Below are 62,008 nucleotides of genomic sequence, written 5' to 3' on the forward strand. Positions count from 1 at the left end.
CTCAGATTTGCCACCCTCTGGCTGAAGAAATTTCTCCGCATCTCTGTTCTAAGTGGACATACTCCAATCTTGCAGTTGTGCCCTCTTGTCCTAGACTCCTTCCCCATGAGAAACAACTTTTCTACATCTACTCTGCCCATGCCTTTGAGAGTCACAGTGAGAACTTGCAAACTCCACACAGAGGTCGGAATTGAACCCAGGTTGCTGGAGCTGTGAACTGCGATTCCTGTGTGCTCTTGATCAAACTTTCAGAGGACAGTCAAAAATCAACTGCATTACTATGGGTTTGGAGTCACCTATATCACAACACTCAAAGGGCATCAGATTTCAGACCCTGACTGACATGAGTGAACCAGATAAGTTCTAAACAGTTCATGAGCTGCATGGTAACCGAGATGTTTTTAGAATTCCAGTTTAAATTATGACGTGAATTTAAATTCCTAGCTGTCTTGGTGTGGTCTGAGTTTGACACCAGATCAGTATTCTTGGCTTTTGGATACCAGATCATGCATTTCACAATCTTGAAGCCTTCCAGAACAACTTTATAGTCATTAATATACTCTCATAAATATGGAAATATCGAGGTTTATTTCTCCACAATAAATTGTCACAGACAGAATTGTGTTTCTAACCACATAACCTTGTTTTATAGTGACTCTGGAGAAGGAATTAATGTTTGGCCAAGATTAAGATGTATACCTTCCCCAAGAAAATTAGAACCATAAAGCACACCAGGACATAAACAGGCTGTTCGGCCCTTCCAGTCTGTGCCAAACTATTTTTCTGTCTCATCCCACTGACCTGTACCTGGACTATATCCCTCCATACCCCTCCCATCTATGTACCTGTCCAAATCATTTTTAAACATTAAAATTAAGCCCACATTCATCACTTCAGCTGGTAGCTTGTTCCACACATTCACCATTCTCTGCCTGAAGTTTCCCCTAATATGGCCCTTAAACATTTCATCTTTCACCCTTAACCCATGTCCTCTAGTTTTTAATCTCACCTAACCTCTGTGAAAAAAAGCCTGCTTGTATTTACTTTATCACAGAATCAAAATCAGAATCAGAATCTATTCTCATGAACATCAGAAAATTTGTTGTTTTGTGGCAGCATTACGGGTGCAAGTATTGCTATAAATTACATTTTAAAAATAAATAAATTAGTGCAAAAGAGGAGAAAGCGAGGTAGTGTCTGTGGTTCATTGTCCATTCAGAAGCCTGATGGCGGAGGGGGAGAAACTGTTCTTATTCCATTGGGTGTTCGTCTTCAGGCTCCTGTACCGCTTTCCCAATGATAACAGTGAAAAGAGGACATGGCCTGAGTGGTGAGGGACCTTGAGAATTGAGTCTGGCTTCTTAAGAGAATGAATCTTCTAGATGTCCTTAATGGAGTGAAGACTGATGCCCATGATGGCGCTGGTTGAGTTTACAACCCTCTGCATCCTGTTCCTGTCCTGTGCATTGGCACCTTCATACCAGACAGTGATGCAATCAGTCAGAATGCTCTTCACAGTACACCTGTAAAAATTTGCAAGAGTCTTTGGTGACATACCAATTCTCCTCAAATTCAGCACAGGTATACCCGTTGGTTTTCAGTCTATACCCATCATAATTCTGTCTAACTAATGAAAAGCTTCCCTGCACTTTTTCCCTGTTAACCCATGGGAACCTTTGCGTATACAGTAAAACCTCATTAGAATGCAGTAGTTGGGGGTCCAAGATTTTATACCTCATTACAGCTGAGTTGTGGAACAGATGCATATATGTCATGATACAGGAAGCAGGAAAACAGAATACTGTGACTCAAACCCTATAATAAGACCTTTAAGGCCTTTAAACTCCACATATTAACATACACATCTTGTATAAGAGTCCATTTTTGAGTTTGTGGCTGTTAGACACTGTTAGCCTGGCATCCTAAAATCAATGTTTGGGGTCCACAGACACCCATGCTATAAGCGATTTCGCGGATTAACGAATCATGTTCTAATGAGGTTTCACTGTACTTGAATAGGTAAGCAAGGTTACCCATGAAGGATTCATTGTACACCCGGGAATTGTTACCCCTTAACCTTGTGTCCAAGTCTCTAAAGTATGAGAAGCTTCTGGCTAATTGGTAAAAGTCCTCCCATGCAAGGTACACATTGTTCTGTTAGCAGGTAAGTTTGCAGTGCAGCGCAATACACAAAAGGTAAATTGGAGGAACAACACCTTACATTCTGTCTGGGCACTCTCCAACCAGACAGCATTAACATCGACTTCTCCAGTTTCCATTAAACCCCTTGACTGAGAATCTCTCTTTTCCTATCCCTCTGTCCCATTTCCTTCAGTAGCTCCCCACCTTCCTTCTTCCCTCTTCATTCAGAGAGCTACCCTTTTGTAGAGATTGTCGAAAGAACCAAAGACTTGTTGATCCAAACCAAGGCTTTTATTAGCAAAAGACAGGAGCTCTTCACAGGTGGCCGACCAGTCCGGAATGATCCAACCTGGCTAGGGACACAACCCTTTAAGGCCCAGACAGTAGGTGTGGCTAAGCTCTCAGCCAATCGGTGTAAGCACAGTCATTACATACTCTAGATCTGTAACTATATACATTGGTGATAGGTCTGTACTATCACACCTTTCCCTGTCACTTTTCATTTTTTCTCTCTTCTGGCCTCCCACCTGTATCCACTCCTCACCTGTTAGCCTGTACTCCTCCTCCTGCCCCTTTCTCCCCCCCATCTTTTTATTCAGGCACCTCCAAACTTTTTGTTCCTTCCTTGATGAAGTACCTATACCTGAAATGTTGGTTACCCTTTACTTCCTATAGGTTCTGTGTGACCTGCTGAGATTCTCCAGCACTTTTGCACACATTATTTAGTGCCCCTGTTTTTTACCGTTGATTTCTAAGAGAATCCCTCTTGAGGTTATTGTTTACTGAGTTTTCCTCAGTAGGGAAAAGGGGGAAATATAGACATCCTAGTCCTTGGCACTGGAAAAAATAATTCACACTGTACTCAGCAGGATGGAAAACTTTATTTTATGAGGCACTTGGAACATTTTCTTCTCGTGACAAAAAGTTCTTTGCCTTGAGCAGTGGTGTGGTAAGCAAACCAACAGTTTCCTGGCAGTGTACATCTGTGTCTGGACTGGCTGCTCGGCACTTAGAAGCATGGCAGACAAGGCACCCAGTGGGGGTTTGGCTTTGATGGTCTTTAAAGGGTTTTTTTTTTGTGGAAGCTGGATGGGGCCGGGGGTGGGGGAGATGACACAGTGGGGAGAAGGTGGGAAAATTTTTCCAGCTGCTCATTCCTTTCGTTAATGATCTGGAATAAAGTTAACGAGAGCATCGCTTCTATTTCACAGTGATGATGTGCATGGAGGAGAAGGCGGAGAAGGATGTTGAAACGCCGCGCCACCAGCTGCTAGAGGAGCTCCGCGGGGCGAGCAGCGCGAGTGGGAGAAGAGGAATGGTTGACATTTCAGGCTGGAGCCCTTCGTCAAGACAGTCTGAGTGAAGAGTTCCGACCTGGTGCTGACCCTTCTTTTTCACCCATGGATGCTGCTCGACCCACTGAGGTCCTCCAACAGATTGTATTGCGTTCCAGCTTCCAGCAGCTGAAGTCTCTTTTGAAACAGCATTTTGTTTGCACACAGCTCTGCTTTATATGATTATCACGTATTTCTCTCCTGGCATGTGAATTTAATTTATATTTATTGTTTGTTAGTGTGTTTTACATCCTGCACAGCTGTAGCAAGCAAGAATTTCATTGCTTCCATTCATGGTACTTGTATGTATGACATTAAACTCTCATCTTAACAGACCCTGAAGGACGCCCATTCTTTGTGCATTGATGGTTGAAGGGACCCTCCAAGCTACAGTCAGTTCCCAGCAGGAAGTTGCCATTTTAAGGAAAACATGGCTTCTTGCTGAGGGCAAAAAAAAGGCCTTCATGATCGTGTTGGAAATTTGGATCTGGAGTTCAGTTGCTGATGAACTGAACAGGAGTCTTTGCAGCTGTAAAGGCTGCGGGCGAGCTGGAGGTGAATCCAGATACTCTGAAGGGATTCTCTTATGCCTCTTTCTCTGACAGTTGGAGGTGCCAGGCAATGCTCAAGGCAACTCTTCGTTTGCCTTACAGCAGACGAAAGTTGAAGTGTAATGCAGTGAACTGGAATTCACTGTCTATGTTCAGATGGCCGGCTCCTCCCCTGGCTCCACCCTCACCTACCCCAATATAAACCCGGGTTTTCCCGCCTTTCCTCAGATTGACCTGAGGACTATTGAGTCTACCGACCATTGATTGTAAGCTATTAAAAGCGTGTTGTACTCCTCACTTGTCTCTGTGCATTCAGTTGTGTTACGCATATTATATATATATATATATATATATAAAACATTTTTAATGTATTATTATGTAACAATAAAAGGAACCTTTGAACTTTTATTCTGTTTTAAACAGAGTTAATTTGTTTATTTGTTAACCCTCGCCCTTCTTCCGGGCAGATCTAAAACAACCTCCAGCATTTTTCTGCACTAATGAAAGAGTACTGACATGAAATTAGGGTGGCCCAGTTAGCGTACTGGTTAGCACAATGCCTTTACAGCGCCAACAATTGGGACCAAGGTTCAAATCCCACTCCGTCTGTAAGGAGTTTGTACGTTCTGCCCATGTTTCTGTGGGTATTCCACGGGAGCTCTGGATTCCTCCCACTATTCAAAATGTACCGGGGGTGTGTAGGTTAAAGGGGTGTATATTGGGCAGCAAGAACTCGTGAGCAGAAATGGCTTGTTACCATGCGGTATGTCTATATTTAAAAAAAAACAGAGCTAGAAAGTCATCATACAGCTCCCAAATAAAGAGGTATTTTGCCTGCTGAAAATCGTGCATGTCCAAAGTTTGAGTTTTGAATAAAGTTTGAATATATTTGTCACAAAATATCTTGTAGTTTCCTCCCACACTCCAAAAATGTACAGGGTTGTTGTTTAATTTAGGTGTAATTGGGTGGCATGGGTTTAAATGGCCAGAATCAGCTTCTACCTTGCAGCAAAAAAATTTATTGATCAGTATCAGAATTTTTAGTCGCGAACAAGACGTGGAATTCAGTGTTTGCAACAGCATCAACGTGTAAACATTCATATTATGAACCATCTTATAACAAAAATATATATTAAAAAAACTGCACGAAAGGTAAGGCAGTGTCTTTGGTTCTCTGCAGCTGATGTTTTATTTTGTGATCAAAAAAACAATCTGTGGGAGGATCTCAGCATGCTGAGGAGCATTTATGAGAGGAAAAAAATGGTGGACATAAAGGGTCAGTGTCCTTGATCAAGACTGAGAGTGTAGCGGTGAGGTAGACAGTATAATGGGGATACTGTGGGAGGGGTTGGACAGTAGGGGATTGATCGAAGAACCAGGGAGGGGTTGAAGATTGGATGGAAAGGGGTAATTCGTGGAGAAGAGGGTGATTAGTTTTGGAACCTGGTAAGGGAAGGACAAAGTGGGCTAGATGGAACCGAAATGGGGTAGGGAATCCTATAGGTGAAATGGAGGTTGGGAAGGATGTAACCATGGAGCCAGAGGGTGAGAGGGATGAGAATGGTTGGGGGGGGGGATCTGAAAAGGAGCAAAAATAGGGAGGGGGGAGAGGAGCAGAAGAATGGAAGTAGCTTGGAAGAAGAGAAGACATGTTACCTGAAAATGGAAAACTCAATGCTCATATTGTTGTTGCAATAACAGGATGGGCCACAATGGATCAGTAAAAACATTCCATTTTCATTGCAAACATTGCCCAAATGCTACAGCAAACTTTGTCTCCATCTTGTGGTCACTTCCTTGACACTGTGATTGTGGTAAAAACACAGAAATGCTGGACGAACGCAGCAGGTCTAAGGGAGGTAAAGGCACGTACGTAACCAACCTTCTTCTGGCCCGAAATATTAGAAATACATTTTTCGCTCCTATGGACACTATGAGACCTATTGAATTTCTCCAGCATTTCTGTGTTTTTAATTCCATCTTTTTGTGTAGTATTTTATTTTTCATTTTAAATATATTTAACAATCAACAATTATACCAAATACAAAGCATCAAGAGAACCCCTCCCTCCACCCCTTCCCCTCTATATGTCCTATTGAACAGAGAAAGAACAAAGAAAAGGAAACACAAATAAAAGAGCATCCCAGTGTCAGTGTGTACAGTAAAACATATGAAGGCACGATAATACCACAGTGTTAAAATCTTTGCAGAGATTTACTGGCTAGTCAGTAGTGATCATATTAGTGATCATATTAGCACCAGTGAGCTACCTATATGCTCTAAATAAGGCTGCCAGAATTTAAGGAAGGTGTTATATCCCTTCCTGTGATTGTATGTGACCTTTTCAAGTGGGATGCAGCTATTCATCTCTGAAGACCATCTATCTATGGCAGTCAGACTTCCATGTTATTGTTATGGACTTCATGACCACGCATAGAGCAATCTCTGTGAATTTAATTTGAGAATTAGTTCGTGAACTACCAACAATGGTAAAGTTCCCCCGAAGACAAAGCTCTGGATCTACTGTCACAGAGGTCATACCAGAAGGGCCTCACTTTCATGCGAAGCTAGGTAGAAATTAAAAAGGAACCAACCTTTACACCACACCTAAAATAAATCTCTGATAATTCAGGTTTATACTGGTGTAATTTCTGTGGGGTGAGGTACAGTTGATGGGGAAAATTATAATGGACCATTATTGGCATTGATAGTAGCCAATAAACTTCTCTGTCATAGATCTGACCAGAGTTGTTCATCAATAGATGTGTCTAAGTTTGACTCCCTGGCTTTGGGCTCTCACTCATCAATAAAAAATACATTAAAAAAAAATATTTTATTTAAAATTTTCTCAATACATGCAGTAATAGGAATAAATATAATAATACAGATTGCAAAAAAAAATCAAAAGTTACAAACATGATGGTATTCACCCCCTCCCAAATCCCGCTCCCTCAAAATAGTAAATATAAAATATATAATATAACTATATAAATGTATAAGGAAAAGAAAGAAGAAGAAAGAAAAATTTCAAGATCACACATTATTACAAATTTAATATTTGGGAATATGGGTGCCAAATTTGCAAAAAAACATAGGATATTTATTTCTCAAGCAATATGAAATTTTTTCCAAAAGACTACAACTTTTAATTTCTGCATGCCATCTTGGTATACCTAAAAGTATATCTGATTTCCAAGTGACTCCAATACATTTCCTTGCCACTGCTAATGCCACTTTAACAATTTTTTTCAATTGATATATTGATGGTTTTAATTTAGGTCTCGTTCCTTCAATATTTCCCAGTGAAAATAAGTCCGGATTTTGAAGAAAAATGACTCCTGTAACTTGTTCCAAAAAAATTCTGTAAATCTACCCAAAAAGATCTTAAATTAGGCAAAACCAAGAAAGTTCCTACATCATCACCACACCTCAATTTTTAAAAAAATTCTAAAAATACACTTATATACATTCCCTTCATACACTCCTTTTCAATGAGTCCCAGTCAAGTTTTTTTACTTCCATCTTCACAGAAATCACAGAAGTAGAGTATAACCAACCTTGACACTGTTGGGTGGACACATTTTCTGCTCTTTTCCATATTATTTCGATTAAAGACCCAACACACCTTTCATTCATTTTTAAGATATTACACAGCACTATAGTAACATTTCAGTGAGCCACATAACATTAAAGAGAGAACAGGAACTAGAACCCCAGTAGGTTGAATGTGCAGAGACTGGGACCAGAGTGAGTGCGATGGGAGCACAGCGAGGGGGCCCCAGTGAGTAGGAAAGGAGTGCAGGGTCTGGGGCACCAGTGAGTGGGAAGGGAGTACAGAGACTGGGACCAGAGTGAGTGTACAGAGACTGGGACCAGAGTGAGTGCGATGGGAGCACAGCGAGGGGGCCCCAGTGAGTGGGAAAGGAGTGCAGGGTCTGGGGCACCAGTGAGTGGAAAGGGAGTACAGGAACTGGTACCAGAGTGAGTGGGAAAGGAGTGCAGGGACTGGGGCTCAGGTGAGTCGGAAGGGAGTGCAGGGACTGGGGTTCCAGTGAGTGAGAAGGGGATCCAGGGATTGGGGCTCATGTGTGGGAAGGCAGTGCAGGAACTTGGGGCCCCCTGAGGGATGAGAGTGCAGCAAACAAAATCTGGTGAGCCAAATGCCAGATCATTTTGATTTTCAAATAGTGGATAACACTGGACAACAAATTTTTTCAAATGATTTTCTTCCTGAAAAGATATTGGGGATTATGACAGATAACTTCAAGTTGAACACAATGATAATTTCACACAAGAAGTTGGAGAACCATTAAATTAACTTTTATTGAATTTGGCATGTTTAATCATATAATGACACTGACACATTGCGTTAGTTCAACTGATCTAAAAATGTTTTGCTTCTGATGTTCATTTGTACTCAGCATCTGATGCCTTTGTGTCAGCGTCCAGCATGATGGATTCCATTTGCCCTGATACCGCTTTATCCCTGGTCGCCATGTCCTGTTGAAATCTTTCACTATGTTCGTCTCTGACGGCACCAAGATCAGCAGGGAAGGAGTCCGAGTGCGAATGCAGAAAATGAATTTTCAGTGAGATGCTGAACTTCATGGATTTATATGCTTGAAGTAGACTTAAAATATTCATGATCAGCAGCACAAAATCCATTAAATACACCCCAAATTGTTCAGGAAGCAAAATCTTTGTTGCCCAGTTTTGTTGACATTGAAAATGTGTTCCCCTCTTTGGATTCTTTCTTATAATTTTTAGAAGTGATTTTATTTTAAAATGCTATGAAATGGATTTAAAATCTCTGCTCACAAAACCAGGTGCCTGTTATACTTGTTAAACCAGCCACAGTGCTGCATAACAATGGAACTTCCGTAATCATAAAGCAGGCGAGAGACCCAGTTCACTGCTACTAATAGCTTAAGCAGTTTCTAATGTTTGGCACTTGCTAATCTCTTGAGGCATTTAACACTGAATAAAAGTGCATTATAATGTTATGGCCTACTAATTCTTATCTTCTCTGTACCATCTGTTCATCTGTCTCTACCCTCATCCACAGAGAGTGGTAATATTATCAGTTGATCATCACCTTTAAACAATAATTATCTCTGGATGGTGTGTCAAGATTCCTGGGTGTCAACATCTTCAACTATTTGTCCTGGAGCCTCCATGCTGATGCAATCATGAAGAAGGCTCACCTTGGTGAGGAGTTTGAGGAGATTCGGTATGTCATTGAAGACTCATGAAAACTTCTACCATGGGGAGCATTCTGTCTGGTTGCATCACTGTCTTATATGGAGTACCAATGCTCAGGACAAGAAAAAACTCTAGAGGGCTGTTAACATCACGGGCACCAGACCACTTCATCAAGGACATCTACAAGAGGCAGTGTCCTCAGAATTCAGAGACCCCCACCATCCAGGCTATGCCCTCTTCACTCTGCTCTCTTTCTCTTTGGCTTGGCTTCGCGGACGAAGATTTATGGAGGGGGTAAAAGTCCACGTCAGCTGCAGGCTCGTTTGTGGGACAGGCAGACACGGTTGCAGCGGCTGCAGGGGAAAATTGGTTGGTTGGGGTTGGGTGTTGGGTTTTTCCTCCTTTGCCTTTTGTCAGTGAGGTGGGCTCTGCGGTCTTCTTCAAAGGAGGTTGCTGCCCGCCAAACTGTGAGGCGCCAAGATGCACGGTTTGAGGCGATATCAGCCCACTGGCGGTGGTCAATGTGGCAGGCACCAAGAGATTTCTTTAGGCAGTCCTTGTACCTTTTCTTTGGTGCACCTCTGTCACGGTGGCCAGTGGAGAGCTCGCCATATAACACGATCTTGGGAAGGCGATGGTCCTCCATTCTGGAGACGTGACCCACCCAGCGCAGCTGGATCTTCAGCAGCGTGGACTTGATGCTGTCGACCTCTGCCATCTCGAGTACTTCGACTACCGTCAGGAAAAAGATACAGGAGCCTGAAGTTGAGCACTCAGCAGCAGAAGGACAGCTTCTTTTCTTCTGCTATCAGATTTCTGAATAAACAATGAACCACAGACACTGCCTCACTTTGACTTCTTATTGCACTTTTTAAAAAAAAATATTTTGCCAGGTGGTTTATATAATTTGCACTGAGATGCTGCAAAACAGTGAATTTTTTGATATGTTCATGACAACAAATTCGGATTCTAATTCTGGTGTGTAATCAATATTACAAGAAAGTTCAGAATGCGCATTGGAGCTAAACAAGAAAATCTTCAGAATACACGTGTGTGCTGGAGAAACTCAGTAGGTCAAACAGTATCTGTAGGAAGTAAAGGGTTCTCAGCGTTTTGGGCCTGGCCATTGGCTTCCCTTTACTTCCTGTGGATGCTGCATGAGCTTCTGAGTTTCTCCAGCACACTTATGTATTGTGGTTCAAAATTTACGACAGTTTTGCTTACTAATCAAGCATAATCAACTGGTGTATAAAATTTTAAAATCTGCAGATGCTGGCAGTCTAAAGAGTTAAAATGCTGGAAAACCTCAGCAGGTCAGGCCATATCAGGCCACCAATACTTTAGGATGAAGCCACTTCATCAGAACACAATTGGATATAGAACACAAACATTACAGCATAGTACAGGCTCTTTGGCTCTCAATATTGAGCTGACCTAAATATTTCTCCCAAATAACCATGCCAGTTATTTGAGAGACAACTTCCTTAACAATCATCAGCCACTCTAGATACAATTACAGTGTATAATGGCATCAGTTGCATCTCCTTGCCAATCAGCCTTGAGCAGCTAGTACAAGGCACAAAAGCACTGGAGGAACTCAGCAGGTCACACAGCATTCAATCAAAGCAATAGATAGGCAATGATTTTGGCCTGAGCCATTCTGGTAAATCTCCAATGCCCCCTCTCCACATCCTTCTTGTAATTAGTTTAAAAAAATTTTTTTAGATATACAGAACTTTAACAGGTCATTTCGTCTCACAGATTGGTTCTGCCAAATTTACATCCAATTAACCAAAACCCCCCCCCCCCCCCCCCGGTACATTTCAAACAATGGGAGGAAACCAGAGCCTGCTGGGAGAACCCATGCAGACATGGGGAGAACGTACAAACTCCTTACAGACAGTACAGGATTTGAACACTGGTCCCAATCGCTGGCACTGTAAAGGCATTGTGCTAACCGCTGTGAGAGATGGGAAAACTGATCTAAAATTATGAACATGAAGGAAACTAAAATTCATACATCAGTTAATGGCTGTAACCAGTACAAACAGGATGAGCTTGGGGATTAGGATGCAGGAAAGCAGAGTCAGCACGATTAACATAAGAATCTTCTAGTCTTTGTGACAAGAGCCACCATAAGACTAAGATAAGGAATGGTAAGGTACAATAGAATGTAGGTAGTCTGGATCAGATAAGGGTCTCCTAGCCCTAGATAGAAGTACCAAGTCCTACATATCTAATTAGCTAACCTTACACAGATTTATACATATTAAATTAGCCAACCCTAGATAGGATGAGTCAACTCTGCATACCAAGAGACTGTAGCCCCGAGAATCAGGAAGGTGTGAATAAGGACAATAACATGAAGGGACACCGACAGGATACCCCCTGGTCCTCCAAGTGTACTGAAACTGCACGTAGGCAGGAAGGATTGCCTATGCCAAACCCATCCAGGGGGCAGAAGAATGTAAGGGGGAGGGTATTCTGATATTGAAATTGACTGTATAAAAGTTGGGTGAGCCCTAGTGTATGTGTGTATTCCCAGGGTAAGGGGAAGCACCCAACTTTGCATTGTTGTTGTAATAAATGTTCTTTGTTCTCAATTTTTGTCTCGAGCAATTTCTTTAAAGGTAAATCTGTTTCTAACACCGCTAACACCAACCATGCCGCCAAATGAAGCAATCAGAATTTCTGCTATGTTAACTTAAAGTTACAGTAAAAAAATAGAAGTTGTGGATAACCAAAGGGTGGCAAGGCTAGCGTCGGTGCTGGGAAAATTCCTGGAAGAAATTTTGAGGGTCAGGGTAATAAGTTTTCCAGAAAGTCTTTGATCACTATACATTTTTATATATATATATATATATATATATATATATATATTAAAAACAGAAAATGCTGGAATCACACAAGTCAGTTAACATCAATGTGATCGTGCTGTGACAAAGTTGTGCCTGATACTCATTGATCATTTTTTTGTCATGGTAACCCTTTGTGCTACTTGTTCTACGTTATAGGGCTATCTGAATGTTAAGAATGAATTTGTAGAGCTCTGCTTGCTTGCTAAAGAACCATTCTTACTGAACTAGGCAGGATGTAACAAATCAGTTTAACAACAAAAACTGAAATTGACTTCCAATTACCAACGATGGGGAAAAAAATAAAAGTAGGGATAAAATGATTCCCTAAAAGTCCTCATCGAGAGGTCAGCAGTGGAGAGGGTAAAGAACTTCAAATTCCTGGGGTCAAACTCTCTGAAGATCTATCCTGGGGTCTTCATGTTGATGTAATCGTGAAGAAGGCTCACTAGCGGCTATATTTTTTTTGGAATTTGAGGAGATTTGTCTGTCACCAAATTTCTACAATTTCAAGCAAATTTCTACTGGTGTACGTGGAGAGCATTCTGACTGGTTGCATCACTGTCTGATATGGAGGTGCCAAAGCACAGGACAGGAAAATGCTCCAGCCAGGACTATCATGGGCACCAGTCTCCACTCCATTAAGGACATCTACAAGATTAATTGTCTTAAGAAAGCAGCCTCTATCATTAAAGACCTCACAAACCAGGCTATGGCCTCTTCTCCACTGCTACCATCACAAAGGAAGCACTAATTATTTATTTTTAAATTGTGTACTTAAGGAAATGTAATTTAAAGTAAATTTTTGCACGTGTCATGCACAATATTCCTGCTGCAAAAACTACAAATGTTGTGACACATGTTCAGGATAATAAACTTGATTCTGATTCTAAAAGTCAAAACCCAGAAATGCCAGAGGAATAGTTAGCGTAGTGATGAGCACATCGCTGCAATAGCATCAGCAATCGAGATAGGGTTTGAATCCTTCACTGTCTGTTCTCCATGGGTTTCCTCCCGCCATTCCAAACGTATTGGGTGGGAATGGTAGGTCAATTGGGTGGCACAAAAGAGCCTGTTACTGTACTGTATGTCTATATTTAAAACAAAATTTAAAAACATAGCTGTCTTGCAGCGCCAATGGGAGGTAAAGATAGATTACTGATGTTTCAGGCCAGAGCTCTTCCTCTTCATACCTTCAGGACCAACACATCAGCAATACATTTTTACCTCATATGGACGCTGCGAGACCTGTTGAGCGTTTGTAGACTTTCGTATTTCACCCACCTCCCCCTCCAATTCTAAAAGTACCAGCCAGTGCAGACTCCTAATGAGGGGGTTTCATTGCGAGAGTTACATTTTAAAAAAAAATTTTATTCAGTCGAAGTTGCAGAACTGGTGGAAATGTGAAATAATAAAAAAAAAATGAACAAAACATTCCACAGAAAGAAAGCACGGAAGGCTTCATTCAGATGCGGTGGTTGAAGTAAAAACATAATGCTGGAGCCACTCAGCAGGTCAATCAGTGTCTGGCAAAAGATTAAAAACACAAACCGCCATTTCAGGCTGAAGCCCTTCATCAAAGTGTTCAGCAGGTCAGACAGCATCACAAAATGGCAGGATATCAGAGCAGGAGTAGCCCCTTTGCTCTGCCATTCTATTCATGAGCTGATCCATACTGCCACTCAGCCCCTCTGCTCTGCCATTCTATTCATGAGCTGATCCATACTGCCACTCAGCCCCTCTGCTCTGCCATTCTATTCATAAGCTGATCCATACTGCCACTCAGCCCCTCTGCTCTGCCATTCTATTCATGAGCTGATCCATACTGCCACTCAGCCCCTCTGCTCTGCCATCTCTATTCATGAGCTGATCCATACTGCCACTCAGCCCCTCTGCTCTGCCATTCTATTCATGAGCTGATCCATACTGCCACTCAGCCCCTCTACTCTGCCATTCTATTCATGAGCTGATCCATACTGCCACTCAGCCCCTCTGCTCTGCCATTCTATTCATGAGCTGATCTGTACTGCCACTCAGTCCCACTCCCCCGCTTTCTTTCCGTAACCCTGGATGCCCTGTCTCATCAGGCGCCTGTCAATCTCGGTCTTAAGCACACCCAACGACCTTGCTTCCATGACCAGTCCCATCAACTCGTGACTCGAGGAATTTCCCAACTTGGCACCCTTTCATCCTGAAATTATACCCTCTTGCCCCAGAATCCCCTACCTCCTTGCCATATCTGAGTCAGGTTTTTTTTGTGGCTCTACCAATTATACTTTATATAGCAAGGATAAAGATACATAACCAACGTTTTCAGGCTTGAGTCCTTCAAAATACTACCAGGTGATTCTGCCTCGCCTGCAAGAAAAAGAATCTCTGGCAATAAATCTGAATCTGGATTCTACTCTGTCCTAAGTTCCACCAGCCTCCCAAACATCTTTGACGGGAAAATCAGTGAAGATCTTTCATCATACGTGAACAAATAATTGATTGTTGTAAAACGTTCTGGGAGTTGTTCTACAAATTATATATATTTTGTTGTTGTTGTGTGGTGGTGATTTGAGTGCCACAACCCCATGGTATCCATGGGCTCGGATGGCAGTGACGTTGCCAACGCGATCCGGTCGCCATGGAGCCGACGCCTCTGACGCGAGGGCTCGTGTCGCCCCGCCCCGTCCCTGCGCCACGACTGTGGGAAACCCCGTGCCGCGCCGCCGCTGGCGGAACCGGCGCCATTTTGTCAGCGCTCTCAGCTCGTCGAGGCCGCCGTGTGTGTCGGCGACAAGGGAGAGGAATTAAAACCCCCCCCCACCAACCCCATTCACACTCGCACGCCCGCCGCATCACCTCACACTGAAACGAGAAACGTTTTCTGCGCCCCGTTAAACAGCTTCTTTGCCTCGCAGATCCGTTTTTAAAGCAAAAAAAAAACATTTAAAAGTCGCCAGCGAGGCCTCAGGGCGGAAGACGGACAAGGCCTGAGCGGGGAAGGAGCTGCGGCCAGGCCGAGGAGGACGAACAATCGCTCATCCTTTCATTTTAAGGTAAAATTTATTCCTTTTCTCGCTTTCGCACGGATATACTTTCAAAGATAATTCGCTGACCTTCGCCTGAGGCCGCGTGTATTCAAACGGCGCGCAGCAAGACCAGGCCTCGGCTTCAGCCTCGAGGAAACGGGACGTAATTGCCCGTTGATGAGACACGGGGGGGGGGGTGGGGGTGGGGGTGGGGAGGGTAAAATCATCATCTAAAAGTAGCAAGCCGGTGGAGGGTTTAGTTTCCTTGGGTGGGTTTATTTTACATTTGCACTGTCGTAGTTACGCAACGGGCCCAGGGGTGGGAGTTTGGCAGCCGATGATCCTTGAGGCAGGAGTTAAATGTTAAATTATCTCGCTTGCTACGTGCCCCGACTGTTTTGGTAAGCGATGAGATCTGTACATTGTGTTTTTACATCTTTGAAAGGCTTGTCTCATTCCCTTGTCGGTGTCCCACAAATTCTTAGGATGGTATTAGATTCAGAGGAGCCAGTGGAAATTGCGAGGAGCGAGGAAGTGCAGTGAGTGATGAGACCAAAATCTTTGTAAAAAAATAAAGTTGAACAATGCTGAGGAAACTTAACAGGTCAAACTATATATAGCAAGGATAAAGATACACAACCAACGTTTTCAGGCTTGAGCCCTTCAAAATACCTTGATGAAGGGCTCGCCCCTGAAACGTTGCTTATTTTATCTTTGCTATGTCAAGTGCCCTGTTTGTCCGGGTGAGTTTCTTCAGCGTTGTGTTTTTACTTTAACCACGGTGTCTGCACGTGAATGGACGTGATTTTGAGTGGGGAATCATCTTTAGTTTCTCTTCCTTGAGCAGGGACCTGTAATACAAGTCGTAATACAATAGAAGTAAGGGTTATTTTTAAAAAAAAGGGAAAACGTCTGATTTTGTGGAGGGGTGGATTATTTCACAGCAAGATTAATCCTTACTTGACGCCTTGCAAGTTTTCAAATTTTCAACAGGAAGTGTAGATTTTAAAGTAATTTTGGTCTGCATTACCATTTAACTCATGATTGCTAACTTTTGTTCAGTGTAACGAATTATTGATCTTGAGGTTGTACAAACTTTGTACGTTGAGGAGAGGGATAAACAATTTACTATATGTGTGGCCAAGTTGCATGTTAGTTGCAAGGTGTCTTAAAATAGCCATGTTTTTGTTTTCATGTCACCTAGCTTTGATTTGATTTTTAAGTTAAGTTTTTGATTTTTTTTTTCTTGTTCCCTCAAACTAGGCTTAATTTGTTTATAAGTGAAAAAATAAGTTCCTGAAGTTTGGTCAATCATTTAGATTATGTAAAGGCAAACTTTGTTTAAAATGGGTGATGACTAACCAAAATCTTTTTCGAAAGATTAAAATAAACTTTGAAATCATGCTTGTTGGGCATGAATAGTTTGAAAAATGTTTCCAAATGTTAAATTGGATTGGCTTGTGGAATTTCAAGCCCTCCTTTTGTGTAGGATTTAAATAAGGGAAGATTGCTCCTTTTTCCTGTATATTTGCCCATCTCGTGCCCTCTGAACAGAAGGGGCAGAAATAATCTAGCTCAAACTAGTTTTATTGCAAACACTAATGCTGTATGACCACAAATTTAACCTCCCTGGTCTTCAGCAATTTATTTCGAGAAGTTGACAGGATACAGTATTGTGAAAAAAGAACATGTAGTATGACGCATTCATTTCTGACAACTCCATTTCCTGTGTCAGAGATACTTCCTGTTTCAAGGCTCCTGAAGTTTGTTGTATCTTTCTGTCAAATGGTGACTGGATTTGGCTCCGCTTTCACTTCATTTCTCTTGACATGTTTACCCAATTAATGTTCATGCATCTCAATCTTGAAACATTTTAATTTATACACCATCCACTTCATTCTCTAATGAGGAAACTTTCTATTACCCTTAGATTTGCAGCTGAATTAAACTTCTTGGCCAAGATGTAATTCGTTATGCCTTGTTCAATGTTTATCCTTGAATTTTTTTTAACCCACCATCTTTCTATTTTAAAAATCTCTGAAAGATAACTCACTTTTTTATAAGTTAGCAGAGTAGAATAAATGTAAATATTTAGGCCATGTTACCATTCTGGTCAGTTTTGAGTTTTAATTTCTTCTGTCTTTCCGAGGTTTGGCACTCATGCTTGCACAGGTTCTCATCAAGGATCAGGACAATACAGTCTGTCCTCTCCTCTTTGTATAGCAAACCTTTTGAGATTCTTTTGAGCTGTCTTTCTGTGAAAGCATTACCATGACTTTCCATTATGAAAATATTGATTATTTTTTCTCAGATCTGTGTGCTTCTCTATATTTTATAATTTGATTCATTCTTCCATTATATTTACAACCCATTGTAACTTTGCTGTCATCTTACTTTTGGATAACATGGATAGTGTAGTGGTTGGAATAATGCTATTAGAGAGCCAATGATTGGGGTTCAAATCTGACGCTCTCCGTAAGGAATTTGTATGTTCTTCTCATGTCGTGCATGAGTTTCCTCCCACCCTCCAAAAAGTATAGGGTTTGTTGGTTAATTGGTTTATTTGGGTGGAACAAGCCTGAAATTTAAATTTAATTTAAATTTAAAAAATTCCCATTTTATTTAAAACATCATTTAAGAAATGTAATACATTGAAAATCTAAGAACCCAGCTTCAGGTAAGAGAATCATGAGATTCCCATTTTCTTTATCCTCTGCCTCCAACCTACCAACCTATTGCAGAAGTGCTCTTAATTCCATGCAAATTTTGTCTTCCTTGAACTTTTGTCATTGCATCCTAGAAGCTGATGAGGACAGCATCTCAAAATGTAATTTGAATATTTTGGAAACAATTTAGCTATGCTTCCTGATCTCCATGGGTTCATATTTTTCCCAAATTTCAGCGTCCCTATTTCTGTTTGATAGAGGTCTAAAATGACCTGGATTCTCTACTCCTTTCTTAAAAATGAAATAATAATTTGGATTAGATTTTAGAAAGCTTTGGAAGATTAAGTTTGGTCTGCAGGGTAAAGTTGTCAGATCTTGAAGTTCTATCTGTCTCTCATCCTTGGTTTCCTGCATCTTGTTTCCATTTGCATTAATATGCATATTAGGCACTGGCATTTGCATTTTTTACTTCAATTTTGTCTTCAGAAATTGTTACAAATTGTCTGCTGTTTCCATACTGTTGTTTGGTAATATTTCCTGCACTTGTCTTTAATGATTGCATGTTCCCCCTTCCAGTTTCGATATTTCAAAATAATCGGCTTGGTTCAGATTCTTTTGCATCCTTTAAAATTTTCCCAAGTTCTGGGATATTTGCTTTTCTTTGATTGCTCGTTTACTTTAACTCTGACAATTTGTATTCTCACTAGTTAACCATTTTGACACATTTGGAGCCTTTATCTTTACAGTGATGTACTGGTTTTGAATGACACCAAATATAATGAACTAGTATTACCATTGTTTGCTCCTGCTAAATATGTATTTTATGCTAATAGGCTTTTCTTTTTGATAGATTTTGGGTAAATTAACAAACTTGTCAGATGGAAAAGCTAACCAAATAGATCCATTAAATTGGTCAGGTAAAATTTGCTTTTATTTCCATTTGTTTGTAATTTTTGACTGGATTGAGGCTAACTAATTCTGGACACCTAATATTGAGAAACAGACCCAAAAAATAAATGTATTTGAGGAAAATAATTTGTCAACTATAACTTTCCATTTTTCTGTCTTCAGAAATTAGTTGTCTCATCCGTGATGCGAACAATCTGATGTCTTTGAAGAATATTTAACAAGGCACCAGTGCATATTTGGACAAATTCTAATAGTAGGATTGTCTCATTTCATATTGAAGTTTGTATGCCTGTAAGGTTTAGTTTTTTTTTGTACAGTAATGTTGATAAATCTCCCTAGTATCAATTTTTGCCCGTGAATGTATTTAATTTCACCACTTTTGGGGGTTGGGTGTTTGTGGTATTGCTTATCTTTGATTTGGAACATCTCTATTCTGTGGGTTTAATTATGCAATTTTAATGACCATGAGAGTGAAATGTCTGGTTATTTTTCTCTGAAGGTCAGTGCACACACTGAAAGAAACACAAATGTATTTCGTTGTCAGTGTTTTTCTTTGTAAAAGAAAAAAAATCATTGGGCAATGGAAATATGTATCAAATATAATTCACACAGCATAAATAGTTTGTTTGCTAGCTACCATGAAATTCTACTGCTATTTTTAGGGAAAGCACATAATAGTTGATTGTTTCCAAGTTGTGGGAATAGAACTTGAAGAGAGATGTTTCTTGCCTTGTTTAAAAGTGCAGAGTTTATCTTGGATTTTGTGTTGGAGGGTTTATTTTCAAGCCATACCCCTTTGCAAAAAAAGCCCAACTTATTCAAAGTTCATTTACTTGAAATGAATGACACTGGAAAATATATGGTAGTATATGTAATGACTTGATTCTTTCATGAAAATTTCACTAAGCAGTGTTTAGTGCCTATGTATCTCAGGAGTTTTATTTGTTTTTAAAATAGCAGTGCTTTAACTGTGCCAGGCCTGGAATTGGCTTTTTCTGTTTTAGAAGGCAGATAACACATTCAGTATTTAACATACAGATGGCCCATGTTTACTTCCTCTGGTTTGTTGTTCTCCTGGTACTTGTGCTTTCTGGAAAGTATCACATGACAAGAAATAAATCACAATGGTTAAATGAAAGAATTAGAGGTTGAATAACCATGTCAAGGATTTCATGTTAATAAGATGATAATTATTTTTATTTCAGGTTAAAGACGGGCTGAGACATATTACATGAAATGGGCAATTTCTCATTTAATTTAATTTAAAATAGCCACCTTAAAATATCAGTGCAGATACATCTTTTGCCACAGTCCTTTTAACGGTGCTTGTTACACCAGTGAAACATGAGTGTACAACCAGGGTAAGTGGCCAAATTCAACATTGCATAACACACATAGCATCTTACTTCATAACCTGGAGGAATCTTGCCTATAAAATTTTCTTTATTCTGAAACTGGTTTAGGTTCTTCAGTTTGGTAGATGGGATATAATATTGTTGGTCCTTTAGAATAAAGGTCATTAGCCTTTGCTAGAAGCAAAGATTCTTGTATCTGAAAATCTAAACTTGCCTCATTGCATCACATTGCATCTTGATTGAGAAAGAAGGACATTAATACTTAACCAAAAAATTGCACATTTTCTGCAGAGGTTTTAATCTTATTGCAGTAATATATTGTTAAAGGTTGCTGTTGGAAACTGTTCAGCTGACTTAGAATGAACTACTGCTATCCCTTAACCATGAAAATATCCCTGAAATACAGTGGGTGTAAAGCATGCCATGGCTGCAAAAAGTCTGGAATAAAGAACTTGCATTTATTTATATGCTTTTTATATATCAAAGTGCTGAATGATTGTAGAGTAGCTAATTTCCCACAAATAGCCGATGATATCTTGATGTAAGCAAGAGTTATTCATAGTAGCTGTTGAGAGGGAAAATATTTTAAAATTGCACTGTCATTGGCTGAATGTTTTAGTGATCATTGCATTATACAAAAGTATGCAAAAGTTTGGGTACCCCGGTCAAAATTTCTGTTTCTGTGAATAGTTAAATGAATAGAAGATGAACTGATCTCAAAGTTGTAAAGTTAAAGATGACACATTCAACGTTTTGTACAACTTTAGGAAAGGAGCACCTTGCAAATGTTTGGGCAGGTGATGATGCAAATTCCAAAGCTTTATAAATACCCTGACTCCTCAAATCTTGTCCCAATAATCAGCAGCTGTGGGCAGCTTTAAGCAGCTGCCTAGCACTCTACAAATTAAAATAAATGTTGTCCACAAAGCAGGAGAAGGTTATAAGAAGATAGCGAAGCGTTTTTAGGTGGCTGTTTCCCCAGTTCTTGAATGTAATTAAGAAATGGCATTAACAGGAACGGTGGAGGTCAAGTTGTGGTCGGAAAGACCAAGAAAACTTTCTGAGATAACTGCTTGTTGGAAAGGCAAATAAAAACCCCTGTTTACAAAAGATCTACAGGAAGATTTAGCAACTCTGGAGCGCTGCACTGTTCTACTGTGCAGCGACACCTGCACAAATACGACCTTTGTAAAGGATCATCAAAAGAAAACCTATCCTGAGTCTTCAACACAAAATTCAGCCTTAGACTTATGCAAAGGAACATCTAAACAAGCCTGATGCATTTTGGAAACCAGTCGTGTGGACTGATGAAGTTAAAATAGAAGTTTTTGGTCGCAATGAACAAAATAACACCTCCAACTGTAAAGTACAGGGGGGGTGGGGGGGTGGATTGATCATGCTTTGGGCTTGTGTTGCAGCTATTGGCATGGGGAATATTTCACTGGTAGAGGGAGGAATGAATTCAATTAAATGCCAGGCAAATTATGGAAGCAAACATCACACTCTCTGGGGTAGGGGAATGCCTAAAGATGAAAAGAAGATGGCTTCAACAGGATAATGATCCTAAGCACACCTCAAACTCCATAGTGGACTACCTCAAGAGGCACAAGTTGAAGGATTTGCCATGGCCCTCACAGTCCTCAGACTTCCAATCATTGAAAATCTGTGGCTAGATCTCAAAAGAACAGTGCATGCAAGACAGTCCAAGAATTTTACAGAACTTTTGCAAGGAAGAATGGGTGAAAATCCCCCAAACAAGAATTGAAAGACTGTTGGCTACAGAAAGCATTTACAAGCTCTGATATTTGCCAAGGGAGGGGGGGTGGTGTGGGGTGGAGGGTTACTCAGTACTGACCATGCAGGGTGCCCAAACATTTGCTTCAGGCCCTTTTCCTTTTTTTTATGTTGGAACTTTAAAAGATGGAAATAATAAAGTAATCTTGCTTCAAATATTAAAGGAATATGTCATCTTTAACTTTATGCCTTTTGGAAATCACACAATCTTTTACTCTTAGCTATTCCACTCTAAATGTCAGTGGGGATCATTGGTTTTGCAATTTTAAAAATTGTATAGTGGAATCTTACACCCAATGATGGAAACATGCCTCAATCAGCATTGCATTGGCGAGTTAGCTTAGATTTTTGTTCAAGTTTCTGGAGTGACATTTGAGCTCACAATCCTCTGACATGTGTGAGAATGGTGCCCTCTAGGTCACAGCTTGGACCAAGTTCATTCATTGCCATGTTTCAAGGTTCAGTGGCAAACGTTCCTTTAGCATGAAATCCAGCTCATCAACTTGTACATAAGTACAGCAAGTTAAAGTGCAGTTTGAGAGAGATCAGTTAGAATGAAGCAAGAGCTACATTGTTTTAAGTTTATTTAGGAGTCTGATAGCAATAGGAAAGTAACTGATTTCAGTCTTGTGAATTTTCTTCCCAACAAAAGGAGGATAAAGAGAGTGTGAGACTGAGGAGGAATGAGTCTTAATATGTTTGTTCTTTTCTGAGGCAGTGACAAGTGTAGATTGAGTCAGTGGAGGGAGGGAAGTTTGTGATGGACTGAAGTTCTTCACCACTCTGCAGTTCCAATCAAATCATAAACTTTTTCACACATTGTTAAAAAGTAATTTAACTTAAAACTATTATTTGGCTTCGACTGTTCTCGTATTGCTGAACATGTCTTCGTGTTTGTGCCATGTATGATGCTTTTATTTGTGACTTTTACAGTTATTATCTGAAAGCTGCTTCTCCAGAGATCCTTAAGGACATCATTGGAATCATCTGTGTAGACTGGAGATTTATTAAACCCATCATCTAAAGTTTTCACAGACGAAAACTTTACTATCATTGCTTTTGTTATAATTTTCATTGAATATGCATTTTGTGATTAAATTGTGATGTTTAGTCATTTGTTCCAAACTTTGTTCCCCCAAAGCTAATGGTTACAGCTGCCTTTGTGGGTTGGGAGTGTGGGAAGGCATGTGATGGAGAGAGTATGCAGTCTGTATTTGCATAATCTTCAGATCAGTAAGTGCTGCTGCTAAATTTGAACTTCAATGAATTGATCATTTAATGGTCTTTTTTGAGATTGCAAAACTGAAAATGCATTTATTAGATTTGGCATGACAAATATCTCAATATTCATAAGATTGGACAAAGGGTATTGAATTTGTACATCCCTTTCTCTTACCACACAGATTAATATTTTAGCAAAATTGTGTAATGAATTGGGCAGAGCGCACAAGCACTTTTTTAGTTCTACTCTAGCCTTCCAAAGACTGTTGAATTATTTTAATTCAGTGTTGTTTCCAAGTTAATTGTTTCTGTTCCTCTTTGCATGTTTTTCAGGTGGCAGTCAGAAAACATGGCAGATGACTTGGATATTGAAGCAATGCTGGAAGCACCATACAGAAAGGAGGTGAGGAACAATGGCATCCACACAGGTCATAAGTACAGAGCAACATTGCACCATTTATGAAACTACTGCTGTGCTGTACTCATTGAATATCACAGTTCCATAACCCTTTCATTTTAATATTTACTGCATATAGAATACAGATATTTCACTACATTTAAGTAAAGTTTTTCTTTACTGTTGAGCTGGTTCTGCAACTAGAAATGAGATCTTTTTTTGCAGTAGTTTCGATTAGAGTGATGAATAAATGCCCATCTATCTCTTTTTGTAGACTTGCCTAGTGATATCACATCTCTACTACCATGAATACAGCTTTGATTCCAGTCTGAACTATCAAACAATAAGGTAGTAATTGCGTGAAGTATCGCTGTTCTGTGGTACCCTGGGTAAAAACCCAAAGCCCAAGAAAAGATGGCCTATTCTTTGGTATAGCAACAAGGTGAAAGTATGGTTTTAAACAGTAAGCTTATACATTGTAGTATCAAAGAGTAGATGAATTGTAAACAACAACAACAAAAAATCCATTATTTAGAGCTTTTAGAAGAGAAACTAATATTCTGCATGCAAAAAAAGTTTCACAGAACCTAAACGTAAACTATATTGATCTGTTAAATTTTACTTTCACTGTATGTAATGCATTTGTACTATTAAGTTCTACAAAGAAACAAGGCCCTGTTTACACAGAGAAATCAAGATTCATGATTGAAAGCTACAAAATGACTGGTTTTGCAGTCTCATGTAGGCTGGGTTTAGGAAGATTAAGTGGTGGGCCTGTGAATAACTGCTATGCAGTTATTTGTTAATTTGAAATAAATGATCCCGAATGTGAAATAGTTAATTGTTGAGAAGATCGATGCTGATGATTTGTTCCAAATTATTTTGGCATTCTCTAACATCTGATCATGCCTTAACTACATTGAAACTGCCTGGAGAGTAGGTGTTGAGTTTGGGTAACCTGTGCAGTGATTTGGAGGGTTTATTCCTATTGTAATCAAAGAACAATGTAGTTTTAATAACATTTTATTTTGTTATAGTTAAATTCTGAACTAACTCAGTGAATTGATTGAGGAATTATGCAGACTCTACACTTGGGTTATTAAGACAGAATACAAGGAGAAAAACATGTATTGTGGCAGCCAGGCTTTTAGATCTTCCTTTTGTAGATTTTAAACTACACCCTGTGGAGGTCTACAAAAATTAAGTCTAACCTGAGGCTTGAAAGTAAATTTTAGGCATTCTGTGTCAGGTAGTGTGCTGTATCAATCGATTGGTATTTCGCTGAACATAACAGGATAAATGTAGATGCATGTGAAAAGTGCATCTGGAACAGACTCTACAAACTACAGAACAATTCAAAACATCTTTCATCTGTTCTAACACAACATTTTGTTTTGACTAGCTCAAGGCTTGACGGTCTTCTGCAAATTTCATAACTTTGCTATGTAGCATACTATTTATGTCACTCTACTCGTACAAATAAGTGGTGAGGGAGGAGCTTTTCTAAATCTAAAATTTAAAAAGTTCTGCCCAATTGTTTTGCTGCAAACTTTGAAGTAAAATTTTGCTTTTTAGTATAATCAGAATATTTGCTTCTAGGGAAGCATGTACTCTAGTGGAATATTCACATTTGTCTTTTTTCCTGGGGGAAGAGGGTGCGATTGGTCGGCATTTAAAAGTATGTCGTCTACATTATGGTCTGCTAGATTTTAATGTTAGCTTAAAAGAAAAAAGGGCAGACAAGTCAGTCAACATTCAATTTAAAATTACTACAAAATTTTAGTCTATACCTGGAGCAACTGATGGCTGAGGAACTCGCGATGGGCCATCAAATAATAAAAAAATCTTGTTTATTGATACTTCTTGGGCAAATTTGTTTTGTATTTACAAGGAAATCTACTGTACACATGACTAAAACATGTTTATAAATCTCAAAGAATTAAATATGTTTCTGTTAATAACAAATGCCTTAGCTTGTCAACTTTGTGCTTCTGTAGGAGCCTTTTTATTTAAAAAAAAGCAGCTAGTATTTGGAAAAAATAAATGTGATACGTCAAGCTTTGCCGCTGCAAAATAGTTGGATTGTGTTTGAATAGTACTTCTTTCACTTTACCTGGTTTAATATGAATAATATTCCCTGTGTAAACAGGACCACATTTAGGGAATGATTAGGCTGAACTGGTGGATTATTGAAGACTTCAGATTTCTTGGGAATCGACATTACTAAGAGGTGTGATTCCCTGTTTGCTTCAGGGCGAGATGTGTGAGAGAGGTGACTTCAAGCTCTTACAGTCGCACCCTTCCAGCACAAATGGGCGAAGACGTGAGGAACGGAATTGGTCGCAGGAAATCAACTGTGGCTCTCAGCTAACACAGCCACACATGTCTTAGGCACACTTGTAGCACTGGTACTGATCGGTGTGTCAGTAGCAGCAAGATTTTCTTTTCCTCCTCTATTTTCCTAAATTCCTAATTTATAAATTAATGAATAAAACTTAATGTCTATAGAAGGGTCCATTTCAAAGAAACTTTAGAGTTTCTTATAAGTAATAATTTTTTAAATGATTATGTTCTATATTTTCTTATTCCCTCTTCCCTTCCCCTCACGACTTGCAAAATGTTTCCCCTTCGTCATTCTGATGTTCTTCTGTCGACCTGCCTAGGATGAGAACAAATCGAGCAAAGCCAATGGACAAGAGGAACGTAGTAAAAAGTAAGTGAAAGAATTTCAGAATTCTTTAAATTTCAGTTGTAAGAAATGGTGGTGCTTTTGGTTTTGAAATGCTTCATTAGGGTGGAGGCCATCTGTTTAGTATCCTTCTGACCTTTACCTTTAAAGAATTCAAACCATTTGCATGGTTTTTAATCTGACCTTAAAAAAAACTTCAACAAAAAGAGCATCAATTTTGTGTAAAGCCTTTCATGATCATGTGAATCCTAAAGTTATTTAACTTCTGAAGAACCCTTTGAAATGTTCCAGTTGTACTGTGGGTATTAATTTATACACTTGAATCTCCAACAACAGTTAAGGGTTTTTTTTTAAAAAAAAGGCTATTTTGGTTATTGAATAACTGGCCAAGAACACAATACAAAAACTTGTGGAATGATAGTTCTTGTGGTGATGGACGCAAAATGATCTTTGTTCCATAATAAGTGCAATTGGTCCTCTTGTTCAGTTTACTTTGAGCCAAGATAAATCTGCACCCTACAGTCTTCAGCAAAAATGAAAGTTATTTTAGCTTTGAGTATATACTTGAGTTTTTCTGTCCAATAATTTCTTTCAACGACAACTGCAATGGTGAATTTGTTCTGGACTCTGAAATCAGTATGTAAGTGATGTGGCTGGCCCAATGTAGTTGACTGAGAGCCTTAACTTATTCTTTCATTCAAATTGGAGGATTTTCTGGAGTGGGCCAGGTCCATATGGGAGGACAGACATCCCTTCTCTGGTAGATTGAAAGGTCTTGTGGCTTGATCTCCAAATTTGTGGAATGGTACATTGAAGTCGGTGGTAAATTTCACTTGCCTCCTTCCAAATATAAAGCCAACCATGTTGTTCAGTATGCTGAGATGTACTGTAGTTCACTCCCAGTTTGGTTTCTTGAATGCAAGTTGAACTTCAAATAGCATTTTATTCTGTCTAAACTTGCTATTATCCACATTTACTCATTTGAATTTGGTGTGCCATGGTAGAAAGTTGGTTTCTGTTCATAGTTATGTTTGACTCTAGGGCCATTTGATTGCACTGTTGCCATCCACTCATTTTTATGGGGAGAAAACATTTAAATGACAATATAGCACTTGATTGCCATTTTTAATTGTATATGAATTTATTTTTATTTCTTCAGGAAAAAGAAGAGCCGAAGCCGCAGTCACAGTCGTGAAAGGAAGAGAAGTAGAAGCAAAGAGCGGAGGCGCAGCAAAGAACGAGAAAGGAGAAGAAGCAGGAGCAGAGAGAGAAAAAGCAGCAAGAGCAGAGAACACCGGCGCAGTCGAAGCAAGGACCGTCGGAGGGTAGAGAGAGGCCGCTACAGGAGTCCTTTGTAAGTTTGCCTTTCATAATTGCCTTGATACTGGATTTTAATTAACTGTTTTGAAATTCTGACATAGGATTCCAATAATTTATTAAATTTTTACCAAGCATAGAATTTTTCCAAATAATTTGCAATTGGATTAATATTGATAGAAGCATGAATGTGTTCTAATTAATTAATTGATTGATTGATTAGTTAATGTGGAATTGATTTGAACCAAGTGTTTTAGGAAGTGGATTCTTAGCAAATGGTAGAAGGGGTGGAATTTAAGAGATACTAATTTAGCTTTTTGCTTAATATAAATTAGCTCTAAAATATATGAAAAGATAAGTGACCATGTTGTTAATTTTAACATAATGGTGGTGAACTGTACCTACCCTTACTGAATAATGTTCCCTCTACTGTGCCATCTTTTAATCCCTTCGTGGTGACTAACTACGACAGAAGATAGGTTGGTGTCTTGATATGCACTATCAGGAACAAATGCTAGTAGAATCTGCACTTAAATGGGTGTTACAGCATTCAGTGCTGACTATGAAGGCAGGGGTAAATGATGTAGCTCTTTAACACCAACACCTTGGGCTTGGGTCTAATTCCATGTGTCATTAGAATTGTCTCTTTGGCTGCACAGTTCTTCCCAATTGGAGATTGCTTTTTGGTAGCAAAGGCCAATCCTTGTTGAACTTGTTACCAAAGCGAGATGTGGGATTGTGAGAGCAGTCTATCAATAAATGGAGCAATTATTACTATGTCCTGCCAGGATGCACCTTGAGCCCCACATTTCAGTCTTGAAAGCTGTACAGCCTACCCAACACCAGCTCTCACAAGCTGCCTTTACCCATTGCCTTGGTGCTTCACTTCATGCTGAGATATGTGGCAACTACATGAGAGCACTGGCTGGGGTGGAGTTTCAAACCAGTATTCTGGTGCAGCGTAGTCTGTACCTGTGAGTGAAATCTAGCACCAATTGCACTCTAATGAATCAATACTCTGAGGGGTGCCAGTCTCCTTGCAATGTCTTTTAATTTAAATACACATTTTAAGAACAGGAGTAGGTTACCTGGCTGTTGAGCCTGCTCCACCCTTTAACAAGATCATGGCTGATCTGACAGTGGACAACTGCATCATTCTGTTATTTCCCCATAACCCTTAATTCAACTATGCAAAAATCTGTGCATCAATGTATTTTTGTATATATTTCGTGAAGTCATTTGCTTCCTTGGGCAATGAATTACTGAAATGGATAATTTCTTTATTATTCATCTCAAATATTTCTACACTAGGCTGCAGAACAGCACAAAAAAATAGCAAATTGGGAACATTTTCTCCATTAAATTTAAGAACTGCTGCAGGAATGTGTGGGATACTTTAAAATCTATTTTTCTGCTCTGTGGTGTTCTTTCCAGGATAGTTCGAGTATGGTATACATTTTCAATTTTAAATCATTTTCAAACTTCAAAAATACTTGATTGTTCTTCGAACTGATTTCAGAACTGCTTTCCTTGTTGAACTTTCAAACAACATTCTTTCCTTTCAATTGATCTGCACACCCGAAGCTCTGCTCTTGCTGCCAGTGTGTTCCTGTGTTAGCTGCAAGACTGGTATTGAGGAAAATATTTTCACAACTAGTAGTACTGTAGCTTAAAATAACCTCGGTCAGAATGATGGAATTGCTGATTCTTTAGAGTGTGTACTTATGTAAATTCTTTTTTTGCCATCTTTACCTGCTTAGTTTGGAGAAGCGACTTATGTAAGTATGTAGCGTTTTTTCCAAACCCTAAAATTATAATCTATTTTGACTGTTCCTTTAATCTTCAATTTTTGGGAATTCTGTATGCGATAGCAGCAACATGTGAATGCAGTAGGAAGAAACAGTTAACATGATAACACACTTCTATGCCTTTCATGCAATTTTGTTCCATTGAAATGAACTTCACAAACTCCAAAAATATTGTAAACATCAAACATTTTAAAGTTTTCAAATAAGAATACAGTTTCATACCATGTTCACACCTTTTGGTAATTAAAGCTCTAATTTGGATTTTACTGTTTTTCAAAGTTTAGATTCTAAAACTGATGGGATGCTTATTCTTCCCTTCCCAAGTCAAAAAGTGACATGTTTAGAACCACCTTTGTTCTTAAGAATGGTCCTCTGTGATTTAATCACATCTTGGAATGAACCTTCATTATTTTGATATTTTTGTTTATTTACTGAAAAACAAAAAAAAGAAACTATTCATCCAGATATACTTTCAATACTTGGTGCAATATAAATGTAAAGAATTTTGAGTTCAGGTGGGATTTAAATTATAATTTATATTGTCCATGGTTTGGGAATATATGGACTGGAGGCTATTATCCCAAGATGCCTTTCCCCAGAAGGCATTAAATACTAATATGGCAGTTTGCAATCTTCAAAGTTTTAATAAGTTTTGCTGTGAGTAATCTCTGGATTACATATAGGTGGATATGAAGAGAGCAATGAATAATTATTTTGCATCATTTTCTAATTTTTAATAAATCTATTTATCCCATCATTTCTTTTGAAAATGGGTGTGTTGGCATTTTTACATTTGGCTAAATATTAGTATTGACTTAAATTTGCAAGTCCCATTTCTGATCTTCTAAATTCTGTATGAATTCTATTTTGAGTTTGTTTTTTTTTTAAATATAAATTTCTTTGACTTTGATTCTTATTCCTTGCTCAAACCATTTGGATTGCATCTCAAGTTTACCATGCGCTTGCATTTCTGAAGGTGGTCTTTGCATGTGTATGTCTTCTTACTGCAACGTGATTGCTTTTTGTTAGCCTCCCAAGTTTTTTGCTGGAGTTAATCCCAATAGTTGATGTTGCTTCATTATTTAAAGAAAATAGTTACATTGGGAATGAAACCTAGGACTGCGGTTCGTCCTTTGTGGAAACAGTAGAGGAAATCAAAGCTAAAGTTAGAATTACTGCGTCCATTAAAAGCAGCTATTATGACGGTTATCAAAAAAAATTTCCAGCTTATTGGTAAAACAAGCAAGGCTTACTGATGCATCCCAGCCCTATTGAAAGCATTTTGGCTGATATATCTTGTAGCTATAATTGGCTTTGTCTCATTTTTTAATTCTAGTTCTGGTCCAAAATTCAGCAGTGGTAGCAGCAGCAGAGGGAAGATTGGCATGCAACCTGGTATCAAAATAAGGTGTGTTATTGAAGTAACTTGCGTTTATCAGGAGCCCTACTTAAAATGACAAATGGTGCATAATTGTCTGTAATATAACACAGATGCCCACCAATTTTTCTTTATTTAAAATTCACACCAGTCTCTTAAAGCATTAATTACATTTGTAGTCCAGTCACGCACATTTTAAAATCCAAATTGTTGCCAATGTTTTTTAACCAGAATCTGTGCCACAATGTCCCTAAAATTGCCCACCCTTACTTGATAATGATCCACAGTAAGAAATTGGTTTCCTTGCAGAGAGCGGTCTGCTCAGCTTTGCAGTTAAAACTTGGCTAGAACGTAGCCTGACCATTGCTCGTAGCTTGAGCCCAAGTACTTAAACATTTTTGCAGACCTAACCCAACACTTGCTATAAATCTAACAATCTTAAACATGTTATTTGCATGCCTATGATATTAAGCAAATAATCTTTATGGATGAAATACTGTGCAAGGCCTATATAGCATGAAATGGCCCAAAACCAAAGGTGTCATCGAAGTATTCACCCAAGCTTGGCTTTGTGTACTGATCACAGCCAGGTGCGGTGGGGAGCAAACAAAGCAGGTTCTGCTTCTTAATGAACTAAAATAGCCAGGCCTTCCAAAACATTTTAAAAACAATTCAAGCTATTTTCTTTTGCGTTCAAGAGAATTTAGTGTTGAAACACTTCAGAAAAAAAATATTACAATACACCATGGTCCCTCACAGTTGTTTTGTTTCATTTAAGTTGATGAAGAACAGTGCTTGGTCCAAGATGGTGTTAAAGAGAATTCCCAAGTAGATGTTTGAAACAGTAATGTTGTGCTCCCACAATGTATCCATGAAATTAGTTTCCTTAAATGCTCAGTAAAAGCTTCGCTGATGGAAAATTTAGGAATTTTCATTTTGCTCAGGAGTAGGCCATGCTGTGAGCCTGCTGTCACTTAAACAATAGAATGTCTATAGTTACATGGGTAACTATTGATTTTAAGACTAAATATGGACCAATTATTGTGATTTGTATTGTTAACCTAATGAACAATGGAATGTATAGCAATGGTTAGGATCATTGTTACCCAGTCTGTCCTGTTTTCTGTGAAGTGAATGTTGGATTGTTATTGCAGCTTTGTTTTTATTTTACCAATTAAATGTCACTTGTGCATATACAAATATTTTAACATGATTGGAATGCAATGGTCTCGTGTATAAGTGCAGTTAATTTATTCACTAATGTTTGCTGTGAAAATTGTTGCATTGGGTAGCATAAGAAAACTTTAAAAGCAACAAATGGATATATTCTGTATCTATAAATTCAAAAATTAGCAATTTATCTGATTTATTTTGCATAGTACATAGTACTGTGAGCTTGTTTGTCATTCTGCTTAAAATCCAACATCATTCTATCAGTCTTGTTTATTAAAGCAATTAAACCACAGTTACTTTCTCCAAAGATCCATACTAATTCTTGTTTTTTTCTCCAATTTCAAAGTCGAAGGCGTTCTCGGAGTAGAAGTCCACATAAGAAGGATAAAAGTCCAATAAGGTAATAATGGAAAATATTTTAAAATTATTTAAAAATAAATGGGCTCCCATAACAAACACTGCATTTTCCACAAAGTATTGCTTTTGCCGTACAATGTACTTAGGGCAAAAAAAAAGATTTTCGATTGAGTTACAAATCAGTTGCATTTTCTGTGTTGAATTGGGTGGTTGTGTTTAAGGGTAATCTTTTGTAGCTTCTGCAAACACGGTCAAACCAGTGTTTTCATCATTTTTTTTGTGTGTGTCGCTGCTAAACCATGGTATGGTTTTAAAATACTATACAGGTGCCTAACCTTTTATCCTATATTGCAAAAACCAGCAACTTACAAAACTGGCACTTTTTTGATAGTTGACTTTTGCTCAACAAAAATGGAGTTCGGTGCCAGACGTGACCTGATGCAACCCTCACTCAACTGTGTATCTCGTCACATTCCACGTTGTTAATTAGTGGTATAATTACTTTATAAGCGCCCTACCCATTGAACGTGACCTTTGCTCAACTTGCGTTGGAATATCCATATCTTTCCACTTCTTTATAAGTATAGAACCTCTGAATTGCCAAATATTGTTGCTTGTCCGGCATCAAGATGCTTTCATTTGGCCCAGTGGTGGCGGCTCAATGGCTGTCGTCGATGCCCATTATCTCTCTCCCACCACACAGCTTAAAACACTGTGCCAACACAGAGGAACTGAGAAGAGGGCTGTTCCCCTGGCGCTGGTATATTGGTGGTGGGGGGGTGGGAGGAGAAGGCAGCAGTAAGACTCAGACAGGCGTGCTGAGGGGGGAGGAGGAGGAGGAGTAGGAGAGACAGCAGTTCAACTCAGGTGAGCAGGGTGGGACAGGATAGACAACAACACGAATTGGGAGGGGAGAGGTGCCGTGATGCGAGCGAGTTGGGGAGAGATGGCAGCATGACTTAGGCAGGTGGGGGGAGAAACAGTGGCACGACTTGGGCTGGCAAGGGGGCGAGATGGTGGCGTGATTCAGGCAGGCGAGGGGGTGAGATGGCGGCACAACTCGGGCGGGGAGACGGTGGTGCGACGCGGGCAGGGGGGGAGACAGCAGCGCAACTTAGGCGGGATTAACAGTACTGAAATCAAAATGGTTCAGAAATCTGAAAGATTCTGAATAACAGCAAGTGTCTAGTCCTGATGATCCCAGATAAAAGGTTATGCACCTGTACCATTGACATGTACAGTAACTATATGCAATTTTTGGCCTATAAAGTGCAATATTTTGGCCCTATAAAGTGCCTTTCATACTGTTTGCTGAGTATGTGCTTTTGTTGTGGTTTAGTTTCACTCCCTCTTTCAAAATGTGCTGTTTCAGGGTAGCGTAATGATTGTTATGAACGGAAGACATGTTTGTATCCAGTCACTGTATAAGAACATGAAGCAGGTATAGGCCTTGCTCTTAAGACTGATTTGCATCCAGCATGGACATGGCTTTAGGTGTACTTTATATCTCCACACCCTCTAACTTACAATACAGGAACATTTATTTGCAGTTCCTTTGTCTCGTTGATTTTTGGCATTTACAAAATAAAAATAATTTTACATGATGCAGCTATAGACGTGTAGGTGGTACATTGAAACTTGCCAAGTTGCTATTTGAGGTTTGTTCTGCTTGTCTATAATGTTAGCAACAGAAATGCCAGTGACTAATTAAGAGTACAAACTGTCCAGTTAAAATTCCAATGAAATATCTTGTCTTCAAATAATTTTGTCTGCATAGTGTTTTTGAGAGTGTAATCTTTCCGTTTTTAATATTAACTTGCAGGGAGCCAATTGATAACATTTCACCTGAAGAAAGAGATGCCCGGACAGTCTTTTGTATGCAGCTGGCAGCACGAATTCGACCCAGAGACTTGGAGGAATTCTTTTCTTCTGTGGGAAAAGTAGGGTCATTCCTATTTCATATTTTCTTCAAAGTTGATATGTAGAAAATAGCTATTTTCTGTTGAAAACATGGCTGAGTTTGATTTTCATTGGAACTTCCTTTTACATCTAATAATGAACTTGAGTACATTTCAATGAGATATTCTTGAAGAGAGGTAGTGAATTTTACCCACACTGTCTTTGGCTCTAATCTTGAGAGAAAATGATATGAAAGTAGGTGGAAGGTGAATCTCTAGAATTCTCTGACTTCGAGAAAGGTTGAAGCCAGATAATTAGATATATTTAAGGTGGTGATACAATATTTGAAAGATCAAGGAATTGAGTGTTGTGGGGAACTGACACAAGAGTTATGGCCAGCATAGATCACCCAAAATTATATTGGGTGGCCCATTTCTGGTATTCTGTTAATTTCATTGATCTGAAATCTATGTTCTTTTATTGCCTCAACATTCTGCAGTTCTTCCCTGGCTATGTATTGCTTGCATTTTCCCACAGTCCCTTATAAAGTTTTGTATAAATAATGGGACCTGAAAATGGCAAGCAAATACTAAGGAAAATTTTCAGCTGAGATTGCCCAAGCATTGAGAAAGTGTTTTACTAAATCCGTGGCAACCACAGCCCACTCATTTGCATAATTTTTTAATTAATCCTTTATTTTGCACTTTTTTTAAACTTCCTTCTAAATTAAATTTAGACATGCAGCACGGTAACAAGCTCTTTCGACCCATGAGCTTAAGCCGTCCAATTATACAATTAATATATATCCCTGGTACGTTTTGAATGGTGGGAGGAAAATGCAACGGATTTGTGTTAATATCAACCTTTAAAGTTAAAATCTTTAGCTATGAAATATACATTAAGCCCCTTTCACACTTGTAAGTGATCCCAGGAATTAACCGCCAATTGGCCTTTAAAGTGTCTAGTGTGAAAGCAAAATCAGATCATTGTCAGCGTCAAATGATGTCACCTTGCTGAGGATTGACGGCCTTGACCCCAGTACAATTCCCGGCATTTAAAGATGCCAGTGTTGCAATCGTGCAAATGTGAAATAGGCAATTGTATTGTGGGATTAAAATGACCCAAATTTTTGCGTGAGTGCAGCAATGTGAAGGAAGATTAAAATGAAGGTATAAACTTTGCCGTTGGAAAGTTGCAAGGGGATGGGGAGGAGAGAGGAAATAAATAGCAATAGTGGACAATTTTTAAACAGCATGGGAAAGCTGGTAGCGTTATAGTGCACAATTTATAAAGACCATAGGGAAAAAGCAATGGTGGACCCGACTTCCCAGAAGGCCGTGTGGCAGAAATTCCTATGAATGCTCTGTGCATGCGGCCGTGGATGCAGCCCTTTCTCTGCTAAACAGAATTCTGGGAGGGCAGGTCTAATATCGTTTTCTCCACTGTATTTACTGTACACGATGGTGCTACCAACTTTCCCACGCTGTATAAATTGTAAAACCAGAAGGAAGTTGACCATCCTGTGAGTAAGACAGATTGAGATAGAGTAACCAGAAAAGATAATGTTTTGTGTTACTCCTGGGAAAAAATGAACACAGAATATGTGGCTTTTGACTGAGGAAGACCACTTCTGACTGTCTCTTTAAGATGGAGGGCATTTCAACCATGTCCATTTTTGTATGACTGCTTCGTTTAAATCATCTTGGCAGAAAATAGCCACTTCCCTATCTCTTTGGAAAAGAGGATAGATTTATTGTGTGGAACACAGATTCTGAAATCTCCAAGCGAGAAAAATCGTTTGTATGAAGTAACATTGCTCGGAAAGCAACTCTACAAAAGAAAGTTTGTGAGTTTGAGATCTGATGTCTTGATGTTTCAACATACTTCATTATTGCTTTTGAACAACAGTGAAGACCGTTTCAGCACGTTTCTGAGACTGAACTTTAAAATCATCTCTTCAGAGTTGTACTTAAACTAATGGCTTGGGTTTTCATACATCTATGTTTGCAAAAAGTGGGCTTTAAGACAGTTAAGTTTAGAGTAAGTACTGTTATGTTACTAATAATTAATAAAATTATAATTTGTTTTGTAAAAACCATAGTCTTTGTTATTACTATTGCTGTTGATCTAGTTCGTAACACCAGAGGAAACCCACACAGACAAAGAGAGAACATAAAAATATACCATATTAGAACCCGGGTTGCATGAACTGTATCAGTGATGCGCTTCTTTGGCTTGGCTTCGTGGACAAAGATTTATGGAGGGGTATGTCCACGTCTGCTGCAGGCTCGTTGTTGACTGACAAGTCCGATGCGGGACAGGCAGCCGCGGTTGCAAGGGAAAATTGGTGGGTTGGGGTTGGGTGATGGGTTTTTCCTCTTTTGTCAGTGAGATGGACTCTACGGTCTTCTTCAAAGGAGGTTGCTGCCTGCCGAACTGTGAGGCGCCAAGATGCACGGTTTGAGGCGATATCAACCCACTGGCGGTGGTCAATGTGCAGGCACCAAGATAATTCTTTAAGCAGTCCTTGTACCTCTTCTTTGGTGCACCTCTGTCTCGGTGGCCAGTGGAAAGCTCGCCATAGAACATGATCTTGGGAAGGCGATGGTCCTCCATTCTGGAGACGTGACCCACCCAGTGCAGTTGGGTCTTCAGCAGCGTGGATTCGATGCTTGCGGACTCTGCCAGCTCGAGTACTTTGATGTTTGTGATGAAGTCACTCCAATGAATGATGAGGATGGAGCGGAGACAGTGCTGATGGAAGTGTTCTAGGAGCTGTAGGTGATGCCGGTAGAGGACCCATGCTTTGGAGCCGAACAGGAGTGTGGGTATGACATCGGCTCTGAACACGCTGATCTTTGCGTGTTTCTTCAGGTGGTTGTTTTTCCAGACTCTTTTGTGCAGTCTTCCAAAGGCGCTATTTGCCTTGGCGAGTCTGTTGTCTATCTCGTTGTCGAACCTTGCATCAGATGAAATGGTGCAGCCAGGTAGGTAAACTGATTGACCGTTTTGAGTTCTGTGTGCCTGATGGAGATGTGGGGGGGCTGATGGAGGACCTGTTTTCTTCAGGCTGAATTCCAGCCCAAACATTTTGGCAGTTTCCGCAAAACAGGACGTCATGCACTGGAGAGCTGGCTCTGAATGGACAACTAAAGTGGGATCGTCTGCAAGGAGTAGTTCACAGACAAGTTGCTCTTGTGTCTTTGTGTGAGCTTACAGGCACCTCAGATTGAAGAGACTGCCATCCGTGCGGTACCGGATGTAAACAGCGTCTTCATTGTTGAGGTCTTTCATGGCTTGTTTCAGCATTATGCTGAAGAAGATAGTAAAGAGGGTTGGTGCAAGGATGCAGCCTTGCTTCACGCCGTTGTCAATGGAGAAGGGTTCGGAGAGCTCATTGCTGAATCTGACCCGACCTTGTTGGTTTTCGTGCAGTTGGATAACCATGTTGAGGAACTTGGGGGGGCATCCGAGGCGCTCTAGTATTTGCCAAAGCCCTTTCCTGCTCACGTTGTCGAAGGCTTTGGTGAGGTCAACAAAGGTGATGTAGAGTCCTTTGTTTTGTTCGCTGCACTTTTCTTGGAGCTGTCTGAGGGCAAAGACCATGTCAGTAGTTCCTCTGTTTGCATGAAAGCCACACTGTGATTCTGGGAGGACATTTTCGGCGACATTAGATCTATTAAGAAGAATCCTAGTGAAGATTTTCTCTGCAATGGAGAGCAGCGTGATTCCCCTGTAGTTTGAGCAGTCTGATTTCTTGCCTTTGTTTTTGTACAGGGTGATGATGATGGCATCACGAAGGTCCTGAGGCAGCTTTCCTTGGTCCCAGCAGAGCATGAAAAACTCATGCAGTTTGGTATGCAGAGTTTTGCTGCCAGCTTTCCAGACCTCTGGGGGGGAATTCCATCCATACCTGCTGCTTTGCCACTTTTCAGTTGTTCAATTGCCTTATATGTCTCTTCCTGGGTAAGGACCTCATCCAGCTCTAGACTCAAGGGCTGTTGAGGGAGCTGGAGCAGGGCGAATTCTTTGACTGAGCCGTTGGCACTAAAAAGAGATTGAAAGTGTTCTGACCATCGATTGAGGATGGGGATCTTGTCGCTGAGGAGGACTTCTCCATCTGAGCTGCGCAGAGGGCTTTGGACTTGGGTTGAGGGGCTTTACACAGCTTTTAGCCTTGATACGCTACCCACTATGTTAATCACTGTATCAGTGATGTGCTACCCACTATGTTAATCACGCTGGCCTACGTTTACATTTCCTGCATTGAATGGGGACATTTACAGTGGCCAATTAACTTCCAAATTTGCAAGTCTTTGGATGTTAGAAGAAATCTGAGCACATGAAGGATACTTGGGAGAGCCACAGGAAGAATACACAAACACGCAAGGTCAGGATTTATCCAGTTTCTCTGGTATTGTGAGGCAGTGGTTCCACCAGCTACTGCACCTTTCGGCCCTGTAGACTTAGAAAATGAAATAGGTTTAAGTTGCTGAATTGAAACCAACTAGTTACGTTGAATTCAAAATTCTTTTATTGTAATGTAAGAAAATGGGTATAATATGACATGAAATTGCCTTTAGTGTGTCTTGGGTCTTCCTTGTTCAAAAGCCACAAATTCTGTGTTCATTTTTTCCAGGAGTAACACAAAACATTATTTTTTCTGGTTACTCTATCTCAATCTGTCTTACTCACAGAGTGGTCAACTTCCTTCTGGTTTTACAATTTATACAGCGTAGGGAAGTTGGTAGCACTATCGCGTACAGTAAATACAGTGGGGAAAACGATGGTAGACCTGCCCTCCCAGAATTCCATGCAGCAGAGAAAGGGCTGCATCCACGGAGCATTCAGAGGAATTTCTCTGCCACACGGCCTTCTGGGAAGTCGGGTCCACCATTTCTTTTTCCCTATGGTCTTTATAAATTGTGCACTATTATACTACCAGCTTTCCCATGCTGTTTAAAAATTGTCCATCAGCAGAAATTGCCATTTGCCCCTTAGTCACATAAAGACAAGTAAAAGAGAGTCTGTTCAGTCACTGAGTGTCCATGAATTCGCCTCTAGTGCTCTTGTAACCTCAACAGTCCAATCGGCAACCTGAGCTCCAAATCTCTGAAACAATCAGGAATCCTTCAGCTCCCCCACCACCCTCTTGCATCCTGGTTCCGTTACCTGGTACCCCTTCAGCCAGTGTCCCAGCAGTCAACAGCCTGGTGTGAGTCCTTTGACAGCAGTTGCCAACAGCCTATGTGGTTCCTCTCTTCGACTCACCAACTGCCTGGCACTTGCGTATTATTCAGCAGCAGAGCCCCTTATTGGTCCGCCACTGTGGTCACTGACCCTTGGGGTTACCTCCTCTGCTTCTCTGTCCCAAATGATGGTGTTCTCCCTGTTTTCTGGTGCCCTGTGCTTCCCTGAAATCTTTAATCCATAAAGGTTACTGCCAAACACAAGCGATGCCATCTTGGGCCCAGACCCTCAGTTGCAGATTGTTAAAATAAACCACCTAAGGTGGTAGGAAGGGGCGGCAGAACTCCGTGGATGAGCACTGTATCTCCGCGGGTCAGCAGCAGCACTGACATTGTAGTAATGCCAGCAGCGCTGCTATTTGCTTTTTATGAAGATGTTTTTAAAAAAAATAGTGAGTAATTTAACACCTGCTTTACTAATTTGGCATTGGTAACTTGAATATTTTTTCATGCAGGTACGAGATGTAAGAATGATATCTGATAGGAACTCAAGGCGCTCAAAGGGAATTGCATATGTAGAATTTGTCGATGTGAGCTCTGTTCCACTTGCAATAGGTTTGACTGGGCAGAAACTGCTTGGTGTGCCAATTATTGTTCAGGCTTCACAGGTAAGGGAACATAATTTCATATAATTATCAATGTTGTACATTGTTTTAGAACACGGTAAATTCCATTAAATTAATGGATTCAATAATGTCTGTTCACTGACATCTCTTCTTGATCCCATCTGTTCTTGACCAATACCGCTCCAAGCTTATATTCTCATCCCTCGACCCTTGAAACTTGATAGTAAGTTTTCTCCATGTCACTTAATTCCAGTTTTTGACTTTTTAAATTTCATATGTTGACAAATTTTGAGGAAATTAAAATGTGCAAAAATTGATGTAGGGGAGGAAGATGTACAAATGAGAAGAGGAAAGAAAAATGCTTGTTTGCAACCTCCCTCATTTACAATCATACGAGTGGTAGGTTGTAGCATGGAAGCTCCACTTCCTCACCCTCCCCAAAGCCCTGCAATTATTTTCCTTTAGTATTCAAGTATAGTTTCTTGATCTGTCTGGTACAGTGAGGGGTCCATTTCATGAGCAGTTTGGCAAGTCTACTCTCATACATAAAGCAGAACAAAATCGACAAGAGCATCTTTACACTGTGCTGAAGCTGTCTTTGAACCTGCTGTGCATATTTTCACGCTCTTGAACCTTCTCCCTGATGGAGGAGAGAGAAGAATGTGGCTGGGGTGGGATGGGTCCTTCAATATGTTGGCTGCCTTTCAGGTGTAGGCAGTGTGAGTGGAGAGTAAGGACATTGGTGATTCTCTGAGCTTGCACCGTCTCGTGGAGCAGTTCCAATACTATCCTAAAACATATCCAGTTAAGTGATTTTAATAGTGGACCTGTAGAAGTTAGCCTTCTGAAAAAGTGGTGGCTGCATACGTTGAATGGGTGGGCCAGGCCATAACCAATGGCCATGTTTCTCCAGTGAACTTGAAGTTATCTACTGTCTACACTGGCGATTTGATGTGGACAGGGGAGTTTGCTTTCTCTTCCCAGTTTCCCCACACTCTGTCTTGCTGGCTGAGAGCTTGTGTTCTTGACACCAGGTTAAATTTAAATTGTGTTGAGCTATATTTCAAAGTTGGGGAATTGAAGGTGTCTCTTATATAATCAAAGGACCAAAAAACTGATGTCAGATTCAGCACACTTTTCCTTTGGAGCCACTTCCTTGATTTAACTGCATTAGTATGCTTTTAATCAGAACCATAATTCCCTAACAAACTTCATTATTCAGAGTTGCCTTCTATTATGGTGGATAACACAGTTCCAGTTTTCCTGATGAAACTTTACATATTGCTAAATGTTTGCAGTGATTTTTGATATTTTCATTTATCTTCATGGCACCTTTTACTTTTAATATATTACTATCTCTTAATTTCATTGTGCTAAATAACTTGAACAAAGGGTAACTAGGCCAAAACGTTAACTATTTTTCTTGATTTAAAATTTTTTTTGTGTCTTTGTACACATTGGAAATTGAAACAATTTTTTTTTTGTTATTTTTATTGACTGTTGGATTGATGCAAGTGCTTCATTTCCTCAAATGAGAAAGTTAACTGGGGTAATTTATGTCAAACAGGCAGAGAAGAACCGAGCTGCAGCCCTTGCTAACAACCTCCAGAAGGGTACTGCAGGACCAATGCGGCTATATGTAGGATCTTTGCACTTCAACATCACTGAAGAAATGTTAAGAGGAATTTTTGAACCCTTTGGTAGAGTAAGTATAAAGTATTGTGGGACCTTTTATTAAGATTCAATAAAATATAATTTCATATTCAACCTTGTTTGGTTCTTTTAGTACTGTGTGTTTGTAATGCTTTGGTCAAATATTAAATGTTAGTTGGGAAAGAGAAATTTGGATATGAGTCATGCATAGGATTTGAGAAAAATGGATTCGTTTTCATCAAAATCATCTGGCCTTTAAAAAAATAGTTTTTGAGCAAATTTGAAATGTGACTTCTTGGTTTGAATCCGCAGATTGAAAATATACAGCTGATGATGGATAGTGAAACTGGCAGGTCAAAAGGCTATGGATTCATAACAGTAAGTCAAAAATTCTATTTTGTTCTAATTATTTGAACTTTTCTATTGGTATGCTACTTAGATTTGGGGAACTTTATGTAGGAATGCATTGGTTGGGTTTGTTTTCCCTGTTGCAAAGAAGACTGAGGGATAACCTAAAAGGTATAAAATCACAAGATTAATGAGATAGGATATTTTCCCCATGGTAGGGTTATCAAAAACAAAGGCATAGTTTTAAGGTATGAGGAAGGAGTTTTCAAAGTGATTTAAGAAGAAAGTTGATATTTTGAACATGCTGCCAGATGATATGTTGCAGACAGATATAGAAACTTAGGCAGGCAGTTAAGTGAGCATGACATTGAAGCATGTGGACCCAGTTCAGGCAAATGGGATTAGGGCAGATGGATATAAAGAGTGGTATTCTTGTAATGAGCCAAGGAGCCCGTTTCTGTGCTTTATAACTCTATTAATACAAAGGAAAGAACTTGGATAAAATTATGATGTTAACTTGAAAACTTTTTTTTGTGCAGTTTTCTGATGCTGAGTGTGCAAAGAAGGCTCTGGAACAATTGAATGGTTTTGAGCTTGCTGGTAGGCCAATGAAGGTTGGCCATGTTACAGAACGGTCTGATTCTTCCAATGCCAGCTCGTTTCTAGACAGTGATGAACTGGAAAGGACCGGTATTGATCTTGGAACAACAGGACGTCTACAATTGATGGCTAGGCTGGCAGAAGGTACTGGAGTGGGTAGAAAGACTTAAGGCTTGTACATTTTGTATATCTATACTATTCTTTGCACTGAACTAAATAGGAATGTAGTGCTACTGAATTCTAGAATTTGAACTCTTTTTCTACCTTCATGGGCATTTTGTTCACTTTTGCTACCATTTCAGGTTTCTTCAACCCAGTGAGCCCAAGGAGAATCAGTCTATAGTTGTAATGCTTCATTCCCTTGCACTCGAGTAGTATGCCGTGGTGAATGCGGTTTACAATTTTGGCATATTGTAGATATGTAGTCACAGGACCTAAATATGATACAGAAAAATGGATAATTTGCTTTTGAGAAATTCTGATCTCACCATAGGATTCCTCCACTCTCTTGATACTTGTTGTTTGTTCAGCGCTTCCCTGACACCAGATTGGTATGTGGTGGGAGAGGTTTGTTCTTGTGTATCAACTTTGATTTTGTTTTAAAAAGAGCTAAGTATGGATTAACATCCCAATAGTCTGGTAAATATGAGTCTAGCGAAGCGTAGAAGAATCTCTCTCCAGGATATGTACATTCTTGGATTTAAAAACAACAACCTGAATGTAATTCTTTAGAAACAGTCTTGACTAACTTGTAACGATGGACATGATTGTATTCCCCCTGCACTGCATGCTTTTGCATTAAAGACCAGTGTAATTTCATGACATGTTGTATGACCATTCTCTGATCTCTGAATAGGAGTCTTGCATCTGTTGGGGAACCTATTGGAGAGGATTCTTAAAAGGGCAAAATTTGAAGAAAACTTAATTTTTTTTAGGGTTAGTTAGCATGAAGGCAGTGTGTGCCTTGTGAGAGTTTTTCAAGGAGATGACAAAACAAATTGAAGGTAGGGTAGTGGATGTACAGAAAGTCATGAAACATGGTATCTATAGAAAGTAATTTGCGTGGATTTGATATTGGCTTGCCCACAGAAGGCAGATAGGGTAGTTAGTATATAGAGCATATTTTGTCTGAAAGCCAGTGATTTGAGATCTGGGACCCTTTCTGATTTTTTGTTGTTGTAAATGACTTGGATGAAGAAGTGAGGGGGTTGGTAGTAGATCTTAAATTTGAATTTTTCAATTAGGTGGCTTTTCAGTCTTTTACCTTGAGAATGGCAGCTTTTTTAACTAGACTGAGTAATTCTATTATCTGTTTGATAGCTTCATCCGTGCCACTAAAATGTTTGACTCTTACTAGTGAAATTTGTCAAATCTCTCATGTCCGTGGGGTGTCTAATATTTTGTACATGTGTTTGGTTCAGGAACAGGATTGCAGATTCCTCCAGCAGCTCAGCAGGCTTTGCAAATGAGTGGCAACATTTCATTGGGCACCATGGCAGCAGTAACAGGTAAGATTGAATTTCATGGGATTCTCATGTAAGAGGATTTGCATGACTTCATTTATTCAGAGTATGGATATTCCTGGTACAATTAATTGGAGATGGTGATAAAGTGCCTTGAAGATATTTTGATGAATATTCCCACCCTGTTTTATAGGCAAGTTTTTAACTTTTTGACTTGGTAACAGTTAAGGACTTGTGATTTCAAAAACACAATGCTGGAGAAACTCAGCGGGTCGAACAGTGTGCTTTATGTAGCAAAGATAAAGATACATAACCAATGTTTCGGGTTTGAGCTCTTCAAGGTATGTTCTCTATGTAAAGTACTCAATTTTTTGACCTGCTGAGTTTCTCCAACATGTTTTTAACATCAATCATGGTGTTTGAAGACATTTGTGTTTTACTTAAGGACTAGTGATGTATTCACAAGCCAAATGCAAGATGGAAGGGTGCTTGTAAGTATGGTAATCCTCTGCACCTTCTTCCTTGTCCTCGTGGTTGTATATTTGGGGTATACTTTTTGTTTGAAGAGTCCTTGTTGTTGCTGTGGAGCATGCATCTCCAAATTATTGCAGTGGAAAGAATGTTTAGCTGATGGGATGCCAGTCAAGCTGAGTGCTGTATCCTCTGATTATCTACCACGTTAATGTTGGCATGGCAGTGGCGCTGAACCATACAGGCAAAGAGTGATCCATTATGCTCCTACCTTGTACCTCTTGGATTTCTTGGAGTATGAGGAGGCAGCTTTTACACATTTGGATGAGTAATTCACCACACAATCCCATCCTCTTTGCTTCTGTGTTAACCGTGTAGGCTGCCATGGTTAGCATAGAAGGCAGCATGGTTAGTGTAGATTTGACACTTGAATATTGAGACCAGTCAGCGATCAGAACTGGTAAGGAGTTTGTACATGCTCCCCATGTCTGTGGGTTTCTTCTGGGGGCTCTGGTATCCTTCCAACATTCGAAATGTACTGGGGGTTGTAGGTTAATTTGGTGTAATTGAAATGGCTTGTTACCATGCTGTATGTCTAAAATTAAATATTTGTGGTTGGTCCACTTTAGTTTTTAATCAAAGGTGGACCTCCACCCAACCATTTTCCTTTCCACCTCTTGGAAACTGGTTAGACACTTGCATATTGGCAGTGGTCATTGCCTGCCTTTCATTGTTGCATGTTGCTTACCAGCCCAAGCCTGAATATTGTCCAAATCTTTCTTTATTTGAATATACATGGCTTCATTCACTGAGAAATTGCAGTTAAAACTGAAGTTGTGCAATGATCAGAAAATGTTCCCACTTCGGACCTTGATTCAGGAAAAGTTATTGATATGCTACTGGATATGATTGTCTGAGGCCCTGAGAAACTTCTACAATAATATCCTGGGGCTAAGAAGGTTGATCTTCAACTACTACAATCTTTAATGCTAGATATGGCTCAAACCAATGGAGAGTTTCCCCAATGTTCCTGTTAACTTCACTTTTGCTAAATTTGTTGATATTAAAGACATTCATTCTCAGCTCACCTCTAAAATTCAACTCTTTTTGTCCATGTTTAGAGCAAGGATGTAATGAGGTATGGAGTCGAGTGGTCTTGGGGGAACCCAAAATGAACATCAATGAACAAGTAATTGGTAAGTAAGTGCTGTTTGATGGTATTGTCAATGATATTTTGCTGAAGATTGAGAGCAGACTGATTTTTAATTGGCCAGATTGGTTTTGTTCTACTTTCAGTGTACTGAAAAGACATTAACTGTATACCACATCTGGAGACCTGTCATTGGTGTAGCTGTAGTAAAACGGGCTGGAGGCAGGCCCCTCCAGCCCGGGTAAGAAACCTGCATAGGAGAAGGCCACTCCGATATAAAACCTACGACCCAAGGACCTCGCTGCCACGTCCCAGCTTGCTTGGCCACGGCACACGAACCATGGGTGTAAAGGGTGGGGCCAGTACTGCGCGCACTGCACTCCACCTAAAAGCTCCTTTGCGCAGGCCCGAGGACAGGTCCACGTCCTCCCCCCCCACGTCCTCCCCCCCCCCCACGTCCTCCCCCCCCCCCACGTCCTCCCCCCCCACGTCCTCCCCCCCCACGTCCTCCCCCCCCACGTCCTCCCCCCCACGTCCTCCCCCCCCACGTCCTCCCCCCCCACGTCCTCCCCCCCCACGTCCTCCCCCCCCACGTCCTCCCCCCCCACGTCCTCCCCCCCCACGTCCTCCCCCCCCCCACGTCCTCCCCCCCCCACGTCCTCCCCCCCCACGTCCTCCCCCCCACGTCCTCCCCCCCACGTCCTCCCCCCCACGTCCTCCCCCCCACGTCCTCCCCCCCACGTCCTCCCCCCCACGTCCTCCCCCCCACGTCCTCCCCCCCACGTCCTCCCCCCCACGTCCTCCCCCCCACGTCCTCCCCCCACGTCCTCCCCCCCACGTCCTCCCCCCCACGTCCTCCCCCCCACGTCCTCCCCCCCACGTCCTCCCCCCCACGTCCTCCCCCCCACGTCCTCCCCCCCACGTCCTCCCCCCCCCCACGTCCTCCCCCCCCCACGTCCTCCCCCCCCCCACGTCCTCTCCCCCCCCACGTCCTCCCCCCCCACGTCCTCCCCCCCCACGTCCTCCCCCCCCACGTCCTCCCCCCCCACGTCCTCCCCCCCCACGTCCTCCCCCCCCACGTCCTCCCCCCCCACGTCCTCCCCCCCCACGTCCTCCCCCCCCACGTCCTCCCCCCCCACGTCCTCCCCCCCCACGTCCTCCCCCCCCCACGTCCTCCCCCCCCCCCACGTCCTCCCCCCCCCCACGTCCTCCCCCCCCCCACGTCCTCCCCCCCCCCACGTCCTCCCCCCCCCCACGTCCTCCCCCCCCCCACGTCCTCCCCCCCCCCACGTCCTCCCCCCCCCCACGTCCTCCCCCCCCCCCACGTCCTCCCCCCCCCCCACGTCCTCCCCCCCCACGTCCTCCCCCCCCACGTCCTCCCCCCCCACGTCCTCCCCCCCCACGTCCTCCCCCCCCCCACGTCCTCCCCCCCCCCACGTCCTCCCCCCCACGTCCTCCCCCCCACGTCCTCCCCCCCACGTCCTCCCCCCCCACGTCCTCCCCCCCCACGTCCTCCCCCCCCCCCACGTCCTCCCCCCCCCACGTCCTCCCCCCCACGTCCTCCCCCCCACGTCCTCCCCCCCACGTCCTCCCCCCCACGTCCTCCCCCCCACGTCCTCCCCCCCACGTCCTCCCCCCCACGTCCTCCCCCCCCCCACGTCCTCCTCCCCCCCCACGTCCTCCTCCCCCCCCACGTCCTCCTCCCCCCCCACGTCCTCCCCCCCCACGTCCTCCCCCCCCACGTCCTCCCCCCCCACGTCCTCCCCCCCCACGTCCTCCCCCCCCACGTCCTCCCCCCCCACGTCCTCCCCCCCCACGTCCTCCCCCCCCACGTCCTCCCCCCCCACGTCCTCCCCCCCCACGTCCTCCCCCCCCACGTCCTCCCCCCCCCCACGTCCTCCCCCCCCCCACGTCCTCCCCCCCCCCACGTCCTCCCCCCCCCCACGTCCTCCCCCCCCCCACGTCCTCCCCCCCCCCACGTCCTCCCCCCCCCACGTCCTCCCCCCCCCCACGTCCTCCCCCCCCCCACGTCCTCCCCCCCCCCACGTCCTCCCCCCCCACGTCCTCCCCCCCCACGTCCTCCCCCCCCACGTCCTCCCCCCCCCCACGTCCTCCCCCCCCCCCACGTCCTCCCCCCCCCACGTCCTCCCCCCCCCACGTCCTCCCCCCCCCACGTCCTCCCCCCCCCACGTCCTCCCCCCCCCCACGTCCTCCCCCCCCCCCACGTCCTCCCCCCCCCCACGTCCTCCCCCCCCCACGTCCTCCCCCCCCCCACGTCCTCCCCCCCCCACGTCCTCCCCCCCCCACGTCCTCCCCCCCCCACGTCCTCCCCCCCCCCACGTCCTCCCCCCCCCCCCACGTCCTCCCCCTCAAAAGATGCTCACAAACTCAAGCAAGCATGCTGGAACATCAGAACCATGCTAGACAAGGCTGACAGCCACCGACCTGAACGTCGGTCTGCCCTCATTGCACATGAACTCCTCAGACTTGACATCGACATAGCCGCTCTCAGTGAAGTCCGCCTGGCAGATGTAGGCAGCCTCCAAGAACGCGGCGCGGGCTACACACTCTACTGGTCTGGCAAGCCTTCGGATGAACGACGCCTATCTGGTGTAGGCTTCATGGTCAAGAGCTTCATTGCCTCCAAACTCGAAAACCTTCCGACAGGCCTCTCGGACCGAATCATGTCCATGCGACTCCGTCACATCACCCTCATCAGTGTCTATGCTCCAACCCTCCAGGCGGAACCAGCAGAAAAGAACAAGTTCTACACCGACCTGCGCAACCTCAACCAACGTACCCCTAGAGCCGACAAGGTTGTCATCCTGGGCGACTTCAACGCTCGTGTCGGCAAAGACTCAGAAACCTGGCCAGGAATCCTGGGCAAGCATGGCGTCGGCAAGTGGAACGACAATGGGCGCCTCCTGTTGGAGCTCTGCGCAGAACAGCGACTTGTCATTACAAACACCCTTTTTCAGCAGAGGGACAGCCTTAAGACCACCTGGATGCATCCCCGATCCAAACACTGGCACCTCCTGGACTACATCCTGGTGCGAGAAAGTGACAAACAAGATGTGCTCCACACCAGGGTCAGGCCTAGCGCGGAATGCCACACTGACCACTGGCTGGTTCGCTGCAAGCTCAACCTTCACTTCAAGCCAAAGCCCAGGAACAATAAAGCCCCCAGAAAGAGGTTCAATGTTGGAAACCTGCAGTCAGACGAAGCGAGAGGAAACTTCCAGGCAAACCTCAAAGCAAAGCTCGACGTTGCAACCCGCCTCACGGACCCGTCCCCTGAAACCCTCTGGGATCAGTTGAAGACTACCATACTGCAATCCACTGAAGAGGTACTGGGCTTCTCCTCCAGGAAAAACAAGGACTGGTTTGACGAAAACAGCCAGGAAATCCAGGAGCTGCTGGCAAAGAAGCGAGCTGCCCACCAGGCTCACCTTACAAAGCCGTCCTGTCCAGAGAAGAAACAAGCCTTCCGTCGCGCATGCAGCCATCTTCAGCGCAAACTCCGGGAGATCCAAAATGAGTGGTGGACTAGCCTCGCCAAACGAACACAGCTCAGCGCGGACATTGGCGACTTCAGGGGTTTCTACGAGGCTTTAAAGGCTGTGTACGGCCCCTCACCCCAAGTCCAAAGCCCGCTGCGCAGCTCAGACGGCAAAGTCCTCCTCAGCGACAAGATCTCCATCCTCAACCGATGGTCAGAACACTTCCAATCTCTTTTCAGTGCCAACCGCTCAGTCCAAGATTCCGCCCTGCTCCAGCTCCCTCAACAGCCCCTAAGGCTAGAGCTGGATGAGGTTCCCACCCTGGATGAGACATATAAGGCAATCGAACAACTGAAAAGTGGCAAAGCAGCAGGTATGGATGGAATCCCCCCAGAGGTCTGGAAGGCTGGCGGCAAAACTCTGCATGCCAAACTGCATGAGTTTTTCAAGCTTTGTTGGGACCAAGGTAAACTGCCTCAGGATCTTCGTGATGCCACCATCATCACCCTGTACAAAAACAAAGGCGAGAAATCAGACTGCTCAAACTACAGGGGAATCACGTTGCTCTCCATTGCAGGCAAAATCTTCGCTAGGATTCTACTAAATAGAATAATACCTAGTGTCGCCGAGAATATTCTCCCAGAATCACAGTGCGGCTTTCGCGCAAACAGAGGAACCACTGACATGGTCTTTGCCCTCAGACAGCTCCAAGAAAAGTGCAGAGAACAAAACAAAGGACTCTACATCACCTTTGTTGACCTCACCAAAGCCTTCGACACCGTGAGCAGGAAAGGGCTTTGGCAAATACTAGAGCGCATCGGATGTCCCCCAAAGTTCCTCAACATGATTATCCAACTGCACGAAAACCAACAAGGTCGGGTCAGATACAGCAATGAGCTCTCTGAACCCTTCTCCATTAACAATGGCGTGAAGCAAGGCTGTGTTCTCGCACCAACCCTCTTTTCAATCTTCTTCAGCATGATGCTGAACCAAGCCATGAAAGACCCCAACAATGAAGACGCTGTTTACATCCGGTACCGCACGGATGGCTGTCTCTTCAATCTGAGGCGCCTGCAAGCTCACACCAAGACACAAGAGAAACTTGTCCGTGAACTACTCTTTGCAGATGATGCCGCTTTAGTTGCCCATTCAGAGCCAGCTCTTCAGCGCTTGATGTCCTGCTTTGCAGAAACTGCCAAAATGTTTGGCCTGGAAGTCAGCCTGAAGAAAACTGAGGTCCTCCATCAGCCAGCTCCCCACCATGACTACCAGCCCCCCCACATCTCCATCGGGCACACAAAACTCAAAACGGTCAACCAGTTTACCTATCTTGGCTGCACCATTTCATCAGATGCAAGGATCGACAATGAGATAGCCAACAGACTCGCCAAGGCAAATAGCGCCTTTGGAAGACTACACAAAAGAGTCTGGAAAAACAACCAACTGAAAAACCTCACAAAGATAAGCGTATACAGAGCCGTTGTCATACCCACACTCCTGTTCGGCTCCGAATCATGGGTCCTCTACCGGAACTACCTACGGCTCCTAGAACGCTTCCACCAGCGTTGTCTCCGCTCCATCCTCAACATCCATTGGAGCGCTTACACCCCTAACATCGAAGTACTCGAGATGGCAGAGGTCGACAGCATCGAGTCCACGCTGCTGAAGATCCAGCTGCGCTGGATGGGTCACGTCTCCAGAATGGAGAACAAGATCGTATTATATGGCGAGCTCTCCACTGGCCACCGTGACAGAGGTGCACCAAAGAAAAGGTACAAGGACTGCCTAAAGAAATCTCTTGGTGCCTGCCACATTGACCACCACCAGTGGGCTGATAACGCCTCAAACCGTGCATCTTGGCGCCTCACAGTTTGGCGGGCAGCAACCTCCTTTGAAGAAGACCGCAGAGCCCACCTCACTGACAAAAGGCAAAGGAGGAAAAACCCAACACCCAACCCCAACCAACCAATTTTCCCTTGCAACCGCTGCAATCGTGTCTGCCTGTCCCGCATCGGACTTGTCAGCCACAAACGAGCCTGCAGCTGACGTGGACTTTTTACCCCCTCCATAAATCTTCGTCCGCGAAGCCAAGCCAAAGAGTAAAACTAGGGTCATGGAAAGTTCAACTGAAGAGAACTAGTCATGCCAAAGGTTTAGAGGGATTTTGACTAAATGCAAGCAAATTTGGATTAACTCGTATACAACTTGGTCAGTGTAAACAAGTTGGGCCAAAGGACCCAAGATTAGGTAGTGAAGATTATGTTGGGGTTAGTGGTCTTTCCTACATCCCATGTACTTTGCAATTCTATTCACTCCCTTGATAATAGAAAAAGAATGAATAGAATTGCAGAGCAGTGAATAGGTGATCAATCCACAAGACGATAAAAGTGGCAGAGAGGGTCTCTGGAGTCTCCCTCTTTGTCTCTTCCTTCCCCATCCCATCAATGTGATCTATAGGGATTGTTGTCTGAAGTGGGCATACAAAATTACAGAGGACCCCTTCCACCCTGCACACAGCCTCTATCAGCTGCTGCTGTAGGAAGTGAGACAGGAGTGTCAGAGCCAGCACCATTGGCTGAGGAACAGCTTCCCATGGGCAGTGAGAATGCTGAACGACCAAAGGAACTGCTTACGCTAACCATATGAAGTTCTCATTTGTACAAAACTATTTATTTTAATAGATATAATACTTGTCCTACATATGTATTATTTGTATGTGTCCATGTTTTGCACCGAAGACCAGAGAACGCTGTTTAATCAGGTTGTACTTGTACACACAGATGACAATAAATGTGACTTGTAATACAAGATTTAAAAAAAAAATTAGTGCAACAAAAAGAAAAATAGTATGGTGGTGTCCATAGGTTCATTAGCCGTTCAGAATTCTGATGGTGGAGGGGAAGAAGCAGTTTTAGTAACATTGAGTGTGTGTGTGTGTGTGTGTTGGTGACGGTACAGTACGTTTTCCCCATATCCGAAAAGCTTGGGCCTGGGCATTTTTCGGTTCACTTATTTTGGATAACTGAATAATGGTTTTAAGCTGCTGTTGATCCCCAACACCTCACTGTCCAACAGCTCGCTATCCTTGATGACGCTGGGACAGCAGAAAACCAAGTACGGTGGAGGGTAAAGAAATGGAGAGAGAGAAGGGAGGGAACTATTCTCTTCTCTCTCTTTACCATCACCTCACCCCTTTTTATTCCAGCATCTGTTTTTACACATTCCTGACTAAGTGCTCAGGCCTTATACTTCCTATAGATGCTGCATGACTAGCTGAGTTGTTTCTCTAGCACTTTTGTGTATTGCGTTAGGCAAAAGCATTTTGTAAATAAAAAGCCAATATCTAATCTAGAACTTCTCCTGAATGCCAAAGAACTGAGCCACCTTCATATTCACCAACTTCCAATGCAGAACATTATAGCCCTAACTAAAGTCCACGTGCACAGCATCCACTGTCTTTCATTCATCAACTTTCTGGTCACTTTCTTAAGAAACTTAATAAAATTGAATGGATAGAATGGCCCATTCAGATGCAGGTCTTGGTGGAGAATAGAATTGCAGAGAATACCAGAATAGTTGTTACTTGCTCGCTTGGCTGTGGATCATCATTTTCAATTATTGGGAGGGTGTGGTTTGCAAGATCAGTAAGTTTAGGAATTCCATTGTGAAGCATGCAAACTTTGTTCTCTCTGACAAAATACTGTTCTGTTATGCATCAGAAAATTTTTTTAAAATATATGCAATTTTTGTAAATTTAATTTGAGTTTGATCAAAACTTTCACTACAGTCATCTGTTTTGACGTATTTTATTAAATGTTGTATTGCATAGTCCCCAGAACCAGTACTAATCAGTTTTGGTGTCAAGTTTTACATTGGACAACAAATTGAACAAAGCTCTGTTAATCAACATATTATTTGAAGAGGATTTAATATTTGTCCCTTCTGCTTTCATTTAGATTTGCAGACGAGAATTATACAACAGACGGAAGGTAAGTGTGCCTTGGTGAATTTGCTGTCATCATTTGCATTTGTTAAACAAACAGGATGTTATGGTGAAGTTGTATAAGACAAGGCCAAATTTGGAGTGTTGTGTGAAGTTTTGGTCACCAAACTATAGGAAAAATATCAATAAGATAGAGTTACAGGGAAAGGTTAAACGGGTTAGGACTTGATTCCCTGGAGCATAGAATGAGGGGAGATTTGGTGGAGGTATAAGAAATTACAAGAGGGATAGACAGAGTAAATCTAGATCAGCTTTTTCTTTGAGGGTAAGTGAGATCCAGAGGACATGGGTTAAGAATGAAAAGGGAAACGTTTAGAGGGAACATGAGGGAAAACCTTTTCACCCGGGCAGTGGTGGGAATGTGGAACGAACTGTCAGCAGAGTTGGTGAATTCGGACTCAATTTTAACATCTAAGAAGATTCTGGACTGGTACATGGAAGACAAAAAAAAATGGTTGGGCACAGACTTGTTAAAGGGCTGAAGTGGCCTGTTTCTGTGGTATAGAGGTCTGTGGTTCTATGTTATTTAGAAAATTTGATAGCTTGGGTAAAGGTTTGCATTTTTGTACAAGAATCACAACTGCGGTGTGAAATTATGATGAAAGTTGTATGTTATGGGATAAATGTGCTTTGAGGTAGATTTATTAGTCTTTTATATTGAACAGGATTTTAAGATTATTAATGTTGTTTCAGCACTGAATCCTCCTGTGGCTGTAAATGCCCCACCAATAGCAACGCAGTGTTTCCAGCTGTCAAACATGTTTAACCCACAGTCGTAAGTTTACATTTTATTTGTTGGTTTTCCTAAAATAGTTCTCAAAATACAAGGCCAGAATAAGTAAAGACTTAGTGGTATTGGCATGCCTTCTACTTTTCACTTGCTTAGAAAGCTAGTGGGCAAGATGTGAATATCTGCATGTTATGTATTGGATAACTTGAATAAAGATGAGATGAAAGACACATTTATAATGTGGATTAAACTGAAATCCAGCTGTGAGTGTCTTTGCAGCATGTTAATATTGTGATAATTATGTGTTATTTAAACACCTCAAACTTTGAAAAGCACATCCTGTTGACATGATATCTCTTCTGAAAACTTGGGCATTGGAATTGTCACCTTGGACGATCCTTACTGCAAATGGGTTTGCAATATTTTCACAAAACTGACAGAATTCCAAACTTCACAATATTGAGTCAAGGCTGAGTTGAATAGATATTCAAGTGTAATGGAATAAGGGAAGTGGGATTAGTGGCTTTGAGGTAAAAAATCAACTATGCTCTTATTGAATGGTGGGGAAGGCCTACTATTTCTTGTGTATTTGGATTTTCAGGAAGTATCAGAAAAAGTGCCTTAAGGTTATTACACAATATGAGGTCTGGAATTGGGAAATTAAATGAGAATTGTCTAATGGCACAATCTGTACACCCCCACCATTTATAATATTGTGATTATGTAAATGAGATTAGAGGTGACTGAGAATGTGTGTAAAATAGCTATGGTATTTGGTAATTTGAGACTTTTCCCACCACTTCATGAAGGGAAGACGATCCAGCCTGGGACCAAGAAATCAGAGATGATGTAATTGAAGAATGCAACAAGCATGGAGGAGTAATTCACATATTTGTGGATAAAAATTCACCCCAGGTGAGCTGTCTTTCATCGTCTAGTTTTCTGTTGCAAGATCTTTTGCTTTTTTCAATTGTGAAATTCCTGCTGGCAGTAGCAATGAAGTAAGCTGGTTTAAAGCATTAGTGGTGCTGTGAAAGCTAAAAAATAAAATTGGAACTTCTAACTGGTACTGGTCTTACAATGAAGTAGATGGAATGATTTTTGAAGGAAATGCTGTGCACGCTCTGCTATTAAGCTTTTAGTAAGCATAAAGACTGGGCATGTAGAACCCATCCTTTCCCATTACATATTACAATGGGATGAAAGCCTCTTCATCCAGGATTCTAAATTTAATTTGTTTTTTCTAATCCTCTTAGAATTTAGAACCTCCCACCTTGGAAATAGCTTTCTTTCTCAATATTCCAAAGCATTTTTTTCTTTCTTGATGCACAATGTGAAGCTCATCTGCTTGTACATTAAGGTCAATGACATTTAAATTTAGACAAAGTATCGTAACAAGTTTTTTTGGCCCAAGAGCCTGTGCTGCCCAATTACACCTAATTCACCTCAACCCCGCCCCCCCCCCCCCCCCGTAAAATTTGTGCAGACATTGGGAGAATGCACAAACTCTTGACAGACAGCATGGGATTTAACTATACCATTGTGTCCATGTCTGTTGAATAATGGTGTATTTCCTGCTGCAGATATTCTCTGATCATGCTGTTGTCAACTTGTGTTCAGAAAACTTGCTGGTCTGTTGATTAGTAATTCTCAATGTAATTGGAAAGGTGGCAAATATTACTATATTTCTTTAAATTATAAATACAAAGGAAAATGAAGTATTTGAGAAAACAGCATGTGCTGGGAGTTGAAGTTGGGTGGCCCAAGTAGAGATGTCACTTCACACCTTCAGTGATCCAGGTTCAATCCTGACTACTTATTCTGTCTGTGTAGTCTGCACATTCCCTCTGGGTGTTCCAGTTTCCTCCCACATTGCAAAGAGATGAGTTTGTTGGAAAAACTAGCCATTATAAATTGTCTACCATTATAAATGGTAGAATGTAATGAATGAATAAAATGGAATTAAAGTAGAGTTAAGATCATTGAGTGCTTGATGCTTAGCATGGTGATCTAAAACATGTCAAGAGCTTTTGAAAAGATGCCATTTTCCCTCTTTCTAGGGAAATGTCTATGTGAAATGTCCCACTATTGCTGCTGCTGCTGCAGCTGTTGGCGCCTTACACGGAAGGTGGTTTGCTGGTATGTACCCTTTTCAGTTGAAATTGCGCATTAGGTTGTGTTTGGATGATAATTTTTGATCTTCAATAATTTGCAAGGTTGTTCAAATTTCAGCAAAGTGGCAGGGAAATTTAAATTCACTTTCAACCAATTAAAACATTAGAATCTGTAATAGTGGTGAAATTATTTGATTGCTGTTTGGTACATGACTATTATTTTGATTGCTGTCTTCTGAAATGCCCTCAAAGTTGAGTCTGTGCAAAGGGTAATTAAGAAAAGCAACAAATATTAAACTTATCATTGCCTGCAGCTTATTGGGTGAAAAATCAACCCTTCATTGGGCTTTTATTAAACTCTTATTTGGAAAGTGAAATATTTTAAGGTGTTAAAGATTAAAGGTAATATTGATGAGAATAATTTTGCTGTATAAGAAATACTTGGAGTTTCAGCAGGTTGGCTACTTGCATTTTTGCAAATTTTATTCTATCCATACTCTTAAGATGTCGTGTTTTGCTCTGTGTCGTTGGGAGCAATGCCTTAAGTCCTGGCCAAGTCAAACATTTCCATTTATGAGCAATAAGATTGATTATTGCTGGCTAAACAAGCTGCTTTGAGGATTGGGGTGTTACAGTGAAATTTTATCCATGTATACAGTTTGTATGTTTCCCTGCTGGGATTCTGGTACTAAGGCTAAGTGCTAGAGCCCCCAAGAGGATCTCTAGACTTAATTACCTAGCAGTAATTAGTTCAATTTGTTCATTCTTGGAATTAAATCTATTCTTTTCTGATTGGGTGTCTTTTAATCACTTTTGGTGCTGTATTTATGTTTAAGTTTGGAATGTATCTTTTCTTTCATAGGAAAAATGATCACTGCTGCCTATGTGCCACTTCCGACGTACCACAACCTCTTTCCCGATTCAATGACAACTGCCCAGCTGCTGACTCCAGCAAGACGATAGGAGCTGCAAGGGAACTGAAATTCCAAGTCACTTAGAGGAGTGTGGACAATTACCTTGATTGCTTGTAAAATCAATACAGGGGAAAGTATTGGGAGAAAACTTACAACTCCCAATGGACTTCAGTTTTTTCAATCTTGCCAAGCCCTCGTGGAAGAAAATAAAATGGCAGAAGTAGATTTACACAAGCGCCCGAAGGCTCTTTCATTTTGATTTTGGTGCAGTGTACCACGTTTTGACTACAGAGTAACATTGGTAATCTGATCAGAAGCCTGCAGGTATTGAAAGATGGTGGATATCTTTCTGAGGAATGGGGGGGGGGGGGGGGTTGAACTTATTTTTGAGGTTCATATGATGAGACTAAAACTACTGCAGTCAGTTAGACTATAGAGATAGTACTGCACTCTTACTCTTTTTAAGTTACATGTTTTGTTGATTTTGGTGCTCTTCTGATCAAAATTCACAGATTAGCTTTTATATAAAATTCAGTTTATAAATATTGTGAAAATACTGCATTAAAAAAGTTATTGAAAAGAATGATCTTTGAATACACAGGTAGCAGCTCTTGTGAATGAAAGACAACACCATAAATACTCAGACCAGTTGATACAGTAAGGGTTGGTGGTCATGAAACTATCTGAAGGCAAGTTGTATGGTGCATTGAAGTGAGAGTACATAGAATCGAGGGTGGGGGGCGTTGAGAGAAAGAAGCACAGTTAAGTTTATTTAGAATAACTGGAAAAGTGGTTGTCTGGCCACGCCAGAGTTTTTACTTTAGTTGCTGGTGATTTATATTCCCAATCATTTTTGACCGAGGAATTGATAGCTTCATTCATATGCTGATGTCCAGATAATTGGATTAGTAGCAATTGTGGATTTGGCTACTTCCCATTCCATGCCTAAAATTGGTGTGGTGTTCTCTATCACTTGGTATAAGGCTGTCTAAAGATCACCATGCTGAGTTCTGGGAAGTGTAATACTAGGTCTGGCTAGCATTCTTGTGACCAAAGTTTGGGATTTTCATTAATAAAAGGTAAACTGCACAAGAAATGGAGTTCTAAATAATTTTTGTGTATAGTTGGTCTCAGCAGCAACATTTTCAGATTAAAGCTTATTGTATATACAGTTTGCCTTATTTTGGTCTGTTCTCAATGCTGATCTTCACTCACATCCACCCTACCCAGAACGAACTTTTCTTATGTAAATACAAATGTGATGTGCTATCCTTGTGCTTCCATAGGATTATAGGCCAGACAAATTTAATTTTACCATTTAAAAAATATATCTTAATAAAGATGGTGGTATGAGTAAAATATAAAGCCCAAAATAAGGCTGAGTGGGAAATAAAGTACATTTAAAATACAATGGAGTAAGGAAGCTGCTAACATGCCTGAATAATAATACCACTGACTCGACTGGGGGATATATTACTACCCAGTGTTTTTCAGTTGATGGGAGTGGGAGGTTGTCGTCACTTCACAATTGGTTGACTGCATGGCCTGGCTTAAATTGGAGTTTGGAGGTTTTTTCAACTAATTGCATGTTCATTCTTGTTTTTTTTTAAAACTGTGGTCAAATAAGATGAAAGACAAATATAATTTTCAGCGCATCTATTGATTATTTACAGGTAAGCAGAGTCTGTAATTTATTTTTTTGCATTTAGAACGTTAGGCCAGTTTAATAGTTGTTTCTCACTGCCTTTGTAGAAAGTGTTACACGGGAGAAAAAAAATTGGAAAAGTTCATTAATAATTTTATAAATGCACACTTAAGAAATTAAGGTGAAAAGGGTAACAGTAATTTTGTCTGGCCATGCGTGGTGTTTCTTGCTGTTTTTTTTAAGCTCTGTGAGCTCCAGAGTGTAAACGTTACTTAATTTCCTCCCCGCCCCTTATGTAGTAGTGTGATTCAAAAGCAGCCTGGTATTTCTATTCAAAAGTAAGGATTTTGTAATTGGTACAAATTTTGTATAAAAATGCAAAATCATTCAATAAATAAAAGAAAAACAATTGGGGAAAACCTGGATTTTTTTTCTAATAACAATGGTGGGTGTACAAGTTCTCTTGGCCTATTAATCTTGTTATTTGCATGGGCATTCATATCCTCCTTTCGGACAGTAATGCGATCAGGGTCTTGTACCCTCTAATAATTGTAAAAGATCTAGCTAAAATTCGTACCTTTTTAATATGAGTTGGAATTTGGCATTAGACTTTTCAATTTTGTAAAGAAGATCACAGCCTTGTGTAGTTTTTATCTTGGACTTTTCACAATGAGGCAGGGTTTGGAAGATTCAAAGATGATCTTTGAACCACTTTAAGTGATGGATAAACTGAGGACTAGGATAGGGCAGTAATATTTTGAGGGTACAAAAACCAGATGGCATTAACAATGACTTCTGGCTTTTGTTAAACCCCTTCACTTTCCCTCTGGTTTCCTTTCATAGAGCCAAAATTAATTCTCACCTCTCGTCAATAAATGCCTTGTGATGGCCTGTCCCAATGCAGGGTTCAGCTCAAAATATCGGGAGTATTATCTTTACCTCCTATGCATGCTGTAAGACCAGCTGAGTTCCTTCAGCATTTCTGTGTGTATTACTACACTCATAGTCTATGAGGGTACAAAATAAACGGTTTACTTGTATATTAGGATTATCAGCATCTGGTAAGAAACAGTTCAAACTAAGCAAAGTGAAAATTTGGCACATTTGCCTTTTATAGGTAGAGGCATTGAAGTTTTGAGGGCAGTCCTACTGGTGCCCAGTTAAAGGAAAGCTATTGAGCTGGAAAGCATGCAGATAAGACTGGAAGGCTCAAGTTATCTGGAGAGGTTAGGCATGGAGTTTTCTCCCTGGAGGGTAGGAGGCTGAGGGATGGCCTTTCAAAAATAATGAGTGGCATTGGCTAAATAGCCTGTGGCTTCTTGAATGGACCCGTGACAACAATGCTTCACTTTACATCAATGCCACACCATGTAGTTAAGACTTTGTGACAAAATTCTACAACTTCAGGAAACTGTATTGAAGGTGGCTAATCTGCCAGTAATCCACTTAATTTTGGCCATTTTTTCACTAGTACAGCTTGTGTTGCTTGGCATCTCCCACATCCCTACTGTTAGAACCCTCCATCTGGAGTCTCCAGGAGGCGCTCATGGAGTGAACACGTTTTGGTTTTTGCTCCATAAAATATACTATTTTTAAACTGTATCCACCTTTGAACTAACTTCACAGAAGTCAGAAAGATCCTTATTATTTCTCTAATTATACTTGAGTCTGAAAATTTTGAAGAAATGACTGAAGGAAAAGCTACACAAGCTAAAACCCGGGCAGAAGAAGGTAACGGCCGAGAGAAGAAACAACCAGACATTAAACTAAGTGAGATGACCTTCACTGACTTTTAAAAATTCTTTCGTGATGAATTCAAAGATGTTTGTCGCAAAAAAGACCTAGCTGAACTTCGTACAGCTTTAATTGCCTCAGAAGCTGAAACCAAAAAACAACATACCTTAATTGCAGCTTTTCAAACTGAAGTTCAAAACATACCTTAATTGCAGCTTTTCAAACTGAAGTTCAACAAAAAGAGATTAGACTGACTGAGGTCGAACAGAAACTTTCCAAAGCAATTAAACAACCTAGAAGCAACCTCCAGCTGAAAAGCATTGATTCAGAGAAACCGTTCCAGAAGACAAAATATTCGTTTGGTTGGAATTCCTGAAGGCATTGAGAAAGGAGATCTCCTGACGTTTTTTTGCCGAGCTTATTAAAAGAAAGCATACCCATCCGAATTCCCTGCGGATCCACTGCTACTTGATAGAGTACATCGTATCTTGAACTTGAAATGCTGAAGCTTCCAAAACCCCAGAGTGGTGATGGTCCGTATGCATTACCGTGAGTACAAAGGATAGATTGATTCGTACAGCCAGAAGACTTGGAAATGTGACTGTTCGGTGGCTTTAGTCTAAGAGCCTATGAAGATTTTAGTCCGGAGGTAGTACGCGCTCGAAGACTGTTTAAAGATCTGATGTCCGAATGTTTTGAGAAGAAACTGAAACCTGCGCTCCTGTATCCTGCGAGGCTCAGGATTTCTCCCGGAGATCCAAGCTCGTCAAATATTTGACTCCGTGTTCTGCAGCACGGAACTACCTGTCGGGCTAATTTCCCATCTAGCGCGACCTCTCAGCCCGAGTGAGAAGCCACAGGCTATTTAGCCAATGCGGTAGATATTGGTCTTTTTCAGGTTAATAGTCAGATTCTGATTTCTGACCATTCGAAAAGTAATAGATCATTATAGCTCTAATTATCCTGTTCATCTTTAACACATTTTTATATATTTTCTTTCTCCTCTGTGAGAAATTTTTTTTTAAATGTATAAGTGTATGTTTAATTTTATATTAATCTATACTAATAATATGATTATATTCATTACTATTTTATTTCTGAATTACTGAAAATGGCGATTTTTTATCTTTTGTTTATTAAAACTTTTCATGGTTTTGTTTTACATTCGCCATTTTCTCTTTGTCTTTCTTCATAAACTAATTTTAAAAATGATTTAACTCTTTATGACTTTGTTTTTATCAGTAGGTACTACACAATTACGATTTTTCTTTTATTTCTTTTTAAATATTTTTCTTTCAAATATTTAGTATTTGATTTTAGCTTGAGTTATCCTTTTTATAAGTTTAGGTGGTGGATCTTATCTTAATATTAGGATCTGCCGTCTGAAGACATGGGGGTAGGTTTAGTGTTATCTCTTTTTTCTCTGATCACTCTCTGGTCAGATGGGGGGCTTTGTGGGTGGGGGGTGGGTTTTGTTTTACCTTTCAGGGGTTCTTATGTTTCATTTTCTTTTGTTTTTTCTTGATTTTTCTTTTAGAACTACAGATATGGCTGACACGTCGTCATTTCCGGTCCTTCCTTATATCATAATTCTTCCGGGCGCATGGGTCCCTGCTTTGGTTAACCCTTTATATACTGGAGGGTTGACCTAAGTAATGGATCAAAACATTAATTTTGTCTCTTGAATGCTAATGGTCTAAACAACATGTTTAAAAGGAGGAAGGTCTTTAAAGTATTCCAGAGACTGAAAGCACAGATTATTTTTTTACAGGAAACTCATGTGAGGAAGGAGGATAATCTGCGA

The 62,008-nt window shown here is 41.3% G+C and overlaps 1 protein-coding gene across 7 annotated transcripts; it reads left to right on the plus strand.

The window, feature by feature from the left end:
- The first annotated feature begins 14,803 nt into the window (after positions 1–14,803).
- On the plus strand, positions 14,804–58,879 carry rbm39a (RNA binding motif protein 39a). Of its 7 annotated transcripts, none has more exons than XM_069884360.1 (21): positions 14,804–15,128; positions 18,618–18,684; positions 18,839–18,967; positions 19,882–20,037; positions 23,380–23,449; positions 26,107–26,156; positions 27,292–27,486; positions 30,594–30,665; positions 32,155–32,208; positions 33,988–34,105; positions 39,769–39,921; positions 41,447–41,584; positions 41,845–41,910; positions 42,420–42,624; positions 43,902–43,988; positions 45,536–45,610; positions 53,021–53,053; positions 53,761–53,842; positions 54,607–54,712; positions 55,858–55,936; positions 56,774–58,879. In XM_069884360.1, exons 4-21 carry the CDS (start codon positions 20,021–20,023, stop codon positions 56,872–56,874), a joined length of 1,701 nt encoding a protein of 566 aa, XP_069740461.1. In that variant the 5' UTR covers positions 14,804–15,128; positions 18,618–18,684; positions 18,839–18,967; positions 19,882–20,020; the 3' UTR covers positions 56,875–58,879. The 7 variants fall into 7 exon arrangements, with proteins under 7 accessions (XP_069740461.1, XP_069740462.1, XP_069740468.1 ...); XM_069884361.1 differs by having other exon boundaries at positions 18,839–18,929; XM_069884367.1 differs by lacking the exon at positions 30,594–30,665.
- Positions 58,880–62,008: the final 3,129 nt, after the last annotated feature.

Source organism: Narcine bancroftii, chromosome 6 (assembly GCF_036971445.1).
Source record: "Narcine bancroftii isolate sNarBan1 chromosome 6, sNarBan1.hap1, whole genome shotgun sequence".
Lineage (NCBI taxonomy): Eukaryota > Metazoa > Chordata > Chondrichthyes > Torpediniformes > Narcinidae > Narcine > Narcine bancroftii.

Coding starts and splice junctions, on each gene's coding strand:
- rbm39a (XM_069884360.1), top strand. Junction 23,450..26,106: donor AAGCACCATACAGAAAGGAG/GTGAGGAACAAT, acceptor CGACCTGCCTAG/GATGAGAACAAATCGAGCAA. Junction 42,625..43,901: donor GATGGCTAGGCTGGCAGAAG/GTACTGGAGTGG, acceptor TGTTTGGTTCAG/GAACAGGATTGCAGATTCCT.